The following is a 72089-nucleotide window of genomic DNA, read 5'->3' on the forward strand; positions in this document are numbered from 1 at the left end:
CCTCCTTTGTTCGCAGGCTTGGACTGGCCCACCGGAACACCGGGAAAAATCCCTTTTGGCGCCAGCCTTGGGGGGCCTTGGCCCCTCTACCACTGCAAATTAGGCAACCCACAACCAGACACTCCAGTGCCCTAGCCCACTCCCAGTGGCAATACTTATTTCCCCTTACATGTCCTCCGGGTCTGCTGCCATTTTGCCAATGTGCAATGAGATTGGCGTCCTTCCTGTTGGACACAGAGGTGCTGGAGCGTAAGGGAGGGAGGGAGTGGCTGCCTGCCTTCCTTCCTTCTAGTACTACCTTCTACATTATTGCTTGTTACAGGCAGGGCCTTCTGACCTGAAGTCTGCTGGTGGATCTAGACCAGTCAGGAGGAGTGGACCTTCTTGCTGCTTCTTTAGTGAGCTAACCTCATTCAGTATTCCATAATGCCCATGGCCCACAGCCAGCTTCTTTACCAGGCATCTTCTTTAATTTAATTTTTAAGCCCCAAAAGTCTGTTTGTCCTTTTAATGTTCTTCTTTTAATCTTTATTTATTTTGATAATTGAAACTTAGCAGTAGCTGCAGCATTTCCCACCCTAGGCTTATACTCGAGTCAATAAGTTTTTCCAGTGTTCTTAGGTAAAATGAGGTACCTCGGCTTATATTCGGATCGGCTTATACTCAAGTAAATACGGTACATCTGTTTCATTATAAAACAGTTAGCATAAAGGAATTTGTTGCACAAACATTAAAGATGGTGTCAAATAGCATTGTATCTGTCATAGGACCTCACTGCCAGCACAGACATGTGACTTGAGCGAAAATATATAAACTTGCACTGAAATTATCTTCTCTTAGTCAGTAAATCAAAAAGCATATTTGGGGCAGATCCTGTGGAGTAATACATATCCAAACAAGCCAGGGTTCCAAGGAAGAAGTGCACTGGAATGTGGACATGTGAGTAAATGATGATCAGAAGATGGAAAGGTAGGTTCCCAATTAGAGTCATAAAATAAGGGAATCACCAGGAGCAGACGATGCTGGAGACTTGAATGATCAAGAACGTGTGATTTTTTTTCCGAGATTGATTATTCAACAAAACTGAGACAATTACGAATCCGAAAATACGCCAGCTTAAACTTGTCGAGATCATGCAGAAGTCAATGGCAAATGTTCCTTTTATAATTGGAAGATCTTTGCTTCGTGGTTTTCAAGGTGTTCTGACGATGGTTTTTGGGAGACAAGTTGAAAAAGTTTTGGTTATTGTGTTAAAAAATGTTGTGTTTCTTGTGACTTTTTCCCATTCGTGATTTTTCAGTTCAGTTCAGTTCTTTTAATAAATGAAAAAATTGTGTTTTAGTAATTCCCCTCATAGACTACAGTTTGGTTTTCCGACTCTGTTAAAACGAGCAACTACATATTGATACATTAAAAACTAGCCCTTTAGAAGAGACATTGTGCTCAGTAGATATTATAAAAAGAACTGGAGTAGGTGTTGGGTCAGTGGACTGGAGAACAGCAGAGCTCATTCCTGAAATAAATTCAGCCCTCCCCCATATCTACACTTCAGTGTCCCACCTAAATTGAGTCACCATTGAATGATGGTGCTACTAATTATCACTGAACTATGGAATATAGTGCAAGGGAGGCTTTTTGGCTGTGTGAGCTATTGACTTAAGGTCCCCATACACGGGCCAATTGCAGCTGCCGGTATTAGTCCCTTGGACCGATTCGGCAGCTTATCAGCCCATGCATGGGCAGAAATGATGGCTATACCTGACTGATATCTGGCCTGAAATTGGCCAGATATCGATCAGCAGGTTAAATGATTCAGTCAAATCGAGGACCTCATCGGCTCGTTGATGCGGTCCCCGAACTGACTGCCCCATTGCCGCCATTATAATCCGATTGTTTGGACCCAGGGCCAAAAGATCTAATTAGCCTACATGTTCCCCGATATCGCCCACCCATAGCTGGGGGATATCAGGTGAAGATCAGCTAGCTTGGCGACCTTGCCAAGTGAGCAAGTCTTCACGTGTATGGGCACCTTTAGGAGCATGTTTACTAAGACTGGAGATAAATATCACCGGTGATGTTGCCTGTTGCAACCAATCAGATCTTTGCTCTTGATTTCTAACTTGTATGTGACGGGCAACATCACCAGTGATATTTATCTCCAGTCTTAGCAAACACGCCCCTAAAGGTGCCCATACACGTGAAAATTTGGTTGCTTTACTTAATATAACCGAAGTAAACTCTCCTTCATGTCAGATCCAAAAGTACAAAGAACATAAACAACCAATAGGAATATGACATTTGCTTAGAATTCTACTTTTGGGTAGAGCCCTTTTTTTGCACTCTGGTACATGTATTAAACTGTTTCCATATATCTCTTATTTCTTTCCATTCAAAAAGTGTTTATCAACAAGAAGAAGAATAAATCCTGGGGCCTAAATACTTGTCTGCTCCAATACTTATTAGTACACCAAAATATTTAGCATTGTGGGAAAAGGTATTAAACTATAAAAAAAAAAATGAGAGAAAGCAGAGAAAGAGAGGAAACTGATTAAAATGGTTGTTTCTAAATATGACAGAAATACATAAATGAGTATATCCTTGCGCAAAACACATACATACAAATTATTAGAACTTTTTTTTAAAAGTTGAGCAGATCATTCTTTCACCAGATACATATATACTCTACAACCCCGTCCAGTATTTTAAAACCGACCCATATTCGTGTTTGTTTTGGTTGCCCTGCTGCCGACTGTTGAAGAAAATGAGACTTACTTATACGCAAAGGTGTTTATTTAGGACAGGCAGGGCGACTTACGGAAAACAAGTTCTTAAATAAGCCATCTAACTGATCTCTAGTGGTTAATTATAAGCCAATGTACATTGACTCTAGCCTCTAAAGATCTAGGAATTCCATTGACAATTGAAAGTAGAATTTTGTTAGAATAAATAGAACAAATTCATATTTTTTTATGTTCAAGGCACTCTATTGTTTATTAAATAAAGACCAATGCATAAGGGTATGTATAGGCTACTACCACACATTGTGTTTTTTCCAGCAGCATATCCCAACTTTGATAAAACATTGACGAGTAGTGATGTGCAGGCTGGGTGAAACCCTGTGGTTTACCAGTAGGTTGGGCGGGTTCAAAGGGGGGGGTTGGGCTGAGATCTTCTTCCTGCCTCTCTGCTGGCGACCTTGCACTGCCCAAAAGTGATGTGCGGGTTGACTATTTGTCCCCTAAAGGTCCCCATACACGGGTCGATAGTAGTCGCTGATATGGGTCCCTTGGACCGATTCGGCAACAAATCAGCCCGTGTATGGGCACTCCCGACGGGCCTGCCTGACCAATATCTGGCCTGAAATCAGGCAGATCTCGATCAGGCAGGTTAGAAAATCTAGTTGGATTGGGGACCGCATCGGCTCGTTGATGCGGTCCCGGGACCGACTTTGCCTATGCCCATCATTATAATTCCATCGTTTGGCCCCAGGGGCCAAACGATCGAGTTACCCTGGATTCTCCCAATATCAGCCACCCATAGGTGGGGGATATCAGGAGAAGATCCACTCGCTTAGCGACATCGCCAAGCGAGCGGATCTGCCAGTGTATGGGGACCTTAACCTGCACCTTCTCCACCCACACCCGACCGGCCTGCAGCTTTGTGTTGATTTGTAGACCCGAACACGCCCCGTCCCACCTATGACATCACTGAGGGGGCATGGCAGGCATGTGCCTATAAATAGACGCTGCCAGACCCAGAAGTGGGGCTCAGTTAGGCCGCCTGTGACCGGCTTTTGATGTTGCATTGCCAGCCCGAACCCGTGGGTCCCGTTGGTTGCAGGCCAGCCCGCACATACCTACTGCCCAACTTATGTGTCTGGAAGCCTCTATTTGTAGACATGCACCTGCCCCACCCTGCCCCCTTCGTGATGAGGTGGGCGGGAACAGGTCTTGAAATAGGGTGTGAGTAGGAAAAATGTTGACCCACACATCACTATTGGCAAGAGATTAACCAAAAGGGCTTTTGAGTGGAGTGAAGAAAAGCATTTCTAGTTCTAGTGTGGAAACTATAACACGGTGGTAGACAGGGAAGTCAAGCTTAAAACAAAAATAAAAACCTCAGGAACAAATTGTAATGAAAAAGGGCAATCAAACGGTGACGAAGTTAAGTTTTTTTGACGAAAGGAATTATCATAAGGATACAACCATTGCATTTTTCTCTCAAAAGCAACAATGCAGTGACCCTCAACTTTATAGGGGAAAACATTTTCAAAATAATCTGGGTTCATCCATATAATATCAGTGCCTAAAAGCATGGATTAACATTATATGAAAAAATCTCCATTTAGTAACAACCAAAGGACATTTCACTACTATTGGGGCCTGTGATTTTTTTGCCTCCATGATATCCTTAAACGTTTATGCCAACACTAAAGCATCAATAGGTTTCCTGTGTATTGTTCTTTATTAGCATGTATTTCACAGCCATTAGAGTCATATTAAATACCATAACCTGGAAAATCCTGATCTTCATTTTCCTACACACATCAGTACATATAGGGGCACATTTACTAAGCGATTTTCAGATAAATTCGGGATTTTTTTTCTTACTTTACAAGTGGGTTTTCACAAAAACTCGATTTTTTCATTATTATTCCCAGAAAAATTCGAGTTTTTCGAAAATAACTCCCCGAATTCGTGATTTATTAATGTTTAGCTAATTTTTTTTTGGAAAATAAAAATTCGACAGGTTTGATGTCAAGTACCATTGTGTCCAATGGAGGCTTAGAATAGTCAGTGACAGCCTGTCCTTCAAGGACAAGTTAATCCCCTCATTGTTTTCAGTTTCGCACAGTTTCAACTGGAACTTAAACACATTATTGTTTTCCAAGAATTAGCGCCAATGCTCCTAAAATGGCTGCTGGAGCACTTCCTGTTTGGAAATGAATTCATGGAAATGAATGTCCGTTTAAACTCGAATTTTTCTCGAGCTTTGAAATTTTTATACGACATTTTTGTGACATTTTAGAACATCAGAACTTATGTTGTATCATGGTTACTCCAAATTTTTACCATATGGTGTTTTAAGCCCCCAACAAATCGGATTTTAGTAAATGTGATATTTTTCATCCTCATTCTATAGAGTGCCAATCGTAATTTTTGTAACAACTGTATGCTGCTATTAACTAAGCCAGGAAGGCAAAAGTTGTCTTCAACTTCTATATCTCTACCAGTTCCATTAAATTGTCACAACCTTTGTTTTCTTCATAGTTAACTGTAGTCTTTTCACTTTTCTTCTAAGAAGCTTCAGGTCTTTTATGTCTTTTATGTATTGGTGTCTTAAATACTGAAGCTTAATGATTCTTCTGCTAGGCCTCCATTCTCAAAAATGGCCTCTAATCGTTCTTCACTCATAATATACAGGTAGAACTGCTCATTATAAAGTATCGAATAGCCTCTTCCAACATTTTAGACTTAATAACAATAGGCCCAATTTTGCAGAATGGCACACTACCAAAAATGTGCGATTTATCTGAAGCAGAATATTTACATACAATGATCAATTTGACTTAGTGTGAATAGTATAATGCTTTCCAACATTATATGATCTCCAATATATTATTTATATGCTATATATGACCCTTTGATAAGCTATAGAGCTGATATTGGTAGCTGTTACCAAAACCATGTTTCAGCTTGAATACAACTCCATTTCTTAAGACTTCCCTAGGCCGTCCATGATATCAATGTAGACTGATTCCAACAGGTAAATGATAAGTTCAATTCTTGGTCTTTGGAAGATTGTGCTATTAGGACTCATTCTTCTTCATCATATACCGTTACCAGAGTTGTGTTGTTTAATCAACATTACATTTTGCTAATATTGTATATGTAAATTCATGTGATTAAATTCAGTGGGGTTGCCTAACTCATTGGCACCTATAAATTCACTAATGATTCCTTGTTCTTTAAGGGTAACCATAGAGTAAACTTTCATATACAGTATTCACCAGTAGTGATGGGCGAAATGTTTCAGCAGGCATGGATTTGCGGTTAATTTCCACGTTTTGCCATTGGTGGATTTTTTTGCGAAACGGATGCAAAAATTTGCTGCGGAACGACAAAAAGAATAGCCGGGCAACAAAAGAATAGCTGGGCGAGAAAACAATAGCCGTGCGACAAAACAATAGCCGCGGGTGACAAAAGAATAGCCGGGCGACAAAAGAATAGCCGTGTGACAAAACAATAGCCGCGGGCAACAAAAGAATAACCGGGCGACAAAAGAATAGCCGGGCGACAAAAGAATAGTTGCGGGCGACAAAAGAATAGCCGCGCGACAAAAGAATAGCCACGGGCGACAAAAGAATAGCCGGGCGACAAAAGAATAGCCGGGCGACAAAAGAATAGCCGCGCGACAAAAGAATAGCCGGGCGACAAAAGAATAGCCGGGCGACAAAAGAATAGTTGCGGGCGGCAAAAGAATAGTCGGGCGACAAAAGAATAGCCGGGCGACAAAAGAATAGCCGGGCGACAAAAGAATAGCCGGGCGACAAAAGAATAGCCGCGAGACAAAAGAATAGCTGGGCAACAAAAGAATAGCCGGGCGACAAAAGAATAGCCGGGCGACAAAAGAATAGTCGCGGGCGACAATTTTTTTTGACGTGCAACATTTTCACCGTTTCGCGAATTTTTCTCTCATCACTATTCACCAGTAGATCCTTTCAATAGAGACAAGGGCATCCACTAAGATTTAAGAAATGGAATGGGTAAAACACCTTTTTACAGTGAGAGCTGTGAAGTTGTACCATTTACTCTGTTTATACATATCCTGGTAATCTTGATCAGCTAGATTGTTTTTTTCATGGGTTTGTTTAGCCCAACATGGTTTATCTATTCAACTGTGCTTTACTAGAGAAGTATGGAGGGTGCCATTCTTGTTGAATTTAGTTTGTTTTGGAGTAAGTAACTAGTAATCCCCTTATCTGGGAAAATTCACAAATCATTTGGGATGTAGCTCTTTTTTACAGCTTTGCTGTTCTCTGAGGATCTTCTGGGCTCACCAGATGCTTCCTAACCTATTACTTTTAAGCCCAATCTGAGCTTTCTGCACTTCAACCTCCATATTTTCCACCTATAATAATAATAATAATCAGTCTTCAGCCTTACTCAATTATATTACCAATTGGGGTGTTAATACAAACGAGAAAAGAAAAGACCAATTTTCTAAGTAGAATGTATTACCCAAACCATAATCTAAAAATCAATATTTATTATGAATGAATCAACCAACCAGAAAAAAATTGTTAAAATACCCTAACCCAGTGGATCCCCAACCAGTGGCTCGGGGACAACATGTTGCTGCCCAACCCCTTGGATGTTGCTCTCAGTGCCCCCAAACCAGGGAGTTATTGAATTCCTGACTTGGGGGCAAGTTTTGGTTGAATAAAAACAAGATTTCCTACCAAATAAAGCCCCTGTAAGCTGATAGGGTGCATAGAGGCCCCTAATAGCCAATCACAGCCCTTATTTGGCTCCTCCATGAACTTTTATGGCGCTTGTGTTGCTCCCCAAGTCTTTTTACATTTGACTGTGGCTCACGAGTAAGAAAGGTTGGGGATCTCTGGCCTAATCTATAAAAACAAAGCAATCTCTAAACCCTAAATCAGTTGGTACAAAGATAATTCAATGACAATAAACCTCTTCAAATTCAGTCACAGCTGTTCAATAAAAGACCAACATTTTTCTGGTGTCTATTGTATTATACCATGGACTTAGAGCAGTGTTTTTCAACCTTTTTTGGGCAAAGGCACACTTGTTTCATGAAAAAAATCACGAGGCACACCACCATTAGAAAATGTTAAAAAATTTAACTCTGTGCTCAGCAGCAGTGCCCCCCTAGTACACTGGTGCCCAGCAGCAGTGCCCCCCTAGTACATTGGTGCCAAGAGCAGTGCCCCCCTAGTACATTGGTGCCAAGAGCAGTGCCCCCCTAGTACATTGGTGGCAAGAGCAGTGCCCCCCTAGTACATTGGTGCCAAGAGCAGTGCCCCCTAGTACATTGGTGCCCAGCAGCAGTGCCCCCCTAGTACATTGGTGCCAAGAGCAGTGCCCCCTAGTACATTGGTGCCAAGAGCAGTGCCCCCCTAGTACATTGGTGCCCAGCAGCAGTGCCCCCCTAGTACATTGGTGCCCAGCAGCAGTGCCCCCCTAGTACATTGGTGCCAAGAGCAGTGCCCCCTAGTACATTGGTGCCAAGAGCAGTGCCCCCCTAGTACATTGGTGCCCAGCAGCAGTGCCCCCCTAGTACATTGGTGCCAAGAGCAGTGCCCCCCTAGTACATTGGTGCCAAGAGCAGTGCCCCCTAGTACATTGGTGCCAAGAGCAGTGCCCCCTAGTACATTGGTGCCCAGCAGCAGTGCCCCCCTAGTACATTGGTGCCAAGAGCAGTGCCCCCCTAGTACACTGGTGCCCAGCAGCAGTGCCCCCTAGTACATTGGTGCCAAGAGCAGTGCCCCCCTAGTACATTGGTGCCCAGCAGCAGTGCCCCCCTAGTACATTGGTGCCAAGAGCAGTGCCCCCCTAGTACATTGGTGCACAGCAGCAGTGCCCCCCTAGTACATTGGTGCCAAGAGCAGTGCCCCCCTAGTACATTGGTGCCCAGCAGCAGTGCCCCCCTAGTACATTGGTGCCCAGCAGCAGTGCCCCCCTAGTACATTGGTGCCAAGAGCAGTGCCCCCCTAGTACATTGGTGCCCAGCAGCAGTGCCCCCCTAGTACATTGGTGCCAAGAGCAGTGCCCCCCTAGTACATTGGTGCCCAGCAGCAGTGCCCCCCTAGTACATTGGTGCCAAGAGCAGTGCCCCCCTAGTACATTGGTGGCCAGCAGCAGTGCCCCCCTAGTACATTGGTGCCCAGCAGCAGTGCCCCCCTAGTACATTGGTGCCCAGCAGCAGTGCCCCCAGTACATTGGTGCCAAGAGCAGTGCCCCCCTAGTACATTGGTGCCCAGCAGCAGTGCCCCCATAAGTCAGTGTGCCCCGTGGCCCCCCCTAATACATTGGTGCCCAGCAGCATTTTACTCTTCGGCGGCTTCAGCAGCATCTTCCCCTCACGCGCGCCGCCTCTGCACTTCCCCTCTGCACGCCTACACGCGACCGCACACAGGCCCTTTTATAACGTTGCGCCCCGTGCGTACTGACGTCCCCCGTACACACGGGGCGCAACCAATGACAGGGCCCGGATTTTTTTTTGAAAGTAAAAATTGCGGCCCTGCCTACGGCACACCAGGCAACAGTGGTTGAAAAACGCTGACTTAGAGACTACTTAGAGAATTAGCCTATTTTTTTCTCTTTTGTATTAAAATTGTGTTTCTTAAGTTGCTTATAGGCTTTTGGAGTTATAGAGGAGTATTCTCTTTGTGTCTATTGTTTAGACATTCAAGCTTTCTGTAGCTAAAATAAGACATGTCTTGGCATTTGAGACCCGAATAGTATGCGATTCCTTCTTCATATATTAGCAGAGAAGGAAAATGTCACGTTTTACCACATCGGAAGCACTTTAGTGAAAGTTATGGCACAGAAAATGTTTTGAAAAATGGTCTCCTGTGGTGACAGAGAATTCACCATTGATGCGGCCCATTATAGGTATCTTAATCCCAACTAAAAGGCAAGAAATGTTTTTTTTGTGATCATTTGCGACACAGTTATAGCCCTATTTTCTTTATTGTGCTTTGGCTATTGTCATATATTCATCTAGTCCATGCAAAGATTTACATTCTCTGCAATGTTTTTCTTAAGGATCTTTTAAGTTCCTGGTTCCTCAGACTGTAGATCAGAGGGTTTAAAAAGGGGGTCAGTACTGCATAAAATACAGAAACCACTTTGTCCTCTGTGTGTTGGCTTGCATTTGGGCGAAAATAGTTGAATAAACTTGTGCTGTAAAATAGAAAGACCACAGTTAGGTGAGAGAAACAGGTGGAGAAAGCTTTGGATCTCATCTGCTTTGATGGCATTTTCAGAACAGTCTTGATTATAGTGATATAGGGATAAAAGGTGACCCCTATTATGATACCACCAAACAATATTCCAGAGAGAAATATTATCAATACATTGATGAATGTGTCACTACAGGAGACCTGAAGCAACTGGGGCAGGTCACAAAAGAAACTCTGCAAAGCGTTTGAGCTGCAAAATGTCAGTTTAGCTAAAAGAAGAGTGTGCACCAAGGCATGTATTGCACCAAAAACCAACATGATGGATACAAACTGAACACAAACATTCCAGCTCATTATCTGCATGTAGTGAAGAGGGCGGCAGATAGCAATGTATCTGTCATAGGACATCACTGCCAGCACAGACATCTCTGATACAGCAAAGAAGAGGAAAAAGTAGAACTGAGTTATACACATTTGCACAGATATGATCCTTATACCTATGAGTAAATCAAAGAGCATTCTTGGGGCAGTGGTTGAGGAGTAACTCATATCCAGACATGCCAGGGTTCCAAGGAAGAAGTACATGGGGGTGTGAAGATGGGAATCAGTGAAGATCAGGAGAAGGATGAGAAGGTTCACAGCTAAAGTCAAAAGGTAGATCAGAAGAAACAGCACAAACAGAGGAAGCTGAAGACTTGGAAGATCAGACAGACCAGTGAGAACCAACATATACACTATGGTTTGGTTTTCCATCTCACTTGGTATTTCCTATAAACAGTCACATAACAATAACACATTAAAAACAAAAAAAGTATCGTATTTGGTAACAATGACAAGTTGAGCAAGCCCAGACCTACACATAGGGGCCCATTCATGAAAGCACGAAAAGATAGTCACGATACCGAAGCTTGATTGAATAACGACATAGTCATAGTGGTTGTGAAAAGTACGACTTTTTTGTGGAATAACGAACCTTGAAAAAGTCATACTATTTTATAGTATTTTTATATCGTGGTCAGTACGAAAAGTTCTATAACTTAGAAAAAATAAATTTTTTCTGAAAAAAAAAATCGTACTTTCATGAATGGGCCCCATAGAGGTAGATGTATCAGAGGTTGAATTGTTTTCACGTTAAAATGTGGTGTTATTGCTGCAGTAGAGTCTTTTTTACATTTATGGAACAATTAAAAAATTTTAGTAGTCTGGCTCATTTATAATGGCTCTTACCCACCAGTTTTATTGTCTTCCACCTTTGACCAGGAGAAAACCATAATATACAAGTTGGCTTCAGAATGTAATACATGTAAGACATTGGAGAAAGGGTTCAAGATAATGGAAAATTTGTGCATTCATTTTTTTTTTACATCTCTTTACTGAGGAGAAATTGGTAGAATAGAATAATAGATAATGGAAATTGAATTTTGTTCTACTGGTGATGAGAATTCAAAGAAAGGGACAAGTGGGTGAGCTTTAGCCTATAGGATAACCCCATGTAAATGGGACAAAGCCCATGTAAATGGACTTTTCTAGGAGCCTTAAGGAATTTCTTCCCAGAATCCTGTTATGACATTTGCATACATATGAGGCGGTCTCCTCAATCCCTTTAGCTTGTTCGTGTATCCCCACTCCTGGCTCTCCCTAAGCTGATCAGAGAACCCTGCACTACACTGATGAGCCCCAAAAAGGGCGAAACCCATCTGTGGTTGGGAATCTGATCAGCTATTATCCCGGCTTCTACTTTAAACCCAGTGGGTGAGCTTTAGCCTATAGGGTAAACCCATGTAAATGGACTTTTCTAGGAGCCTTAAAGAAAAGGACAACAAACCATATAACCAAAGCTTTATTTCTTAAAAGAATATCCTGTTTCCCTACACAACCACTACTCACATTTGTAGGTATAACAACAATACATACTCTCAATACCAAATTGTACAAATTACATACTAGGAAAACGTGTATAAAAAGATCAAAAGATAATTCATCACAAAATGTATATTGCACAGCCCTGTTGAGCTGCAAAGGCTTGGAGAAGTTTGGTGAGAACTGTTTCATCACGTTGAGATCCTAGGATAGGAACCATATTTATATTTATTTTTGATGTGTGAAGACTTACCGTTACACAAAGCAATGCCTTGTGACGTGCTCTACATGGAAGCCCAAGCAACAACAGTTTAAGAACAGAAGTTCCTACATAAACCATTCCAAATGATCTCTAGTGATTAATTACCAATAACTCTAGACTCCAGAGATCTAGGAAAGCCAACGTCAATTGGTTAGGTGTTCATTAATTTCCTACTGGTTGGCAAATTTGATTAACTCTTTATTTTGACTACAGATAAAAAGACAGCAATATGGACAGATATTAATATTTCAATACAAATATAAATTCCATTGATTTGTGATTAAATGCTTTATTGGATAAACAGTATAATGGCACTTTCCATAGTCAAGAAGTTGATTGTAATGAAGAGTAGAGATGTAGCGAACCTCACAAAAAAAGTTTGCGAACTTCCGCCAAAAAGTGCGAACTTTTGCGAACTTTGCGAACCCCATAGACTTCAATGGGAAGGCGAACTTTAAAACCTAGAAAAGTCATTTCTGGCCAGAAAACTGATTTTAAAGTTGTTTAAAGGGTGCCACGACCTGGACAGTGACATGCCGGAGGGGGATCAAGGGCAAACATTTCTCTGAAAAATACGTTGTTGACACAGCGTTGCGTTTTGTGCTGTAAAGGGCAGAAATCACACTACATTTCTAAACTTGTGTAATAAACTGCTTTAAAACGTCCGGCGCCTACATGCCAATCAAGTCGTGTAAAGGTTACGCCCGGTTCCCACACTAAGACAAAACGCAGCAGTAGTGGATACGGAATATATTATTGCTGGTGGAAAAACATTGCTCAGGTGATTTTATTGCAATGCAATGTCACTACTATGTGTAACATGTTTGGTGCACTACTATGTGTAACGTGTTTGGTGCACTACTATGAATAACAGCAAACAGCACTGGACACGTTAAAGAACAGTAACTTTAAACAAAAAAAAAAAAAATTAATAATAAAAAAAAAAAGTGATCTCTGGTTGGTGCTGGGGGTGAACTACTAGGAGCAGCACACCAGTCCCCAACACAGCTAGACTAATAGCACTGGGCTCTAAAAATAACAGTAGCAAAGTAAAAAAACACAAATAAAAAAAATGATGTGAATGTGTGGTTGGTGCTTAGTGCACTACTATGAGCAGCACACCTCCAACACACACAGATGGAGCTGCAGTACACAATGAAAAGAAGACTAGAGTAACAGTAATCAGAAAATAATAGCAGTCCTTACAAGGACTATTGGGTTACAGCAGATGAGATCAGCAGGACAGCTGTCCCCAGCAGCTACATACAGAGCAGTAGAAAGTAGATCACTAGTCAGCAAAGCTACCTAAACTGTCCCTCAAATCCCTGCACAGCTCTCTCCCTATGCTAACTCATCAAGCACACACAGGCAGAATGTAAAATGGCTGCTGGGCTTCAGTTTATATATGGAAGGGAGTGGTCCGGGGGTGGTCCAGGAGGGAGAGCTGCCTGATTGGCTGCCATGTATCTGCTGGCTCTGGGATGAGAGGTCAAAATTTGGCTCCAGCTAAGGCGAACCCAAAATTGCGAACTTCGCTAAAAGTTCGCGAACTTGCGAACACCCGATTTTCGTGCGAATTAGTTCTCCGGCGAACAGTTCGCTACATCATTAATGAAGAGCAAATTTTTTGCACCACGCATGGATTCGCAGCAAATTTCCGCATTTTGCCATTGGCAAATTGTTTCACAAAACTTCCGTGAAAATGTACTGCAAAAAATTCGCCATGCGTCAAAAAAGTCACGATCACGTCAAATTGGGCACGGTCACATTATAATTGGGTATGGTCGCGTTAAAAAGGGCGCATCCCTTGATGCAGAGTTTTTCCCAGAATTCTGGTGTCATTGCTGTCATAAAGGGGAATACTCATTACACAACTGAGCTGTGCCTACCGCGATTGTGTCTGATTCACCAAATTGAACACAACTGTGCACAGATTGGACGCAATTGCATGGCTATTATTTCCCTTAAGTTAGATGTAGATCTTATGGATTTTGTTCTTGATATAATGGTAGAACAAGCCACTCAGGTCAATGTTAATATACCGCAACACTTTTTTGTTGTTATTAAGGATGGTGGGGGGTTAGAAATTTACAAGTACGTTTATTGCCAGCAAGCTGGTAATCTAGGCCAGGGTGATTTGATGGTGATTTTCCTGCTAGACCAGTGAGATACCAGCTGAGTGCCAACTAAGGTTGCCACCTGTCCAGTTTTAACCCAGACAGCTTGGTCTTCGGAAGGGCTGTCCAGGTCAAAAGGTCAAAGAATAACGGACAGGACTCAGTAACATTGACGCAGCGATCGGCCAATCAGCAATCGCTGATTCATAACCCTACCCCATGACATCACAGCCCCACCTCTTCTCCGCCCCTTGACATCACGGCCCACCTCTCCCATCATCACCTCCACCCCCTGCCTGGCGAAGAGGCGAAGGTGGCAAACCTAAAGCCAACCATAGGATAAGATGGGGCTCCTACTGGTTTGTTTCTTCCTGAATACAAAGCTTAATAAGATTGGGTAAGAACATAATTTATTAAAAAAGAAACAGAATGCCATTGTTTTAGCCAATGGGATTTGTGAGAAAGATCTTCACAACAGGTGGATTGTGCATAATACAAGGGATAACTGCTTTCAGATAATTTATATTAAACATGTAAACTTCTAAAATATTCTCTATTCTAACACAGTTTTATAATATTCTATGTTTTGCTCAAAATTGCAAATGTCAGAATCTTTTAAGGGACTAACAGATGGGGTAAAATCATATGTTTTGTCTGCTGTGTATTTTACTCATCCTATCATACCAGCAAATCTCCTCCAATGGTAAAATAGTTATCTCTGGCAATCTATTGGTACCTGTGCCGTTGCCTGGCATTGAATCATTTCAATAGAATATGCCAATGCCGAAATGCGGAATTTTGCAGTGAATCCGTGCCTGATGAAAAATGTTGCTCATTGCTACCGGTGAGTAGATAGATACACATCAATGCAATGCCTTTTTATACCCTTTCATAATTCAACATTAGAATAAGTTTGTGAATTATCAAAACTGTTCATGGCATTGTAAAGATTTTGGTTTGATTCCAAGATGCTGCTAGTCTATTCATTCTTTGTGGCCCTTGCATTCTGTTCTTCCCTCTAAGATTTAAAATTCAAGGCAAAGATTTGGGCTTATATGTTTAAGGAGAAGAGAAGGCATTTTTCTATTTTACTGCTAATTAGTGATGAGCGGAACAATTTGCCAGTGGCGAAATGCGGAAATTCGCTGCAAATCCATGACTGGCGAAAAAAATTTGCTCATCACTACTGCTAATAGATTAGTCAAATTAGTGCCACTTAGAATTATATATTTATTCTGCAGAAAGCTTTACCATACCTGAGTAAACAGCCCTAGAAGCTCCCTTCATTTGTTTAAGATAGCAGCTGCCATTTTAGCTCGGCCTCCTAGATTCCTGCTGCAGCTCTAGCCATTGGTAGCTCAGATCACACATTTCTGAGGGAGGGAGGAGTGAGTTCTTATGCATTCTTATTGGAGGAAGCAGGAGACGGGGGTTGGAGAGGGAGAGAGGAGAAAGCTGCACAGACTTCGTGCCCCAAACCTGAAGGAGCCCTAAAGGAGAGGAAGTCTGACACAGAAGAACATGTTCACTAGTGATGGGCGAAATGTTTCGGCAGGCATGGATTCGCGGCGAATTTCCGCATTTTGCCATTGGCGGATTGTTTTGCGAAACAGATGAAAAAATTTGCCACGGAAAAATTTGCAGCACGTCCAAAAATTGTTGCCCGCGTCAAAATAATAGTTGCGGGCGACTAAATAATAAATGCGGGCAACTAAATAATAGCCGTGCGACAAAATATTAGTCGCGGGCGACAAAATAATAGCCGCGGGCAAAGAAATAATAGCCTCACAACAAAATAATAGCCGCGAGCGACAAAATAATATCCGCACGATGAAAGAATAGCCGCAGGTGACAAAAGAATAGCTGCACAACGAAAGAATAGCCACGCACGACAATTTTTTTTTGACACGCAACACTTTCGCCGTTTTGCGAATTTTCTGCCGTTTCTCTAATCTTTTGAAAGATTCGCAAATTTTTCGGCGAAGTGAAATGGGACAGATTCGCTCATCACTAATGTTCACAAAAAAGAAGAAAAGAAATCCTGTGTTTCTTTTGATAAAGGACTCTGTGAGTGCTTATGACTGTGTTTAAAGCTTACTTAGTTTTTACCCAACGATCGCTCTTTGGTGGGAGTTGCATCAAAAAAGTTGCCTGCATCCAAAAAGTTGTGTAGTAGGTGCATTTCACAAATTTTCTTGCCATTTCGCAAATTTGTCAGCAGTTTCCTAAATTTTTCGTCGAAGCGAAAAGAAGAAGATTCACTTATCACTATTTTCTAGTAAACTCAAATGTCTAGCGCATGGCTTGACAAAATTGTATCTTTTATGTAGGCTAACTGTTATGCATTCAGAAGGTCCAATGTATGTGTTTTAAATGAGTAAGGTGGAAACAATACTATGTGAAAATGTGTGCAGCTCTGAATTATACATTAATATTACAACTAGCGATGGGTGAAATAATTTGCCAGGCATGAATTTGCGGCGAATTTCCGCATTTCACCATTGGCAGATTTTTTCATGGATCACGTCAAAATAAATGTCACGAGCGTAAAAAAAATTATGTACGAAAAAGTTGACGTCTGCGTCTAAAAAAAAGTTTTGCTCTCGTAAAAAAAAATGAAACGCGCAATAATTTTTTTTCTGACGTACAACATTTTTGGTGTTTTGCTAATTTTTTGCCATTTCGGAAATCTTTTGAAAAAATTGCAAATTTTTCAGCTTGTCGCTAATTACAATTAACCCCGCCAAACACATACCTCTCTCATCTTCTCAAAGATTGAAGATTTACATGTAACGCCCTTCTTATGGAAGACTTTAGTTCCTGGTTCCTCAGACTGTAGATCAGAGGGTTTAAAAAGGGGGTGAATATTGCATAAAATACAGAAGCCACTTTGTCCTCTGTGTAATGTTCATTTGCATTTGGTCGCAAGTAATTAAAGAAAAGAGTACTGTAAAATATAAAGACCACAGTTAGATGGGAGGAGCAGGTGGAGAAAGCTTTGGATCTCATGTTGTTTGATGGGATTTTCAGTACAGTAGTGATTATAGGGATGTATGGGTAAAAGGTGGCCCCTAAAAGGCCTATTCCAAGCAACATCCCAAGTAGAATTATTAGCAATACATTGATGAATGTGTCACTACAGGAGAGTTGCAGAAACTGGGGCAGGTCACAAAAGAAACTTTGCAAAACATCAGACCTGCAAAAGGTCAGTTTAGTCAAACAAAGAGTGTGAAGCAAGGAATACAATACTTAAAACAAACAAGATTAATACAAACTGAACACAAACTTTCCAGCTCATTATCTGCATGTAGTGAAGAGGGCGGCAGATGGCAATGTATCTGTCATAGGACATCACTGCCAGCAGAGACAGTTCTGATACAACACAAAAGAGAAAGAAGAAGATCTGAGTTAAACAACCTCGGACAGAAATTATCCTTCTATCTGTGAGTAAATCAAAGAGCATTCTTGGGGCAGTGACTGAGGAGTAACTCATATCCAGACATGCCAGGGTTCCAAGGAAGAAGTACATGGGGGTGTGAAGATGGGAATCAGTGAAGATCAGGAGAAGGATGAGAAGGTTCCCAGTCAGAGTCATAAGGTAGATCAGGAGAAACACAAGAAAAAGAAGAAGCTTGAGATGTTGAAGATCAGACAGACCGCTGAGAACCAACACATACACTATTGTTTGGTTTTCCATCTCACATTGATACTACCTATAAAAATAAAATAATCATATACTAATGGTAATATAGTAAAAAACAAACACAGACCTGCCGACAATAGTGATATCTGAATTCGACTTTTTACTGCAACTGGAGTTTATTTTGGAAACAAAAAAAAAAAATTGAGTTTAAATGGATATTTGTTTCCATGAATCCTCTTTATTTTTCCCAAACATAGTCCCTCCATAGGACTCAATGGTTCTCTTGTTTGTTTTGATTGCACTGCCATAGAGTGTTGAAGAAAATCAGACTTACCTTTATACAGAGAGGTGTATTTGTGCCATGGTTAACTTGAAAGCATGGACAACCTTTAGAAAAGTTCTTATATAGAACATCTGAATGATCCCTAGTGGTCAATTACAATCTTTAAATACATTGACTCTAGCCTCTAAAGATCTAGGAAATTCATTGTCAGTGGAACATTTCTAGATAATATTTTCAATCATTTAGAACAAAAAATTGACGGGCGCTTTCATATTTGTATTAAAGAGGACTCATGGAAACGAACGTCCATTTAAACAATACTTTTAGCTTGAGTTTTAACAATACTTTCAGCTCAAAATTCAGGAAATGTTCGTACCAACGATTCAAGCAAACCTCGAGTTTACCCCCGTGTTCTAGTAAATGTGCCCCTAAAATATAGAGACCTGAAGAAGTGATGAGTGAATCTGTCTCATTTTGCTTCACCATAAAATTTGCAAAACGGCAAAAAATTCTCAAATTTTTTGTCACCCGTGTCTTTTTTTGTCACCTGCATTTTTTTTGGTCGCCCGCATCTTTTTTTTTGTCCCCCGTATTTTTTTACATGACCACGCCCTTTTTTTACAATTTTGACACGCCACAAAAAAATTTTTATGCACGCCAAATTTTTCCACGCCTAATTTTCATGGAAGTTTCGCAAAACAATTTACCAATGGTGAAATGCGGAAATTCGCTACAAATCAATGCCTGGCGAAAAAATTCGCTCATCACTAATTGGAAGTAAAGAAAGATCCCCTGTCCAGAAAACTCCAGATCATATATTTATATATATATATATATATGCTAATAACCAGAATCAGGACAGAAAGCAGCTAGCAAAATGTCAATCCCTTTATTTGGTAAATATCAGTCAATATATTTGGAAATGTAACTCTTTTTCAAGTTTTTCTATTGGTTATTGGAGGATCTTCTCTGGTCACCACATGCTACGTTACCTATTTCATGGAGTTTTTTTTTTTTTTTTTTTTAAATCATGAGATACAGTTTATTTATAAAACTGCTTCTGATGGACCTTAGTTTTTAGAGTTATATTGGAGTTTTCTCTTTGATCCCTATTGTAGTTTATTGTTTAAAAACTTTGGTTATTGGAGAATCTTCTCTGGTCACCACGTGCTACATTATCTACTAACTTCATGGAGTTTTTTAAATCATGACATAAAGTTTATTTCTAAAGCTGCTTCTGATGGACCTTAGTTTTTAGAGTTATATTGGAGTTTTCTCTTTGATACCTATTGTAGTTTATTTTTTAAAAACTTTGGTTATTGGAGGACCTTCTCTGGTCACCACGTGCTACTCTATCTGCTAACTTCATGGAGTTTTTTAAATCATGAGATACAGTTTATTTCTAAAGCTGCTTCTGATGGACCTTAGCTTTTAGAGTTATATTGGAGTTTTCTCTTTGATACCTATTGTAGTTTAGTGTTTAAAAACTTTGGTTATTGGAGGATCTTCTCTGGTCACCACATGCTACTTTATCTGCTAACTTCATGGAGTTTTTTAAATCATGAGATAAAGTTTATTTCTAAAGCTGCTTCTGATGGACCTTAGTTTTTAGAGTTATAATGGAGTTTTCTCTTTGATACCTATTGTAGTTTATTGTTTAAAAACTTTGGTTATTGGAGGATCTTCTCTGGTCACCACATGCTACTTTATCTGCTAACTTCATGGAGTTTTATTAATCATGAGATACAGTATATTTCTAAAGCTGCTTCTGATGGACCTTAGTTTTTAGACTTATATTGGAGTTTCCTCTTTGATACCTATTGTAGTTTATTGTTTAAAAACTTTGGTTATTGGAGGATCTTCTCTGGTCACCACGTGCTTCTTTATCTGCTAATTTCATGGAGTTTTTTTAAAATCATGAGATACAGTATCTTTCTAAAGCTGCTTCTGATGGACCTTAGTTTTTAGACTTATATTGGAGTTTCCTCTTTGATACCTATTGTAGTTTATTGTTTAAAAACTTTGGTTATTGGAGGATCTTCTCTGGTCACCACGTGCTTCTTTATCTGCTAGTTTCATGGAGTTTTTTTTGAATCATGAGATACAGTATATTTCTAAAGCTGCTTCTCATGGACCTTAGTTTTTAGAGTTATATTGGAGTTTCTCTTTGATACCTATTGTAGTTTATTGTTTGAAAACTTTGGTTATTGGAGGATCTTCTCTGGTCACCATGTGCTTCTTTATCTGCTAGTTTCATGGAGTTTTTTTTAAATCATGAGATACAGTATCTTTCTAAAGCTGCTTCTGATGGACCTTAGCTTTTAGAGTTATATTGGAGTTTCTCTTTGATACCTATTGTAGTTTATTGTTAAAAACTTTGGTTATTGGAGGATCTTCTCTGGTCACCACGTACTACTTTACCTGCTAACTTCATGGAGATTTTGAAATCATGAGATACAGTATATCTCTAAAGCTGCTTCTGATGGACCTTAGCTTTTAGAGTTATATTGGAGTTTTCTCTTTGATACCTATTGTAGTTTATTGTTTAAAAACTCAAGAGAGCATTCGCTATATCTGAAATTTTTTCCAACTGGATGTAAACCTTCTTAGCAACGGTGATCGGGATAACATAAACATTTGCTTCATTTTCTGGAAGATAAGGAAAACATTACTTTAGTGAAAGATATGAACCCCCTGCAGAAGTTTGTAAAAATCTGTCTTGTGGATGTTTATTTGACAGAGGATTTGAGGGGATGCTAGCATTTCTCAGAATTTTAAATATGAATACTGAGTGAATATACACATAACAACGAATGATAATAGATCTTCTTTTTTGTATCTTATATTTTATTTTCCATTTATACAGATAGTACAATGCAATAGGAAAGCCTATATTGGATATCAGTCATCTGGTGGAAAAAATAAAGAATTGCTTCCAGTGATAAATCATGTGCGTTATGTCTTCTTTATCTATCAAAGTCTTACCGTTCCTACATGGAAAGGAGAGTGATCAGAAAAGTCAAATCATAGAAGGGAATAGTAGTATAGAATGATAATAAATCTTAATCTTAACTAAGGTTCAAAAAAATCATGCTCTTTTGTTCTGTGCTATTTTGCAAAGGATATAACCCAATTGTTCTTTGGCAATTTTTGTATATTCATCCAGTTTATCCAGTCTTTTACTTTCTCTTTAAAATTTTTCTGAGGGATATTTTAAGTTCCTGGTTCCTCAGACTGTAGATCAGAGGATTCAAAAAGGGCGTAAATATAGCATAAAATACAGAAGCCACTTTGCCCTCTGCGTGTTGATCACCATTTGTGTTTGAGCGCAAGTAGTTAAAAAAGCATGTACTGTAAAATATAAAGACCACAGTTAGGTGAGAGAAACAGGTGGAGAAAGCTTTGGATCTCATCTGCATGGTTGGTATTTTCAGAACAGTCCTGATTATAGTGATATAGGGATAAAAAGTGACTCCTAACATGACACCACCGAACAGTGTTCCAAAAATAAAAATGAGAAGTGCATTGATGAATGTGTCGCTACAGGAGGCCTCAAGCAACTGGGGCAGGTCACAAAAGAAACTTTTCAAAGCAACAGGCCTGCAAAATGTCAGTTTTGTTAAAAAAACAATGTGCAGCAAGGAATTTACCGCACCATAAACCAACACACCTGATACAATCTGAACACAAACTCTCCAGCTCATTATCTGCATGTAGTGAAGAGGGCGGCAGATAGCAATGTATCTGTCACAGGACATCACTGCCAGCACAATCACCTCTGATACAGAAAAGAAGAGGAAAAAGTAGAATTGAGTTATACAAGCTGGTACAGAAATGATTTTTCTTTCTCTGAGTAAATCAAAGAGCATTCTTGGGGAAGTGACTGAGGAGAGACTCAAATCCAGACATGCCAGGGTTCCAAGGAAGAAGTACATGGGGGTGTGAAGATGGGAATCAGTGAAGATCAGGAAGAGGATGAGAAGGTTCCCAGTTATAGTTGAAAGGTAGATCAGGAAGAATGCCAGGAACAGAGGAAGACTTGGAAGATCAGACAGTCCAGTGAGAACCAACACATACTCTGTTGTTTGGTTTTTCATCTTATTTTTGGAATGAAAAAGTCTATTAATTTCAATGCAATTTCTCAAATTTTTGTGGATGCATTTTTGCATGATGGCGCCACAAATTGTCACTAACTTGGGAGATGTACCTGGTAGTCAATAGTGGTAAACTGCTATAATGGTAGAAGGGCAGCTTGTTGGCTCTGTGAGCTATTGCCTTGGCTGGGAAATATATCTTTCTTTTTTCTGAGTTTAAAAAAAAATGTAGGAGAATTCAACTCTTCTACAGGTCAGATCCACAAGTACAAAAACATTTAAACTTGGGTAATACAATCTACCTGAGGAACCCCAATTTCTCCCCAGGTATGGATCCCCCTTTGTACAATAGATGGACTGGACTGAATTTACATACCATGAGAGATATGCTAGAACCTCAGAATAATACAGTGCTCCCATTCCAGACCTTAAAGGACAAAGCCCCACGACTGAACCTTAAGCAATTTGAATATTTCCAATTGCGACACTTCCTATTACCGTACGCAACCTCTGCAAGGGCTAACCATCCAACTGCATTTGAAACTATAGCAAGAAGGGGTCTTCCACAAAAAGGTCTGATTTCTGCACTTTACAATATCCTCACAACCCCACTTGAAGGCCCTCAAGTTCGGCATAAATATATGAACAAATGGGACTCGATACTTGCTCAGCCACTATCTGAAATGGACCGGACAAACATTTGGGCAAGAAAAATGTCAGCATGTGTCAGACAAAAAGAGCACATCTATAAAATCTTGATGTTCTGGTATCATGCCCCCAAAAAATTACATAAACTCTTTCCAGACCACCCTCCAACTTGCTGGAGAAGCTGTAGACTACATGGCTCCTTACAACACATCCTTTGGGACTGCCCCAAAATTCAACCCATTTGGAAAGAAATAGCAAACCTACTGAGCCAACTGTTCTCCCGTGAGATTCCTCTGGACCCCTCTACAATGCTACTGGGGAAACCATTTCCGAAAATGTGCAACAGCGGCCAAGGCGCTAATTAACCAGATACTCACTGCTACCCAACTGGCCATTGCAGCCAAATGGAAAGCATCCGCTGCACCTACTGTGACTGAGATAATCAACCGGGTGAACTCCAATAGGAAATGTGAATACGGAACACCTAACTGAACAAGTTCAATGAACCCATTGTGATTGGATGTCTACTACCATCAAAAGTTTAAATACCGGGGAATTCCCTACCAGTCATTTGAACTGAAGAAGCAAAACTCAGAAAAGTCCAGTTGTTTTAGACTTAATTCTACTAGATACTGTATGTCATGACCTGGATGAATGAGAATCTTCATAGACATACGGAATTGCTACTCTCCATAACAATATTCCCCAATACCTCAAAATCTGGGACATTTGGGAACTACATGGCTTGGTCACCTAACTCAATCAAGCTCCACAGGGGACACCCACCCGCCTATTCTCACTCTAGTTGCAGACCTGCCACCTTTATTGGCCTCCCACACCTAACAACTCAACAGCTTACCCTGTTTTTTTATGATCATGCCTCCACTATTTAACTAAACTTATGGTTATGGTTTCTTCCTTTTCTTTTTCACTGACATTATATCAATGTTGTTTATTTTTCTATAGAAAAAGCAGACACAATGATTAAGACCTATCATTGGCAATATGGCTTTATTGCTTCATTGAAAATCGATAATTAACACATGCTTCCATATTATACAGTACTGTATTTCTCCTTTATTCTCTGTACGATTGAAAAATAAAAATATAAGTTACAAAAAACCCAAAAACATTTAAACAGCCAACAGGAATTATTTTTTGCAATAATAAACATACAACCATGATATTTAATGTATATTTGTAATTTGTTAGAATTACATTTTTAGATGGAGGACCACTTGGTGTATCAATGTTTTTCCATACTTTCCTTATTTTGTAATGAGAAGAAGACCATTGAATCCTGTGACCTAAATCCTTGTTAGTCTACTCCAAGTCTTATCAATCTAACGATTTTAGCCCCATGCAACCAAAAATATCATGTACGGAGCAATATCAACACTGCTGGTTAAAAAATCATACCTTTATTCAGTCATCTTAAAAGCATATTGTGCTCACATAGACCAACCATACGCTTGACGCGTTTCGTGGTGTCTCACCACTTTTTCAAAAGCAGCTTTTGAAAAAGTGGTGAGACACCACGAAACGCGTCAAGCGTATGGTTGGTCTATGTGAGCACAATATGCTTTTAAGATGACTGAATAAAGGTATGATTTTTTAACCAGCAGTGTTGATATTGCTCCGTACATGATATTTTTGGTTGCAGAGTGAATTGCCGTCTGGGTCTCGGCTGTACGTTTGAGCACGCACTGCTAGCTCGGTAAGTGCTCCCGTGAGTTTCTATAAAATATGTGATTTTAGCCCCATGAAAAGACATACGGAATTTGAAGCATAATGTAAATAGAATGTAAATACAAGTTCTTGTGGCACAATGCACATTTATAGAAAACTTCTCTACACAAAACCAGTGAATCTTGAGAGAAAATTGCATCAACATTTTTAGATGGAGGACCACTCATAGTGGTCATAGTGACCACTCACATATAGCTTGGATTTATCAACGTTTTTCCATACTTTCCTTATTTTGTAATGAGAAGAAGACCATTGAATCCTGTGACCTAAATCCTTGTTAGTCTACTCTATCTAAAGATTTTAGCCCCATGAAAAGACGGAATTTGTAGCATTATGTAAATAGAATGTAAGTACAAGTTCTTGTGTCTCAATGCACATTTATAGAAAACTTCTCTACACAAAACAAGTGAATCTTAAGAGAAAATTGCATCAACCTTTGGCAAATCTGCCCCATGTTTTATAGGTATGTATAGGGAGGAATTATTGAGAATTTCATTTAAAAAAGAGTTTTCTTACAGTATGTAAAAATCCCATGTTTACGGAAAAAGAAGAGTAAATTGTGCAAAATAATAACCGAGAGAACTTTTCTAAAAAACATCTTTTTCATTTTATTTTAATCAAATGCTGTACAACCCTTTCCAGCTAGGGCAGTATTTAAACTTGATAACATTATAAAAAAAAAACAGTTTGTTTTGGTTGCTCTGCCACTGAATCCGACTTACCTCTATACAGAGAGGGGTATTTGTGATGTGGTTTACATGAGAGCAAGGGCACCCATCAGAAAAGAAGTTCTTATATAGAACATCTGAATGATCCCTAGTGGTTAATTACACTCTTTAAATACATTGACTCTAGCCTCTAAAGATCTAGGCAACTCATTGTCAATGGAACATTTCTAGATAATATTCTCAATAATTTAGAACAAAAAATAGAATCGATACATATAAATTTTGTATGTTGACTGGCACTTTCATATTTGTATTGCCTTAAATATCGGTCGGTGTATAAGGGCACCTATATACTGAGGCTACTGGAAGGTCGTGTATAAGGGCACCTATATACTGAGGCTACTGGAAGGTCGTGTATAAGGGCACCTATATACTGAGGCTACTGGAAGGTCGTGTATAAGGGCACCTATATACTGAGGCTACTGGAAGGTCGTGTATAAGGGCACCTATATACTGAGGCTACTGGAAGGTCGTGTATAAGGGCACCTATATACTGAGGCTACTGGAAGGTCGTGTATAAGGGCACCTATATACTGAGGCTACTGGAAGGTCGTGTATAAGGGCACCTATATACTGAGGCTACTGGAAGGTCGTGTATAAGGGCACCTATATACTGAGGCTACTGGAAGGTCGTGTATAAGGGCACCTATATACTGAGGCTACTGGAAGGTCGTGTATAAGGGCACCTATATACTGAGGCTACTGGAAGGTCGTGTATAAGGGCACCTATATACTGAGGCTACTGGAAGGTCGTGTATAAGGGCACCTATATACTGAGGCTACTGGAAGGTCGTGTATAAGGGCACCTATATACTGAGGCTACTGGAAGGTCGGTGTATAGGGGCACCTATATACTGAGGCTATTGGAACACATTGGGCCTGATTCACTAAAGGGCGATAAAAATTATCGCATGCTTTTTCGCGTTAAAAAACGCAAAATAATTTGCGCGCGATTCACCATAGTATTATCGCGTGCGAAAAATCGCCATTTTCGCATGCGGTATTTCTCGCACTAGTTTTACCGTTTTGCGTTAATTTCCGCGCTGAAAAGAATACGATCGCATGATTCACTATAACTTTTGCGCGCTAAATATCGCATTCGGCTATACGAAAATTAACACCTACTACAGGCAGGCGAAAAATTATAGAAAAGTACAGTAAATGATTTTTTGCAATAAAATATGGACTTACAGTGTTATTTATTCAAGTCTGTGTTTCCCCTAGAGTGACGCAGCCGCCAGTTTGCAGCGAAATGGTCATTTTTAATACAGTAATTTTCTGCAAGCGTGTATGGCTAACATGGCGTGCGTTCATTTGCGCGACTATTTATATTTGGCTACAAGTGATGAAATGTTTCGCCAGGCATGGATTCGCAGCGAAGTTTTGGACGTGTGTTGAATTTTTTCGCGGCGGATTTTTTCATGCGTTTCGCAAAACAATCCGCCAATGGCAAAACGCATGAAAAAATTTGCCACGCAAAAATTCACCGCACATGCAAAAATTGATACAAGTGTCAAAAAATAATAGTCACAGCAACAATTTTTTTGCCCGCACAACATTTTTGTCGTTTTGTGGATCTTTCGAAAGATTTGCTAATTTTTCACTAAGGAAACCAGAACACATTTGCTCATCACAAGTGGCTACTATTTATAAGCATCTACTGTTTATATGATACCATTTATATGCTACTATTTATATGCTACTATTTATATGCTACCATTTATATGCTACCATTTATATGCTACCATTTATATGCTACTATTTATATGCTACTAATTATATGCTACCATTTATATGCTACTATTTATATGCTACTATTTATATGCTACCATTTATATGTGGCTAATATTTATATACATCATTTATATGCGGCAACAATTATCATACACTATTTCTATGCTACCATTCATATGCGGCGACTATTCGCGTAATTTAGCGCATGTACCGGCAAATACCGCATTGAAATAGTCTTTTCGCGAGTTAAATAACGCATGCAATATCGCGCGTAAAAAAGCGCAAGTATGCTTATAGTGAATCGTGCGAAAAATCGCAAAAATTAAGACGCGGTAAAAATTTTATGAAAAAATCCTAATAAAAAATGTGACAGAATAAAACTATAATAAAAGGGACTACCTAGAAGTTAGTCATTTTTTTTTAGTTCACCATTATATTTATACACCACATACAAACACATTCTGAATATATTCCTGCTATATCTTTTGAAGGCACATTGGGGCTCATTTATCGACACTGGGCAAATTTGCCCTTGGACAGTAACCCATAGCAACCTATCAGAGGTTGGCTTTTCTAAGCCAGCTGCAGGTATAACAATGAATGCAGCAATTTGATTGGTTGCCATTGGTTACTGTCCAAGGGCAAATTTGCCAAGTGTTGATAATCTTTAATCATTTTTTACTTCTGCAGGTATACTATCAATTTTTGGTGGTGTCTCCTTCTGTGGCACAAGTTAGATGCTGTTTCATTTTAACAATATATTATATATGAGTAGTTCACACATGTATAGTTAATAGGCATGTAAGGAGATTGGCTGTCAAGCAGAAGCTTGGGTGCAGCTTTTATATTCCCTCTCTCTCTCTCTTTCTCTCTCTCTTTCTCTCTCTCTCTCTCTCTCTCTATATATATATATATATATTCATATATACAAATACAGGAATTGTTTGTGGTTTAGATTGTAAGCTCTACGGGGCAGGGACCTCCTTCCTACTGTGTCTCATACCACATGGCACTTATTCCCTGTGCATTTATATTTATTGTATTTATATTTATTTGTCCTCCCTGTGTGTAATTGTGTATTCTGTAAGATTGTACAGCGCTGCGTACCCTTGTGGCGCTTTATAAATAAAGTTATACATACATACAATGGTATCCAGAAAGCCCTCTCCAAGAAGGCCATTTCATGCAGACTCTTTTTTAATTAAATTATTAGATATAATTTTTAAAAATGATTTCCTTTTTCTCTGTAATAATAAAACTGTGCTTTGAACTTGACTATGATATAATTAATCCTTACTGGATGCAAGACTAGGCTAATGGGTGTATTTAAAATTTAAATAATATTTTAGCAGGCTTGAGGGCACATTTACTAAGCAATTTTGAGAAAAAGTCAATTTCTCTTTACTTCTAGATATTTTTGAGATTTACGAATGGATTTTTGCCAGTACTTGTGTTTTATTAACTTTTAGCTACTGTATATACTCGAGTATAAGCCTAGTTTTTCAGCACCTAAAATGTGCTGAAAAAGGTCACCCTCGGCTTATACTCGAGTCGGGTGCCATGGGTCCCTCCAGACTAGCACCCTCTGTCCTTTGTGTGCAAATTAGGCCACCTGCAACCAGACCCTCCAGTGCCCTGGCCCACGCAATACTTATTCCCCCTTATGTGTCCTCCGGGACTGGGTCTGCTACCAGTTTGCCAATGCGCAATGAGCATGGGGTAGTACTCATATTGTTTTTGTTGACCCTCTTCTCCACTTACAGAGCTAGTTTATGGTTTTTCTTTTAAATAAATATTTAAAAACAAATACCCCACTGATGCCTCAATTTATGTAATTTACTGTTTTTTTTGTGATTATTGAAACTTAGCAGTAGCTGCTGCATTTCCCACCCTAGGCTTATACTTGAGTTAATACGTTTTTCCAGTTTTCTTAGGTAAAATTAGGTACCTCGGCTTGTATTCGGATCGGCCTATACTCGAGTATATATGGTAACTTTTTTAGGTTTGATCTGTCGAGTACCATTGAGTCCTATGGAGGCTTAGAATAGTAGAAGAATAGAATAGTAAATGACAGCCTGTCCTTCAAGGAGAAGTTAATCCCCTCATTGTTTCTTTTTCATACTTTTCAAGGGGAAGTTAACCCCCTCACTGTTTTCTATTTCACCCAGTTTCAACTGCTCCTAAAATGGCCGCTGGAGTAATTCCTGTTTGGGAAAAATAAAGAGGACTCATTGAAATGAACGTCTGTTTAAACAATAATTTTAGCTTGAGTTTTAACAATACTCTCAGATCAAAATTCGTAAAATGTTCGTACCAACGATTCAAGCATTATCGTGTTAGCTAAATCTAAATAGATCACAAATTTTAGGGGAAAATTCCCAGTAAAATCTAATTTTTCGTGAAACAGTATCAGAAAAATCGGTTGTGCTATCCAAAAATAGAGTCTATAGTAAAGTTAACTTGGAGTGCGTATTCCTAAAAGCCGTGGCTTCCGGCTATTGATATACCGTATATACTCGAGTATAAGCCGATCCGAATATAAGCCGAGGTACCTAATTTTACCTAAGAAAACTGGAAAAACTTATTGACTCGAGTATAAGCCTAGGGTGGGAAATGCAGCAAAAAATGACATTAATTGAGGCATCAGTGGGGTATATGATTTTAAATATTTATTAGCTCTGTAAGTGGAAAAGAGGGTCAACAAAAACACTATGAGTACTACCCCACGCTCATTGCACATTGGCAAACTGGCAGCAGACCCAGTCCGGGAGGGATGTAAGGAGGAATAAGTATTGCTAGTGGGAGCTTAGGCCAGGGCACTGGAGGGTCTGGTTGCGGGGGGCCTAATTTGCACACAAAGGAGAGAGGGTGCTAGTCTGGAGGGACCCATGGCACCCGACTCGAGTATAAGCCGAGGGTGCTGAAAAACTAGGCTTATACTAGAGTATATACAGTAAATCCTTCCTTTTTTGTAATTTGCACTTAATATGTCCATAGCCAGAAGCCACGGCTTTTAGGAATACGCACTCCAAGTTAACTTTACTATAGACTCTATTTTCGGATAGCACAACCAATTTTTTCTTTTTGGAGTTATATTGGAGTTTTCTCTTTGATACCTATTGTAGTTTATTGTTTAAAAACTTTGGTTATTGGAGGATCTTCTCTGGTCACCACATGCTACTTTATCTACTAACTTCATGGAGTTTTTTAAATCATGAGATACAGTATATTTCTAAAGCTGCTTCTGATGGACCTTAGTTTTTAGAGTTATATTGGAGTTTTCTCTTTGATCCCTATTGTAGTTTATTGTTAAAAACTCAAGAGAGCATTGACTTGATCTGAAAACTTTTGTAACTGGATGTAAACCTTCTTAGCAACGGGGATCAGAATAACATAAACATTTGCTTCATTTTCTGGCAGATAAGGAAAACATTACTTTAGTGAAAGATATGAACCCCCTACAGAACAAGTTTGTAAAAATCTGTCTTGTGGATGTTTATTTGACAGAGGATTTGAGTTGATTCTAGCATTTCTCAGAATTTTTAATATGAATACTGAGTGAATTTACACATAACAATGAATGATAATAAATCTTAATCCAAACTAGAGCTTAAAAAAATCTTGTGCTATTTTGCAAGGCATTCATAACCCAATTTTCTGTATTGTTCTCTGGCTATTGTTGTGTATTCATCCAGTCTTTTACTTTCTCTTTAAAATTTTTCTGAGGGATATTTTTAGTTCCTGGTTCCTCAGACTGTAGATCAGAGGATTCAAAAAGGGCGTAAATATAGCATAAAATACAGAAGCCATTCTGCCCTCTGTATTTTGAATGCCGCTTGTGCTTGAGCGCAAGTAGTTAAAAAAACATGTGCTGTATAATAAAAAGACGACAGTTAGGTGAGAGAAACAGGTGGAGAAAGCTTTGGATCTCATCTGCATGGTTGGTATTTTCAGAACAGTCCTGATTATAGTGATATAGGGATAAAAGGTGACTCCTAAAATGACACCGCCGAACAATGTTCCAAAAATAAAAACTAGAAATGCATTGATGAATGTGTCACTACAGGAGACCTGAAGCAACTGGGGCAGGTCACAAAAGAAACTTTGCAAAACATCAGGCCTGCAAAATGTCAGTTTTGTTAAAGGGAGAGTGTGCAGCAAGGAATCTAAGGCACCAAAAACCAACATGCTGGATACAAGCTGAACACAAAAGTTCCAGTTCATTATCTGCATGTAGTGAAGGGGGCGGCAGATAGCAATGTATCTGTCATAGGACATCACTGCCAGCACAGATGCCTCTGATACAGCAAAAAAGAGAAAAAAGTAGAACTGAGTTATACAAGCTGGTACAGAAATGTCCCTTCTACCTGTGAGTAAATCAAAGAGCATTCTTGGGGCAGTGACTGAGGAGCAACTCATATCCAGACATGCCAGGGTTCCAAGGAAGAAGTACATGGGGGTGTGAAGATGGGAATCAGTGAAGATCAGGAAAAGGATGAGAAGGTTCCCAGTTATAGTTAAAAGGTAGATAAGGAAGAATGCCAAGAACACAGGAAGACTTGGAAGATCAGACAGACCAGTGAGAACCAACAGATACTCTGTTGTTTGATTTTTCATCTTACTTGGGTAATACCTAAAAAACGAACATAAAATCAAATAATAATCCAATCACAATGATAAGACATTGAAACGAAAATGATGTTATGTGATAGCTAAGTTTAGGCATGAGTTAATTTTTTTTTGCCTGATACACATCAACATTTTGGCATAAAAAAAGCCATGATCTAAAATGCCCAATGACTCCAACACATTTGGCATGAAAAAGTCTATTGATTTCAATGCAATTTCTCTGATTTTTGTGAATGCATTTTTTCATGATGGCGCCACAAATTTCCACTAACTTGGGAAATGAGATGTATCTAGTAGTCAATAGTGGCAAACTGCTATAATGGTAGAAGGGCAGCTTGTTGGCTCTGTGAGCTATTGCTTTGGCTGGGAAATATAGCTTTCTTTTTTTCTGAGTTTTAAAAAAAATGTAGGAGAATTCAACTCTTCTACAGGCCGGATCCACAAATACAAAAACATTTAAACAGCCAACAGGAATTATTTTTTGAAATAATAAATATACAACCATGATATTTAATGTATATTGGTAATTTGTTACAATTATGTTTTTAGATGGAGGACCACTTGGTTTTATCAACGTTTTTCCATACTTTCCTTATTTTGTAATGAGAAGAAGATCATTGAATCCTGTGACCTAAATCCTTGTTAGTCTACTCCAAGGGGCACATTTACTATGGGTCGAATCCGAGTCCGAATGGAAAAAATTCAGATTGGAAACGAACGTTTTGCGACTTTTTCATATTTTTTGCGACTTTTTCGGCGCCTTTACGACTTTTCGGAAATTATCGCGACTTTTTCGTTACCAATACGATTTGCGCGAAAAAACGCGAGTTTTTCGTAGCCATTTCGAAAGTTGCGATTTTTTCGTAGCGTTAAAACTTGCGCGAAAAGTTGCGCTTTTTTCGTAGCGTTAAAACTTAAAAGGCGCGACGTTTTGCGCAAGTTTTAACACTACGAAAAAATCGCAACTTTTTGCGCAAGTTTTAACGCTACGAAAAAATCGCAACTTTCGGAATGGCTACGAAAAACTCGCGTTTTTCCGCAAAGATCGTATTGGTAACGAAAAAGTCGCGATAATTTTCCGAAAAAATCGCAAAATACCGATCATTACGAAAAAAACGCAATCGGACGCATTCGGCCCGTTCGTGAGTAAGTAAATGGGCCACCAAGTCTTATCAATCTAAAGATTTTAGCCCCATGAACAAACGCATTCATAATAGTGTGAAATTTGAACCATAATGTAAATAGAATGTAAATACAAGTTCTTGTGGCACAATGCACATTTATAGAAAACTTCTCTACACAAAACAAGTGAATCTTGAGAGAAAATTGCATCAACCGTTGACAAATCTGCCCCATGTTTTATAGGTGTGTATGGGGAGGAATTATTGAGATTATCATTTAAAAAAGAGTTTTCTTACGGTATGTAAAAATCCCATGTTAACTAAAAAAAAGAAAGAGTAAACAGTGCAAAATAAATACTGGGAGAACTTTTCTAAATGGTGAAAATCTTTTTCATTTTATTTTAATCAAATGCTGTACAACCCTTTCCAGCTTGCACAGTATTTAAACTTGATAACATTATAAAAAAAAAAACAGATCCAACATTAGTGTTTGTTGGTTGCGCTGCCACTGAATCTGACTTACCTCTACACAGAGAAGGGGTTTACATGAGAGCAAGGGCACCCTTCAAAAAAGAAGTTCTTAAATAATCCATCGTATTGATCTCTAGGGGTTAATTATAATCTTGAAATACATTGACGCTCCTCTAATGATCTAGAAAACCCATTGGCAATTGAAAATGTCTAGATGTAAAAAATAAATAAATAAGTAAATAATGTTCAGGGTATATTGAATGGTACACTGTCAATTGCATTGTCATTAAGGAGGAGGAAAGGTATAATCACTGGGGGGTGCCAAAATGTTAGCATAAATCTGCACCGGTCTGGGGTACCTGAGAGCGAGTGTACCTCTTCCTTCTTCGTGCCACTTGACATACGTAGTACAAAGAAAAGCTGAACTTGAACAAAAAGTGTCAGGTTGAGGCAAGGTCAACACACATGGGTCAGACCTGGGATCTCAAAGATACAATACAGGAGGAAGAGGATCACTCGTGTGCAGGTACCCCGAGCCAGTGCAGTTTTCTGCTGACAGGTAGTGGTGAACAAATCTGTCCCGTTTTACTTTGCCGAAAAATTAGCAAATTTTTAAAAAGATTCACAAAACAACAAAAACGTTGCACGCGTCCAATAATTGACATTTTCTCCATTTTGCGAATCTCTTAAAAGACTCGCAAATTTTTCGGCAAAGCAATACGGGACAGTCATTTTTTTTTACATGGATTATTTTGTTGACGCATGTGATTTGAATTTTTTCGAAGAGAATTTTGACACCTGTTTCAAGAGGAAATCCACCAATGATGAAACATGGAAATTCGGGCCATATCCATCCACTTATCTCTAGTGATGAGCAAATTTTTTCGCCAGGCATGGATTCGCAGTGAATTTCCGCATTTCGCCATTGGCAAATTGTTTCACGAAAATTTGCAGCGTAAAAATTTGCTGCACAGATTTTTTGCGCATCAAATTGGGCGTGGCCACATCAAATTGGGCGTGGCCACATAAAAAAAGGCATGGTCAAGTAAAAAAAAGGCACGGTTGCGTCAAAAGAATTGACGCGGACAACAAAAATAGACGAGGGCGACAATAAAAATTGCACAACAAATGCGTTTCGCAAATTTTTGGGGGTTATGGGAATTTTCTTGCCGTTTCACAAATTTAATGACGAAGCGAAATGGGACAGATTTGCTCATCACTACTTATCTCTACTGACAGGGGTACCAGCCGGGGTATCAGGTAAGTGGGGTGCCTAACATTTGGCAACCCCCAGTGATTTTACCGCCTCCTCCTTTAGATAATGGCCAGTGTGAGGCTACTGAAACACATTGTGTTTTCTCTAGCATTACACAATTTTAATGAAACATTATCAAGAGATAATTGAGTTCAAAGAAAATGGATTTATCTAGAAATTAAACCAAAACAAAGTTTTGAATTGGGTGAATATTTGCATTCCTACATAAAAATAAATACATACAATAAAAAGATGCTTCCATTTCAGTAATAGCTGAATATCTTTTGACCCATGAATGCCTCAGTAATTGTTTTGATTCAATAAACATTGTTTACTATTTTCTTAATTCAGTTTAAGTGTGCTGAACCTAAAGTTCTATCTCTGTACACTTCTGGTTGGCTCAGATTCCCTCCCTATATATTTCCTCTATGGTAGCCAATATTGTGTGTTGATGCCGTAATCTTTTCCATATTACAAATCTCATTTACCAGTTTAAACCATCTGGCTATAGTAAAAATGCCAATGTATTGGTATTAACATTTTTCTGGCCAATAATAATTGAAGAAATTTAGTAGGATCATAGTTAAGCTGGGTTGAAAAAAGACCAAAGTCCATCAAGTTCAAAATCGATAAGTTGATGAAAGAGTATTATTAACGGGGCATTTAAGTTTACCTGGCAGCTAGTGATCTCTGTGCAAATTTTAGATATTTGTTGCCAAAACTCATGAATGAATGTACCCAAGAGGCCTGTGTTAGAAGGAGGAGAACTTCTCAGGACTACATTGGGTGGGCCAAAGGCTACTACATATCCCAGGTCCAACATACCTGGTAGAAGTTCCCTGTTTTATCATTTGGGAGTAAGGAGAGAGGCATATGGGGCTAATTCCAATTATTTATTAATATGTGTGATTTTATGGCACAAGTTTATTTCTTTTTTTATTCCATATCAAAGCGCTCCAATCACATTCCACCCATGAGTCTTCTAGCAGTACCTTTTGTACCTAAATGGATATTCTGGTATATTCTATTATATTAGTGAGGATACTAACTTGGTAGTATGTCTCAAAGTCCGCCATGGTCAACCCTCCCCTTCCTTTTATTCTTTATAAGGTCTTTCTCCTGATTTTATTTTTTTTTTGTTCCAGATTTATGAACCTATTGTAGCATTTAGTTCTGAAAAGTTTGTTTTAATGAGGTTTGGGAAGAGTCGAAAATAAATAAATAAACTTTGGCAAAATACAAATTTTAAAATTTTTATAGTATTGATTTTCCCGGTCCATTTTATCTGTTTTAACGCCCTGAAGTTGAGGAGTTTCTTCGTTTCATCTAGAAGAGGGTGGTAATTTAACTTAATAATTTTTGGGGGTCTGCTAATATTTTTACCCCTAAGTAAGGAAGTATTCTCCCATTTCAATCTAAAGCTATTTTGCAAGGTCATTGATATTTCTTGTGGTAAATATAAGGGTAGGACTTCTGATTTCTCTAGATCTATTTTGTAATTTGAGCATATTGTATGTATGTATGTATGTATAACTTTTTTTATAAAGCGCCACAAGGGTACGCAGCGCTGTACAATCTTACAAAATACAAAATTACACACAGGGAGGAAGAGTGATATAATAAATAAATACAATAAATACATATATGTATATATATATATATAAGTGCCATGTGGTATGAGACACAGTAGGAAGGAGGTCCCTGCCCCGTAGAGCTTACAATCTAAGTGGTTGGGTAACATACAGGCACAAACTGGAAGGTAAGAGTGCACTAGGTATGGTCCCTGCCCCGTAGAGCTTACAATCTAAGTGGTTGGGTAACATACAGGCACAAACTGGAAGGTAAGAGTGCATCAGGTATGGGCATTTGCCCTTAAGCGCAGGACTGGGCAAAATAATGTCTTAGTGCTCCAGAAGGTAACAGCTGAGTTTTTTCTTAAAGAGAGTGGGTGAGTTTTCCCTACGGAGGGATTCAGGGATAGAGTTCCAGAGGTATGGGGCAGCGAGATAGAAAGGTTTAAGACGAGAGAGCGCAGTGGGTGTGGATGGTGTAAAGAGACGGAGGCTCTGAGAGGAGCGGAGGAGACGACCAGGAACATGTAGGGAGGCCAGTTAAGAAATGTAGTGAGGAGCAGAGGAGTGAAGGGCTTTGAATGTCAGCAGAAGGATTTTGTAAGCTCCTTTGCTTGACAGACAGCCATGCTAGTGAGCTTAATTGAGGCTGAGCAGGATCCCTCTTAGGAGAGAGCAGGAGGATCCTGGCAGCAGAGTTTAAAATTGATTGCAGGGGAGAGAGGTGGGAGTCTGGGAGGCCGGTTAGTAGGAGATTGCAGTAATCTAAGCGGGAAAGGATAAGGGCATAGATTAGTGTTTTAGCTGTTGCTTGTGAAAGAAAGGGGCGTATCTTGGCAATATTGTGGAGGAAAAAGCGTTGATGGTTAGAGAAGGAGAGGGACTGGTTTATTGATTTATTGATTGATTTAATTCCTTCATAAAATTTGGAAGCAATGTAATTGGGTTAGTGACTATTAGCAACAAGTTGTCTGAGAATGCATCAGCTTTATATTCTATATTACTTTCAGGTCTGAAAGATCTTGATTTTTATGCAAAGCTATTGGGAGAAGTTCCATGCACATTACATAGAGCAGGGGAGATAGGGGGCACCCCATTCAAGTTCCATTTCTGATATCCAGGTGATCAGATAATATGCCATTTACCCGTATTTGTGCTGAAAGGACAGTACAGGTATAGGACCCATTATCCAGAATGCTCGGGACCAAGGGTATTCCGGATAAGGGGTCTTTCCGTAATTTGGATCTCTATACCTTAAGTCTACTAAAAAATCAATAAAACATTAATTAAACCTAATAGGATTGTTTTGCATCCAATAAGGATTAATTATATCTTAGTTGGAATAAATTACAAGGTTCAGTTTTATTTCTACATAGAAAAAGGAAATCAGTTTTAAAATTCTGAATTATTTGATTAAAATGGAGTCTATGGGAGACGGGCATTCCGTAATTCGGAGCTTTCTGGATAACGGGTTTCCGGATAAGGGGTCCGATACCTGTATATCATTTTTGCTTCAAAAGTTAGCAGGGATTCCAATTGCTAGTAAAGATATACTTAAAAATTCCAAATTTATTTGGTCAAATGCCTTCTCTGCATCAATTAAAAGTAGCAGAAAAGGCACTTTGTATTTGTGGCTTCAGTGTCCAATTAATCACCTTACTGATTTTTTTTTAATCACCTTACTGACCTTACTGTTTTCTTTCACTTCCCTACCCAAATAGCTTGTAGGCAAATATAATTATTCATATTACTATCACTGAACAATAGAACAAAATACATTTGGAGATGTTGCTCTTTTTCAAGATTTGCTATTGGGTTTTTGGGGATCTTCTGGGCTCATCAGATTCTGTTTACCTGCTGCCTTCATGATGGAACCTTCTGAGCTTTTTAATCACTGGATATTTCTAAGGGCGAAGACACATGGAGCTACTAGTAGAAGTAGTAGATTTGCTATTGGGTTATTGAGGGATCTTATGGACTGATCAGATTCTGCTTATCTTGCTACTTTTATGATGGAACTTTCTGAGCTTTCTATTCACTAGGTATTTCTAAGGGTGAAGACACATGGAGCTACTAGTAGCACCTACATTTTCACGGCTACTAGATGCCAGAAAATACCCTGCCATTGACAATATTGCCTCTGCTAAAACACATGTAGTGACAATTACCAGTAAATGATAAGCATTGTTTATTTTAGTAGCCACAACAAGTATCTGCTACTAGTAGCTCCATGTGTCTTCACCCTAAAACTGCTTCGGATGGACCTGACTAGTGATAAGCAAATTTTTTCACTAGGCCTGGATTCTCGGTGACTTTCCACATTTCACCATAGGTGAATTGTTTCCCAAACTTCTGCAAAAATGTGCAGCGGAAAAATTCATCGAGCGTCAAATAAAGTCTCGGTTGTGTCAAATTGGATGTGGCAAAATGGGCACGGCTACGGGCAAAAATCGTGGGCAACTAAAAAGATGCGGGTGACAAAAAAGTTGCGAGACAAATGCGTTTTGCTGATTTTCGCTGTTCCGTGAATTTTATGGCGAAACGAAACAGGACAGATTTGCTCATCACTAGACCTGACCTAAGTTATAATAAAGTTTTCTCTTTGACGTCTACTGTCTTTCATTGTTTGAACCCAAGATTGCATTATATCTGAATTTTTTTGTAACTATGCAACAAAAAACGATGCAAAAAAACAACGTAAATAATATAGACATCCACATATTCTGGCAGATAAGGAGAATGTTACTTTAGAGAAAGGCAATGGGATTCCCTCGGCTGGAAAGTTTATAAAAATCTGTCCCTCAGAACCTCAAATATGAATCTTGGGTGGATATAGAGGTAGGAGTGAATGTTCATAAACCTTTATCCCTAACTAAAGCTAGAGATAAGTAAAAACAATTATGCCCTTTTTCTGCTCTTTTTCTTTTACAAGGTATTTATAAACCAGTTTTCTTTATTGTCTGTTGTTGTATATTCATATGCTTTATCTAGTAGTTTACTTTCTCTGTAAAGCTTTTCTTAGGGATATTTTTAGTTCCTGGTTCCTCAGACTGTAGATCAGAGGATTCAAAAAGGGGGTAAATATAGAATAAAATACAGAAGCCACTTTGTTCTCTGTGTGTTGATCACTTACATTTAAGCGCAAGTAGTTAAATAAACTTGTGCTGTAAAATATAAAGACCACAGTTAGATGAGAGAAACAGGTGGAGAAAGCTTTGGATCTTGTGTGTTTTGATTGGATTTTCAGAATAGTCCTGATTATAGTGATATAGGGATAAAAGGTGACTCCTAAAATGACACCGCCGAACAATATTGCAAAAATAAAAATAAGAACTACATTGACAAGCGTGTCACTACAGGAGACCCGAAGCAACTGGGGCAGGTCACAAAAGAAACTTTGCAAAGCATCAGGCCTGCAAAATGTCAGTTTGGTTAAAAGAAGAGTGTGCACCAAGGCATTTACTGCACCGAAAACCAACATGCTGGAGACAAGCTGAACACAAACTTTCCAGCTCATCATCTGCATGTAGTGAAGAGGGCGGCAGATAGCAACATATCTGTCACAGGACATCACTGCCAGCACAATAACCTCTGAAACAGCAAAAAAGAGGAAAAAGTAGAACTGAGTTATACAAGCTGGTACAGATATGATCCTTCTACCAGCGAGTAAATCAAAGAGCATTCTTGGGACAATGACTGAGGAGTAGCCCATATCCAGACATGCCAGGGTTCCAAGGAAGAAGTACATGGGGGTGTGAAGATGGGAATCAGTGGAGATCAGGAGAAGGATGAGAAGGTTCCCAGTCAGAGTCATAAGGTAGATCAGGAAGAATGCCAAGAACAGAGGAAGACTCGGAAGATCAGACAGTCCACTGAGAACCAACACATACTCTGTTGTTTGGTTTTTCATCTTACTTGGGTAATACCTAAAAAACGAACATCAAATCAAATAATGATCAAATCATAGTGATAAGATATTGAAACAAAAATTATGTTATGTGATAGCTAAGGTTAGGCATGAGTTAATTTTGGCATGAGAAAAGCCATGAACTAAAATGCCCGATGACTGATTTTTGTGAATGCATTTTTTCATGATGGTGCCACAAATTTCCACTAACTTGGGAAATGGGATGTACCTGGCAGTCAATAGTGGCAAACTGCTATAATGGTAGAAGGGCAGCTTGTTGGCTCTGTGAGCTATTGCCTTGGCTGAGAAATATATCTTTCTTTTTTCTGAGTTTTAAAAAAAAAAATTAGGAGAATTCAACTCTTCTACAGGTCAGATCCACAAGTACAAAAACAGTTAAACAGCCAAGAGGATTTTTTTTTTAAAATAATAACTATACAACAATGATATTAAATGTATATTGGTAATATACTTTTAGATGGAGGACCACTTTAATAGCTTGGTTTTATCAAAGTTTTTCCATACTTTCCATAAATTGTGCAAAATAAATACCGGGAGAACTTTTCATTTTATTTTAATCAAATGCTGTATAACCCTTTCAAGCTTGGACAGTATTTAAACTTGATAACATTATAAAAAAAAACAGATCCAACATTAGTGTTTGTTTTGGTTGCACTGCCACTGAATCAGACTTACCTCTATACAGAGAGGGGTATTTGTGAGGTGGTTTACATGAGAGCAATGGCACCCTTCAGAAAAGAAGTTCTTAAATAATCCATCTGACTGATCTCTAGTGGTTAATTATAATGTTGAAATACATTGATGTTCTCCTCTAATGATCTAGAAAATCCATTGTCAATTGAAAATCTTTAAATGTAAAAAATAAATAAATAAATGGTGTTTATTGTATGTTCAATGGCACACTGTTAATTGTATTGTCATAAAGCAGAAGGAAAGGTATAATCACCGGCGGGTGTGCCAAAATGTTAGGCACCCCCCCCCTGTGAAAGTCACTTACCTGATTGGTTGGTGCTCCTATTAACAGAAATCTTCACTGGCCGGGGGTACCTGAGAGCAATCCCCTTGCTTCTTCTGTCTTAGTACAGTGAAGTTGAATTTTAACAAAAAAGCCACCTTTCCCACTGTCCTGCTCATGCGCTAGACCCGCGATTGTGAAGAAAGAAGACAGGAGAAAGGGTAGGGTTTGTGCGCATTACACAATTTTAATAAAACATTGTCAAGAGATAATTGAGGAGAGGCAAGTTCAAAGAAAATGGATTCATCTAGAAATTAATCCAAAAGTAGTTTTGAGTGGAGTGAATTTTTGCATTCCTACATCGGGTGATAGGAGGAGATAGGGGTTATCATATGGATTCAACAGTTACACTTTGCTTTATTAAAATTAGTAATGCAGTGACCCTCAACTTTGTAGACAAATATATCGTTATTTAGCACTAAAAATTCAGCACAGATAATTGGGACCTTTGACTTGAAGGTCTAAGGTTTGATTTGGGCAAAGATCTATTTGTTTTCTTTTGCATCCACAATATACTTTAATCTAAACCAACGCATCAATAGACTTTCCTTTATAGCCATAAAGAGTCAAAGAAAATATTATAACTTCTCCAGTCCTTAGCTTTATTTCCATACAGACACATCAGTACATTTGAAGATTTTTTTCTTTAGTCTTTCATCCTCATTCTATGGATGGTCAGTCCTAATTTTTTAATTTCTGGATCCTTTGTAGTTAACTGATTAAATAAAGTTGTTTTTAACTTCTATGTCTTTCCCATCTCTACAAAGAACTATGAAGTAACTCAAAGTATAGGACAGCACTGGTCCTTCGTTTTTGGTAACATGAATAATTATTGAAACTATAGTGCAACATGAGTAGAAGGTTACCTCTATAAATAAAATAAACAATAAAAAGATGCTTCCATCTGAGTAGTAGCTTTTCCTTTGACCGATGAATGGGTGTCAGCAATTGTGGAGCACTGGTTTTTTAGGATGCTGAAGGTTGTGCACCAAAAGTTGAAAGGTTCTACAGTTGTACTGAATGGATACTAGACTGCAATCACCAACAAATAAATACAAAATAAATTCTGTATATTGAATTTTACTACTAATAGTTGTAAAAATTATTGCTGACTATCAGTTCTTTAGGTTTAATTATTGATTTTACAAATTGACATTCACTGCTTTGCTACAATGACTTTGTGTGGGAACCAAACCAGCAGTGGGTCTGACTCTCCATTATTATTATTAGTTATTGTTATTAAAGAATTAGAAACAGGTAAATATATTAAACTAACCAAAAGAAAGGTATTTTCTATTGCTAAATAGTTTAAGGGGCCAATTCATTAAAGTACGATTGAGTCGATTACAAAAAAATTGTATAACCATCGGGCTATAGTCAATATGCCAATGTATTGTTACTAACATTTTGCCGGCCAATAATAATTGAAGAAATTTAGTAGAGTCATAGTTAAGTTGGGTTGAAAAAAGATCAAAGTCCATCAAGTTCAAAATCGATAAGTTGATAAAAGAGTATTATTAATGGAGCAATTAAGTTTACCTGGCAGCTAGTGATCTCTGTGCAAATTGTAGATATTTTTTGCCAAAACTCATGAATGAATGTACCCAAGAGGCCTTGTATCTCCAATTGTCTTGTCTTTATTCTTCATTACAGTTTATTCCCTCTTTTTCAGAGGGAAGAACATTTCTCAGGACTAGATTGGGTAGACCAAAGGCTACTACAAATCTCAGGTCCAACATACCTGGTAGGAATTCCCGGTTTTATTGTATGGGAATAAGCAGAGAGGGATATGGGGCTTATTCCAATTATTTATTAATATGTGTGATTTTATGGCATAGAGTTATTTCTTTTTTGATTCCATATCAGAGCGCTCAAATGACCTTCCACCCATGAGTCTTCTAACTGTACCTTTTGTACCTAAGTGGATATCCTGGTGTATTCTATTAGTAGAGATACGTACCTAGCAGCATGTCTCAAAGTCCACCATGGTCAACCCTCCCCTTCATTTCATTCTTTATAAGGTCTTTCGCCTGATTCAACTTTTTTTCCTGTTCCAGATTTATGAACCTATTGTTGCATTTAGTTCTGAAAAGTATGTTTTTATGAGGTTTGGGAAGAGTCAAAAATAAATTAATAAACTTTGGCAAAATACAAATTTTTATAGTATTATATTATACATTCTCCCATTTAAATCTAAAGCTATTTTGCAAGGTCACTGATATTTCTTGTGGTAAATATAAGGGTAGGACTTTTGATTTCTCTAGATTTATTTTGTAATTTGAGCATATTCTATATTGATTTAATCCCTTCATAATATTTGGAAGCAATATCATTGGCTTAGTGATTATTAGTAACAAAATGTCTGAGAATGCATAAACTTTAGATTCTATATTACTTTCAGGTCTAAAACATCTTGATTTTTATGCAAAGCTATTGGGAGAAAAGAGTAGGGGAGATAGGGGGCACCCCTTTCAAGTTCCATTTCTGATATCCAGGAAATCAAATAATATGCCACTTACCCATATTTGTGCTGAAAGGTCAGTTTATCATTTTTGCTTGAAAGTTAGCAGGGATTCCAATTGCTAGTAAAGATTTACTTGAAAATTCCAAATTTATTCGGTTAAATGCTTTCTCTGCATCAATTAAAAGTAGCAGAAAAGGCACTTTGTACTTGTGGCTTCAGTGTCCAATTAATCCCCCTTACTAATGTTTTCTTTCGCTTCCCTACCCATATAGCTTAAGGTTTAAATTTAGAAGGGAAATCGGTCTGTAGTTATTACAGGGTGAATGATCTTTCCAAGATTTAGGGGTATTTGAGATATGTTATTAGTGGTGAGCGAATTTTTTAGCCGGGCATGGATCTGCAGCAAAACTGTGCATTTTGCCATTGATGAATTTTTCGCAAAACTGCCACAAAAATTTGCTGCGACAAAAAAAATCGGCGTTTCACACATTTTTCAGCAGTTTCACAAATTTTTCTGTGAAGCTGAAATGGCTGAATTTGCTCATCGCTATTTCTTATCTCACTAAAGCAGAAATCATTTATCTTTATTTATTTTTATTATTATTTATTGATTTGTGTTTAGAATGAATTGATTTGATCTTCTAGTAAATCTGATCTCATTGAAGCCTATTAAATCATTATGGATTCCTCAGTCTTCATTTTTAATTCATCTGATATTTGTAGGCAAATATAATTATTCGTATTACTATTACTAAACAATGGAACAAAATACATTTGGAGATGTAGCTCTTTTTCATGATTTGCTATTGGGTTTTTCCGGGATCTTCTGGGCTCATTTGATTCTGTTTCACCTGCTGTCTTCGTGATGGAACTTTCTGAGTTTTTTAATTACAGTTATCGGACCCATTATCCAGAATGCTCGGGACCAAGGGTATTCCGGATAAGGGGTCTTTCTGTAATTTAGATCTGCATACCTTGAGTCTACTAAAGAATCAATAAAACATGAATTAAACCACATGGGATTGTTTTGCATCCAATAAGGGGTAATTATATCTTAGTTGGGATCAAGTACAGGTACTGTTTTATTATTACAGAGAAAAGGGAATCATTTAACCATTAAATAAACCCAATAGGGCTGTTCTGCCCCAATAAGGGGTAATTATATCTTAGTTGGGATCAAGTACAGGTACTGTTTTATTATTACAGAGAAAAGGGAATCATTTAACCATTAAATAAACCCAATAGGGCTGTTCTGCCCCCAATAAGGGGTAATTATATCTTAGTTGGGATCAAGTACAGGTACTGTTTTATTATTACAGAGAAAAGGGAATCATTTAACCATTAAATAAACCCAATAGGGCTGTTCTGCCCCCAATAAGGGGTAATTATATCTTAGTTGGGATCAAGTACAGGTACTGTTTTATTATTACAGAGAAAAGGGAATCATTTAACCATTAAATAAACCCAATAGGGCTGTTCTGCCCCAATAAGGGGTAATTATATCTTAGTTGGGATCAAGTACAGGTACTGTTTTATTATTACAGAGAAAAGGGAATAATTTAACCATGAAATAAACCCAATAGGGCTGTTCTGCCCCAATAAGGGGTAATTATATCTTAGTTGGGATCAAGTACAGGTACTGTTTTATTATTACAGAGAAAAGGGAATCATTTAACCATTAAATAAACCCAATAGGGCTGTTCTGCCCCAATAAGGGGTAATTATATCTTAGTTGGGATCAAGTACAGGTACTGTTTTATTATTACAGAGAAAAGGGAATCATTTAACCATGAAATAAACCCAATAGGGCTGTTCTGCCCCCAATAAGGGGTAATTATATCTAAGTTGGGATCCATTTTAAAATTATGAATTATTTGATTAAAATGGAGTCTATAGGAGACAGGCATTCCGTAATTCGGAGCTTTCTGGATAACGGGTTTCCGGATAAGGGATCCCATACCTGTACTAAATATTTCAATATGATTAAGTGCGCCTGTGCACGAAACTACTTAGGCTTTGTTCTTTTAAATGAGCGAATAAAATTGGATTTTAATTGAATCCTGGATAGTCCTGGTGTATGAGCACAACTATTTCTTTATGTATGGTTGCTTACCCTTTCAAGCTACGGGTTCGGGGCTTTTTCACCTGGACCACTCGTTGACAGCGGTGAGTTCCTTGCCTGGAAAGTTTTTGTTTTGACTTCATATTAACCTATGTTTGAAGCTTGCGACTGACCTGGGGTTATATATACACCTGGGTCACAGGTACATTTGCTCTAAGTTAATGTATTGACTTTGGGTCACTAGTGATTAACAGTTATAATTTAAAGTTGGGGTGTTCTTTTTTTTCTTTTTTGCTATCTGATTTCAATGAAGCCTATGAAATCATTATGGGATTTCTCGGTTTTCGTTTTTAATTCATCTGGTATTTGTAGGCGAATATAATTATTCATATTACTTTTACTTAACAATAGAACAAAATACATGTGTAGCTCTTTTTCATGATTTGCTATTGGGTTTTTTGGGGATCTTTTGAGCTCACCAGATTCTGTTTCACCTCCTGCCTTCACGATGGAAATTTCTGAGCATTTTGATCACTAGATATTTCTAAGGTTGAAGACAAACGGAGCTACTAGTAGCAGTAGTAGAATTGCTTTGGCTAAAACACATGTAGAGAAAATTATGAGTAAATGATCAGTATTGTTTATTTTAGTAGCCACGTCAAGTATCTGCTACTAGTAGCTCCGTGTGTCTTCACCCTAAAGCTGCTTCGGACGGACCTGACTAGCGATGAGCGAATGTTTTGCATGGATTCTCAGTAAATTTCCACATTTTGCCATTGGTGAATTGTTTCACAAAACTTGTAAAAATTTGCCGAGCGTCAAATAAAGTCACGGTTGCGCCAACTGGAGGTGGCAAAATGGACTCAGCCACAGTGTCCCTCAGAACCTCAAATATGAATATTGGGTGGATATAGAGGTAGGAGTGAATGCTCATAAATCTTTATACCTAACTAAAGCTAGAGATAAGTAAAAGCAATCGTGCTCTTTTTCTTTTGCAAGGTATTTATAACCCAGTTTTCTTTTTTGCAAATTCATATGCTTTATCTAGTAGTTTACTTTCTCTGTAAAGCTTTTCTTAGGGATGTTTTAAGTTCCTGGTTCCTCAGACTGTAGATCAGAGGATTCAAAAAGGGGATAAATATAGAATAAAATACCGAAGCCACTTTGTCCTCTGTGTGTTGATCGCTTACTTTTGACCGCAAGTAGTTAAAAAAACTTGTGCTGTAAAATATAAAGACCACAGTTAGGTGAGAGAAACAGGTGGAGAAAGCTTTGGATCTCATCTGCTTTGATGGGATTTTTAGTACAGTCCTGATTATAGTGATATAGGGATAAAAGGTGACCCCTAAAATGACACCGCCGAACAGTATTGCAAAAATAAAAATAAGAACTACATTGACAAGTGTGTCACTACAGGAGACCTGGAGCAACTGGGGCAGGTCACAAAAGAAACTTTGCAAAGTATTTGACTTGCAAAAAGTCAGTTTGGTTAAAAGAAGAGTGTGCACCAAGGCATGTACTGCACAAAAACCCAACATGCTGGATACAAGCTGAACACAAACTTTCCATCTCATCATTTGTATGTTGTGAAGAGGGCGGCAGATAGCAATGTATCTGTCATAGGACATCACTGCCAGCACAGATGCCTCTGATACAGCAAAAAAGAGGAAAAAGTAGAACTGAGTTATACAAGCTGGTACAGAAATGATCCTTAAACCTGTAAGTAAATCAAAGAGCATTCTTGGGACAGTGACTGAGGAGTAACTCATATCCAGACACGCCAGGGTTCCAAGGAAGAAGTACATGGGGGTGTGAAGATGGGAATCAGTGAAGATCAGGAGAAGGATGAGAAGGTTCCCAGTTACAGTCATTAGGTAGATCAGGAGAAACACCAGGAACAGAGGAAGACTTGGACGATCAGACAGTCCGTTGAGAACCAACATATACACTATTGTTTGGTTTTCCATCTCACTTTCATGATACTGATTTATTGTGAAATTCAAAACCTGAAAGGAAAACATTTTTGTGCACTGTAATTTTGGTGTTTGTTCTCTTTCAATGGAAAACAAATACGCAAGGTTATACACTAAATAATAATAAACGTTCTGTAGCAAATAATGAAAACAAGGGCCAGCAAGCTTTTGAGGTCCAAGCGGGATAGTCTTCTCCTTTACAAACCACTGGTAAAGCTCCATCTACAATATGCAGTGTTTGCAGTATACTGTATATATATATATATATATATATATATATATATATATATATAAAACTTTTTTGTGTAATCATTCCATTCATTTTACCAGTTTGTTGCTTATCTCTCCAGCTCATTGAATACTCAAGGTGAGTTCTTACAAGGGATCTATAAAGAATTTATGAAATGTCCTTCCCAGTTAATATGTTGCAGAGACGCCCTTATACTGTCCGAGCTTGCACGTCTATATGTATAGATTACCATCGTTTCTAAGAGGTTCCTGAAGTAAAATAAAACATTTTAATTTGGCTAATCTACAAACCTGTTATGGCACTCTGCAGCTCCAACCCGGCCCAAGGAAAGTCTCCCATAGGGCTCAATGGCACTCTGCAGCTCCAACCCGGCCCAAGGAAAGTCTCCCATAGGGCTCAATGGCACTCTGCAGCTCCAACCCGGCCCAAGGAAAGTCTCCCATAGGGCTCAATGGCACCCTGCAGCTCCAACCCGGCCCAAGGAAAGTCTCCCATAGGGCTCAATGGCACGCTGCAGCTCCAACCCGGCCCAAGGAAAGTCTCCCATAGGGCTCAATGGCACTCTGCAGCTCCAACCCGGCCCAAGGAAAGTCTCCCATAGGGCTCAATGGCACTCTGCAGCTCCAACCCGGCCCAAGGAAAGTCTCCCATAGGGCTCAATGGCACTCTGCAGCTCCAACCCGGCCCAAGGAAAGTCTCCCATAGGGCTCAATGGCACCCTGCAGCTCCAACCCGGCCCAAGGAAAGTCTCCCATAGGGCTCAATGGCACGCTGCAGCTCCAACCCGGCCCAAGGAAAGTCTCCCATAGGGCTCAATGGCACTCTGCAGCTCCAACCCGGCCCAAGGAAAGTCTCCCATAGGGCTCAATGGCACTCTGCAGCTCCAACCCGGCCCAAGGAAAGTCTCCCATAGGGCTCAATGGCACTCTGCAGCTCCAACCCGGCCCAAGGAAAGTCTCCCATAGGGCTCAATGGCACGCTGCAGCTCCAACCCGGCCCAAGGAAAGCCTCCCATAGGGCTCAATGGCACTCTGCAGCTCCAACCTGGCCCAAGGAAAGTCTCCCATAGGACTCAATGGCACTCTGCAGCTCCAACCCGGCCCAAGGAAAGTCTCCCATAGGGCTCAATGGCACTCTGCAGCTCCAACCTGGCCCAAGGAAAGTCTCCCATAGGGCTCAATGGCACTCTGCAGCTCCAACCCGGCCCAAGGAAAGTCTCCCATAGGGCTCAATGGCACTCTGCAGCTCCAACCTGGTCCAAGGAAAGCCTCCCATAGGACTCAATGGCACCCTGCAGCTCCAACCTGGCCCAAGAAAAGTCACCATACTGAAGCTTGAATGAATCCGAATCTTTCGTACTCGGCGCGAAAGCTGCGTAAAAGTGGTAACGGTTACGAAAAAGTCGTGCCAATTTCCGAAAAATTCGTAAAGACGCCGAAAAAAAATCGCAAAATACCGACCATTACGAAAAAAACGCAATCGGACGCATTCGGCCCGTTCGTGAGTAAGTAAATGGGCCCCTTAGACTTGAAGAAAATAAAACTTACCATAGCACCAAGTGGTGCATTGTGCTCTACTTAAGAGCAAGGGCAACGTTTAGAATGGAAGCTTCTTAAATAAACCATCCAGTTGATCTCTAGTGGTTAATTATAATTTTGAAAGACATTCCCTTTAGCCACTAGAGATATAGGCAATCCAATGTTAATGGGCAATATATAGATATAATGTTATAATAATGTATATAATACATGTATTTTTGTTTTTTGGGTGACCAGCTTCCATTTACTTTGCCCTAGGTAAAAGCCACTAAATAATGGGGACAGATGCAGTTAGGCTAATGGCACATTGTGCTTTCTCCACTGTTTCCCCCTCTACTCTGTATGTGTGAACACTCACAGGACTGTACTCTGCCTCTTATTGTGATTATGGTGAGGAATTCAACAAGAAAATGCTCCTGGTAAGGGGGTTGGTACTTTTCAGCACTTAAAGGGATTCTGTCATAATTTTTATGGATTATTTTTTTATTTCTAAATGGCACTGTTTACATAGCAAATCATTCTCTCTGCCATTTAACCTTTTTACTGCCAGCCATTTTGGTCAAAGCGGAACTTGTATTGCCAGACAGTTTTTGAACATTTTGCACTGTTTCACTTTAGGGGCCTTTCCTCAGGGGGGCTTTTATTTTACCCAGGAACACAATATATTGTTTTTTTTTTCACAACAACCTTCAGCTTTCAAAATATGGTAGAATTTTTGTGTAATTCCAATTCTGTAAAAAGATATAGGGTTCTAAATGGTGCCAATACCAAAAATATATCGTTTTATGGAGATTTCTCACTTGTATAGGGCACAAACTCCCAGCAGTACCCTACCAAATTCCCAAAGCACTGCTCCAGAAAGCTGCATACTTTAGATTTCAAGGCCAAAAATTCAACTAACAGAAGGTTTATCCAAGAAAATTGTACATTTTTGGAAAGAACAGATTCATTCTGGGGAATCCAGAATAGGTACAACTGTCTGTCTACTCCAAACTATCAAGTGGAAATGAAAAGTTATTGATTTTTATCAAAATTTATGAAATTTTTAAAAAAATTGCTTCAAAGCTTCCAGTCTATAGTATCTTATCTCCTACAGGTCATAAAGTAACCAAAAAGACCCTAAATATGAATGCCAGGGGTCCACTGAACACTTTGATGCCCAGTATGTATAGGTTTACCCAAGTATGTGGCATGTAGGGGCCCCAATGTGAACATACCCCCATATAATCTATCATTTTGGAAAGTACACATTCCCCCAAATCTAAAATGGGTACCCATGTCTTTCTACTCCAAAGTACCAAGCCGCAAAGCATTTCTAAAGTTGACAATTTTGATGATATTTCCAAAAATCCCCTCAAAGCTTCCACTTTGCAGTATCTTATCTCCCACATAGCATAAGGTACCATCATAAAACACCCTAAATATGAACGCCAGGGTCCACTGAACAGTTTGATGCCCAATATGTATAGATTTACCTAAGTATGTGGCATGTAGGGGCCCCAATGTGAACACGCCCCCATATGAGCTATTATTTCTGTTATTTTAGCTTCTTCAAAATCAACACATTTACATCATTATATGTGGGATAATGCTAGTAAAAAGTACGCTCATCCCAGAAAGCCATATATTTTTGGAAAGTACACATTCCCCCGAATCTAAAATGGCTACCTGAGTCTTTCTACTCCCGTGTCTTTCTACCACCATATGATCTATCATTTCTGTCATTTCAGCTCCAACAAAATCAACACATTTACATCATTATATGTGGAATAAAGCTAGTAAAAAGTATGCTCACCCCAGAAAATCTTATATTTTTGGAAAGTACACATTCCCCCAAATGTAAAATGGGTACCCATGTCTTTCTACTCCAAAGTACCAAGCCGCAAAGCATTTCTAAAGTTGACAATTTTTATGATATTTCCAAAAATCCCCTCAAAGCTTCCACTTTGCAGTATCTTATCTCCCACATAGCATTAGGTACCATCATAAAACACCCTAAATATGAACGCCAGGGGTCCACTGAACAGTTTGATGCCCAATATGTATAGATTTACCTAAGTATGTGGCATGTAGGGGCCCCAATGTGAACATACCCCCATATGATCTATTATTTCTGTTATTTTAGCTTCTTCAAAATCAACACATTTACATCATTATATGTGGGATAATGCTAGTAAAAAGTACGCTCACCCCAGAAAGCCATATATTTTTGGAAAGTACACATTCCCCGAATCTAAAATGGGTACTTGTGTCTTTCTACTCCCGTGTCTTTCTACCACCATATGATCTATCATTTCTGTCATTTCAGCTCCAGCAAAATCAACACATTTACATCATTACATGTGGAATAAAGCTAGTAAAAAGTATGCTCACCCCAGAAAATCTTATATTTTTGGAAAGTACACATTCCCCTGAAACTAAAATGGGTACCCGTGTCTTTCTACTCCAAAGTACCAAGCCGCAAAACTTTTCTAAATTTGGCAATTTTGATGGCATTTCCAAAAATCCCCTCAAAGCTTTGAGGGTAAATTTGAACACCAGGGGTCCACTGAACAGTTTGATACCAAATATGTATTCTCCCATTTGAGCATATGCGATAATGATTTAATTCCTTCTTAATATCGGAAAGCAATATAATTGGGTTAGTGATTATTAGTAACAAGTCGTCTGTGAATGCAACAGCTTTATATTCTATCATTTATTTCAGGCCTAAAACATCTTGAGTTTTATGCAAAGCTATTGAGAGAAATTCCATGCAAATTACATAGAGCAGTGGAGATAGGGGGCACCCCTGTCTGGTTCCATTTCTGAATTCAGGTGATCAGATAATGTGCCATCTACCCATATTTGTTCTGAAAGGACAGTATATAAGGGCATTATTTTTACTTGAAAGTTAGCAGGAAGTCCAATTGCTAGCAAAGATTTACTGAAAAATTCCAAATTTATTCACTCAAATGCCTTCTCTGTATCAAGTAAAAGGAGCAGAGAAGGTAGTTGGTCCTTGTGGCTTCAGAATGTCCAATTAATTACCTTACTGGTGTTTTCTCTTGCCTCCCTACCCATATAGCTTAAGGTCTAAATTTAGTAGGGAAATCGGTCTGTAGTTATGTCTAGCATATTGGCAACTGTTATTGTAGCAACTCCTTATCACAGCTGAAATTAATCTGGAATTATGGGAGAAATTGCATTTTTCACATTGCATTGTAGTCCTTTATTGCATTTGTAGTACCTTGTTATTAGTGATAAGCAAATTTTTTAGCTGCCCATGGATTTGCTTCAAAATTCCACTAGTGAATTTATTTGTGAAACTTCTGCAAAAATTTCGTCATTTTGCGCATTTTTCAGCGCATTTTCAAGTTGAAATGGAAGAATTCGCTCATCACTATTTGTTATCTCACTAAAGCTCAAATTATTTATCTTTAAGCAGTCTTCCAAATCATTGACTTGTGGTTAGAATGAATTGATTTGATCTTCTAGTAAATCTGATTTCATTGAAGCCTATTAAACCGTTATAGGATTCCTCAGTTTAAGTTTTTAATTGATCTGATATTTGTAGACAAATATAATTACTAATATTACTATTACTAAGAAAAATAGCACAAAATACATCTAAATTTACATACTTCCCAAGTGGCTTTTTTGAGGATTTTTTGCAGAATTAGGGCAGAAGCAGTGCCCTCATCCCTTTATTTGGTTAATATAAGATACTATATTTGGAGATGTAGCTCTTTTTCAAGACTTGCTATTGGGTTTTTGGGGATCTTCTGGGCTGATCAGATTCTTCTTAACTTACTTCCTTTATGATGGAACTTTTTGAGCTTTTTAATCACTAGGTATTTCTATGGGTGAAGACACATGGGGCTACTATCGGTAAAAGATTCAAGATTCAAATAACTTTATTAATCCCTGAGGGAAATTGCTTATGCTCGGTTACAGGTGCTCACAGTTATCTAAGAAAAGATAATAAATAAATAAAATTAAAAAAAAAACCTTCGTAAAACAATAAGTACCAACTTGTAGGAGACCACTTGTAGGTATTGCACAGGTAATAAATAAATAAAAAAAAAACTCCATAAAACAGTAAGTACCAACTTGTAGAAGACCACTTATAGGTATTGCACAGTAATCTAGTATATGTATGCAATCTAGACCTGTATTATTATATGTAATCTTGAATTTCATATTTTATTAAGAAGTACTATTACAGTTAACATATTATTTATATGGGTAAATATCAATGTCCTGTTGTGTAACAGTCCAGTGAAAAATCCACATACATGTGTGTATGAGTTACAGAGAAGAGTTGTAAATTTTTATGGCCGTTGGGAGAAAGGATCTCCTGTGGCGCTCTGTGGAACACTTGATAGTAATCATTCTCTGGCTGAAACTGCATCAGTATTGTCTATATTAGTAGCCAAGAAAATTAGCTGCTACTAGTAGCTCCATGAGTCTTCACCTTAAAGCTGCTTCTGATGGATCTAAGCTTTCATATACTGGCAGATAAGGAGAATGTTACATTAGTGAAAGGTAATGAGATTCCCCCTACAGGAAAAGTTTATAAAAATCCATCCTGTGGATGTTTATATGACAAAGGATTTGAGTGTGGATGCAAGTGTTCCTCAGAACCTCAAATATGAATATTGGGTGGATATAGAAGTAAGAGTGAATGCTAACTAACCTTTATCCTAACTAAAGCTAGAGATAAGTAAAAGCAATTGTGCTCTTTTTCTTTTGCAAGGTATTTATAACCCAGTTTTCTATATTGTCTGTTATCGTATATTCATATGCTTTATCTAGTAGTTTACTTTCTCTGTAAAGCTTTTCTTAGGGATATTTTTAGTTCCTGGTTCCTCAGACTGTAGATCAGAGGATTCAAAAAGGGGGTAAATATAGAATAAAATACAGAGGCCAATTTGTCCTCTGAGTGTTGATCACTTACATTCGACCGCAAGTAGTTAAATAAACTTGTGCTGTAAAATAAAAAGACCACAGTTAGGTGAGAGAAACAGGTGGAGAAAGCTTTGGATCTCATGTGCTTTGATGGGATTTTCAGAACAGTCCTGATTATAGTGATATAGGGATAAAAGGTGACCCCTAAAATGACATCGCCGAACAATATTACAAAAATAAAAATAATCAATACATTAATGAATGTGTCACTACAGGAGGCCTTAAGCAGTTGGGGCAGGTCACAAAAGAAACTTTGCAAGGCTTCTGACCTGCAAAAGGTCAGTTTAGTTAATAGAAGAGTGTGCACCAAGGCATGTACTGCACAAAAACCCAACATGCTGGATACAAGCTGGACACAAACATTCCAGTTCATTATCTGCATGTAGTGAAGAGGGCGGCAGATGGCAATGTATCTGTCATAGGACATCACTGCCAGCACAAAGAACTCTGATGTACCCAGAAACATAAAAAAGAAGACTTGCGTTAAACAGTTTTTCATTGAAATTACCCTTTTTTGGGTGAGTAAATCAAAGAGCATTTTTGGGACAGTGACTGAGGAGTAACCAATATCCAGACATGCCAGGGTTCCAAGGAAGAAGTACATGGGGGTGTGAAGATGGGAATCAGTGAAGATCAGGAGACAAATGAGAAGGTTCCCAATCAAAGTCATAAAGTAGATCAGGAGAAACACCAGGAACAGAGGGAGTTGAAGACTCGGAAGATCAGACAGTCCAGTGAGAACCAACATATGCACTATTGTTTGGTTTTCCATCTCCAACACATTACAACACAAACGATGGTATGGGGTGGTTATAGCTAGGGATGATTATTTTTGCCTGATACTGATTTATTGGCAAATTCAAAACATAAATGGCAAAAATTTTGGAGAATCTGCACTAGAATTTTGCCGTTTGTTTTGTTTCACTGGAAAACAAATGTGTTTTTCTGTGCTGGAAAAAACCATGAGAAAAAAGGTGAGAATAAACACTCCAAAGTATGTGGTGCAAGAAAAAATGTCCGCTGACTTCCATGTGTTTGGTAAACATGAAAACATGAGCAAAAATGGCCAATGACTCTACAATGAGTATTTGGGGAGCCCCAAGCTTGGCTGTAGCCAGGCTCTTTATTCAGACCCATCTTTTCATCTTGTATGGTACCTTTGGATTGGGGTAAAGCGGATTTTATTACCTACATAGTTCTGCAAGTTTATTTTTTTCCAAATAAGTTTTCTCCCTGTTTTTGTGGATTCACCTTCGATGTGAGTGAGGGGACTGCAGTTCCCAGAAAGCTTCAATTGCACAGGAATTAGGAGAAAGGAAATCATCCAAATAGGGGTGGTGAGAGAAAGGTGCTGAAAGGAAGTCCATTTTAGGAGTGAGACTGACTGATCCTGAAGACCAAAGATGTGGATTCTGTGATGGGGAAGGCAGAGGTCCTCCTCTGTTGTTTGAGAAGGGGACTGAACTCCAGCCAGGGTGGAGTCACCAGTTGCAAGTAAACTGTAATACACTGTAAGATATGCTCGTTTGGCGAGGTTGCCAAGCAGTAGATCTCCTCCGATATGCCTTCCTGATATGCCCACCTAGGGCCAAAGAATTGAATCAAAACAGAGACTATAGGCACAGTCAGATCGGGGACTGCATCAACAAACCAATATGGTCCCCGATCTGACGAAAAAATTAAACCTGCCTGATCAAGATCTGGACAATTTCAGGCAGGGAGGCCTGTTGGTGCCTAACTACCAAAATGGTCTAAAGGACAGGATATTGACAACTGAAACTGTCCCTTGTCTGGCTACCTTAAGACCTTCAAATTTAAGTGTCAGATTCTCCTCATATATCAGTAGCAAGCATACAGCCATACTTGGACACAGGTAATCAATATTATTGGTTTAACAGCAATCATATTGGTATGGAATGTACAATTTAACTTATGAAGGCAGACTTTGCCCAAGAAATATTATAGGTGCCCTAGTGAAAACATTGTGCCAACTACTGTAGGATCATTATTGTTGATCATCACAAACCAGGGTACTGTGAAAGTTTTACCTGCAGTTTAAGGGGTGGTTCATCTTTAAGTTAACTTTTAGTATGTTATAGAACTGCCAGTTCTAAACAATTTTTCAATTGGTCTTCATTATTTATTTTATTATATAGGTTTTTACTTATTTTCCTTCTTCTTCTGACTCTTTCCAGCTTTTTAATGGGGTCACTGACCCCAACAGCCTAAAAACCTTTGCTCTGTGACCTACAAAAAGTGAAAATAATTAAAAAACCCCACAATTAATAAAAAATGAAGACCAATTGCAAATTGTCTTGGAATATTACTTTCTACATCATTCTAAAAGTTAACGCAAAGCAGACGTTTACATTCAGTGAGCAAAAATCCTGTCATAAATAAATAAGTCTGATATTCTTTTCCTCCATACAAATACAGAAGAATCCACATATGTCTAACTGAAACATTAAAGTTTATCTTGTCTCCCATAGACACATAAAAACATTACCCTTCACAACTTATGGCAATGGTCCTAAATCTATGGGATTGACTGACTTTTAAGGGGAAGTCTGTTTAGTGAAAAGGTACTGTAGGCTTAGTGGAAGATGACATATTCTCATAAATAGACCTATAATTATAGTATACTATCACAACCATGTTTCTCTACTGTAGCTCATTTTATAAACAAATGATTACTTTGTATAAATATACAAGGGGACCAAGCAATAAACTCTCTGATGCGGTGGGTCCTTCCAGCAGAAATAAGGGAAACCATTTCAGTTAGAAGAAAGGAGGTTCCATCTTAAGATGTGTAGATGTTTTTCCTTATTTAATTTGTAGCCAAAAGATGTTCACCAGAAGATGACCATTGAATCCTGTGGCCAAAATACCTGTCTGCTCCAACCTTTATCAGGACACCAAGGTGTTTAGCACTGGGAAAATCTTTTCAAAATGCTTTATTTCATAAATTTTACCAACGTTTTGGCTCCTGCTTGGGGCTTTTGTTTTTCAAGGTTGGAAACATACCTCTGCAATGGTGCATGGTGACGGGCTCTATGAAAGCCAGGGCAACCTTCAGAAAAGAAGTTCTTAAATAAACCATCCAATTGATCTCTAGTGGGTAATTATGATGTTGAAATACATTTACTTTAGCCTCTATAGATCTAAGAAATTCAATGCCAATGGGAAATATATATTTTTGATAATTTAGCATAAAAAATAAAATAAATATATATTTATTTTATGTTGGGGGTGTTACAAAGACCAATTAAAAGGAACTTAAGCTTAAAGTGTACCTATCACCCCCGTATTACTTCCCCCACCAGGCAAGTGATGAGCAAATTTTTTTCCCAGGCATGGATTCTCAGCGAATTTCCGCATTTCGCCATTGGGGAATTGTTTTGTCAAACTTTGCGGAAAAATTTGTTGCGTATCAAAAGAAGCCGCGGTCATGTCAAAATAGGCGTGTCCGTTTCAAATTGGGTGTGGTCGCAGCAAAACAGACACAAAAAAAACACACGGGTGACAAAAAGTCTTGCGACAAACACCTTTCGAGAATTTTTCGCTGTTTTGCAAATGTTATGGTTGTTTTGTTAACTTTTTGTCGAAGCAAAACGGGACAGATTCACTCATCACTAGTGCAGGCTAATAGAGCCTGCACTCCGTTTGGGGTAAACAATAGCTTTTCTTGAAAAAAATAGCCACTGCATGAGGAGGGAGCTCCCTATTTGGGCAGCCATGTTGTTTGGTGCATCTCCTACTTGCTCCTTATGGGTATGCTGAGATAGAAGCAGTGGAAGCTTCCTCCCGGTGCAGGTAGCCTAGCACTGTTTTTGGCACTGTTTCCCCCAACTGGAGCGTGGGCTCTATCAGCCTGCACCTCCAGTGGGGGGAAACAATATGGGGGTGATAGTTACACACACTGTAAGTGAAGACTCCTTAAGTGGAAAGCACAAAAAAAAGTGCGCAAACTGCTGTGTTTTTGGCTAATTTTTATTCTGCTGGCACTGTATCAATTATCTAATTATAAACTGTTCATTTTTAATAAGTATTTGGGGAATGTACCTACTTATATTATTAGAAGTGTTGTTGGGGGAAATACAGTTGACTTTCAATTGACTTTCTGCCTTGAGTATTTTACTTAACTTCTTTATACTATATAAAGCCAACATTTATATTTAGCAATGACTACCGTATATACTCGAGTATAAGCCGATCCGAATATAAGCCGAGGTACCTAATTTTACCTAAGAAAACTGGAAAAACGTATTGACTCGAGTATAAGCCTAGGGTGGGAAATGCAGCAGCTACTGCTAAGTTTTAATAATCGAAATAAATACCAATAAAATTACATTAATTGAGGCATCAGTGGGGTATATGTTTTTCAATATTTATTTCAAAGAAAAACAGTAAACTAGCTCTGTAAGCGGAGAAGAGGTTCAACAAAAACAATATGAGTACTACCCCACGCTCATTGCGCATTGGCAAACTGGCAGCAGACCCAGTCCCGGAGGGATGTAAGGGGAAATAAGTATTGCTAGTGGGAGCCTAGGCCAGGGCACTGGAGGGTCTGGTTGCAGTTGGCCTAATTTGCACACAAAGGAGAGAGGGTGCTAGTCTAGAGGGGCCCATGGCTCCCGACTCGAGTATAAGCCAAGGGTGACTTTTTTCAGCACATTTTTGGGTGCTGAAAAACTAGGCTTATACTCGAGTATATACAGTACTTTCTATACCTTGAGCCAGATTAAGACAGACTAGAAGCGCAAGGCCATATTGCAGTCCCAGGAATCTCCTAACCTTCTTCCCTGGAAGTCACTTAAGCTACAGGGCTGCTACTGTCCACCCAATCTGAATTCAGTCCTGTAGAACAAATGTAGTACTGTATTTAGAGTAAGGTATTCTAGGAGAGAGTTGTGCTTTGGGGTGCACCGGGGAATGGGGGGCAACATGCAAAGTTCAGGAAAACAGGAACTCTGTAAAAGTCATTAGGACTTTGTAAGTCATGGTTTATATACAATTACATTGTAGGTTAGAAAGATCATGAGGTTTGCGAATGCAAGTGTGTATTGACACAGGGGAACCCTAAAGATGCCACCACCCTTGGTGGTGACAGAAGCTCCAAGGTTCCCACTAAGGGCAATGTTAATAGACACCGCAGACTTGCACCTAAATAATCATACGGAATTTTGATGTTGTTTAATGTCATTTATTCTTCCAGTCTATCCAAAGATTTTTCATTTTCTGTAAAGTTTTTTTTAAGGATATTTTGAGCTCCTGGTTCCTCAGACTGTAGATCAGAGGATTTAAAAAGGGGGTTAATATTGCATAAAATACAGATGCTATTTTGTCCTCCATATGTTGATCATTTGCATTTGTGCGAAAGTAGTTGAAGAAAGTAGTAGTGTAAAATATAAAGACCACAGTTAGATGGGAGGAGCAGGTGGAGAAAGCTTTGGATCTCATCTGCTTTGATGGAATTTTCAGTACAGTTCTGATTATAGTTATATAGGGATAAAGGGTGACCCCTAAAATTACACCACCGAACAGTATTCCACAGAGAAATATTAGCAATAGATTGATGAATGTGTCACTACAGGAGGCCTGAAGCAACTGAGGAAGATCACAAAAGAAACTTTGCAAAACATTTGAGTGGCAATAGGTCAGTTTAGTTAAAGAAAGAGTGTGCACCAAGGAGTCTACTGCACTAAAAAGCAACACACCTGATACAAACTGAACACAAACTTTCCAGTTCATTATCTGCATGTAGTGAAGAGGGCGGCAGATGGCAATGTATCTGTCATAGGACATCACTGCCAGTACAGACATTTCTGATATATCAAAAAAGAGGAAAAAGTAGAACTGAGTTATACAAGCTGGTACAGAAATGATTCTTCTTTCTCTGAGTAAATCAAAGAGCATTCTTGGGGCAGTGACTGAGGAGTAACTCATATCCAGACATGCCAGGGTTCCAAGGAAGAAGTACATGGGGGTGTGAAGATGGGAATCAGTAAAGATCAGGAGAAGGATGAGAAGGTTCCCAGTCAGAGTCATAAGGTAGATGAGGAGAAACACCAGGAACAGAGGAAGCTGAAGACTCGGAAGATCAGACAGACCAGCGAGAACCAACACATACACTGTTGTCTGGTTTTCCATCTCACTTTGGTAATGCATATACGGATGAACAGTCACATAACAATGATAATACATTAAAAGCAAAAACAATTGTATTTAGCAGTTATGGTATATGGTATTTAATTTTCTCTCAGTCAAGGCCAATTAATTCCGTCCAGGATGTGCCATCTATATACATACTTTAAAAAATGGTAAACTACTTATACCCTTATTGGGACTAAGGCAGATTCTAGGGGTACATCTGAATAAGAAACTTGCTGTAGCAAACAGTTCCAGTCAGTAGCAGCAATGGGCAGCAAGGTTTTTGAGCTGTATTAAAGGGGGTATAGATTCAAGAGAAGAGAGGGCAAGTCTTTCCCTTTACAAAGAACTGGTAAAGGAAAAATGCAATGCAGTTTTGGTCTTCACTCCTCAATCAAGGGTTAGGATAGAGTCCAAACAAGAGTGACTTAGCTGGTTAAGGTGTATGGAAGGGTATGGGGGAGTATGTCCCAAACTGGAATGTTTAAACATGAGAATAAATGTATAAATATGTAAGGGGGCCACACAATAAACTCTCTGATACCTTAAGTATGGGTAGATCTTTCCAACAGATCAAGAGAATCCAATGAGATGACAAGAAAAAAGGTTCAGTCTTGATATGTAAAAATATGTTTTACAGTGAGACCTGTGAAGTTATGAGAAGATCTCCCTGAATTATTTGTCTCTTAGTTGGGATCTTAGTTGAGAAAAAGGAAATACTTTTTTCAAATTTGAATTATTATATTAAAATGGGGATATAAGTCTATATGAGCCTTCCCATAATTCAGAGCTTTCCGGAGTACTGTGGTGCTCTGCTCAGGGCACTATAATGTATATATGTAAAGCAACTGGGTAAGAAGGAAAATGTTTTGCACAGTGTGAATGAATAACATAAAAAGAATATCCAATTTTATTACAAACATTTGGAAACAGATTGAGAAAGGTATCTGCTTAAAATAACCATGATTGTGTCATAAAATAAAGGCACTGCAGCTTACAAACACATTGCCCACCGGTAAATAGAACAATACCTTTCCTAATTTACCTTTAAAACCAAATACCTTTAGAACCAAAGTTCATTCTTCCAAAAAGTCACCAAACATATATTGCACAACCCTGTTCAGTTGCATCGGGGTAAAGAGTTTTTGTTGATAACTGTTTCTCCAGTTCACGATGCTCAGGTTGGAAGGTATTTAAAAATCTAGAACATCGGATGGGGAAAGCCCATATTTTTGGTTGGTTTGTTGGTGAAACTGAGACTTACCGCTATACAAAGCAATGCATTGTGACATGTTCTACATGGAAGGCCGAGCAACCTCAGTTTCAGAAAAGTTGTTCCTAAATAAACCATCCGATTGCTCTCTAGTGATTAATTATAATCCTGAAATGCATTCACTGTAGTCTATAGAGATCTAGCAAATCCAATGTCCCTTGGTTCCTTCATTGACTACTGCTTGGCCAATTCGGGTAAACTTTTTACTAAAGATAAAAACTAATCAGCATTGACAGATATACATTTCAATAAGCATGTGAAATCCAAAGACTTCTGATAAATGATAAATTGAATATATTATTGCACTGAACATAGTCATGAGATCATAATACTAACGGTTATGGTTTTTAATTTTTTACAATAAGTTGTTTTTTAGAGCTACAAAGAAAAATAGTGATTTATTAAATAAAAAATCCATGAAAAGAAAAAACTTGTCCATTTTAAAGCTGTTGAGGTCATGTAGTGTCACGGTCGGCACCCAATACCAGAGCAAGTGCCAAGCACCCTGGTCTCAGCTCGTGCTTCACCAGTAGCGTGACCGCCTTTGGCTTCGGGAGGAGCCCTCCGCTACTCGGATGCCACCTGGACTTATACGAGAGGTGCAAAGCAGGAGTTCTGGCTAGCAATGGGGCACGACTGTAGAAAGTCAGTTAGGCCGAAGATCACGGTACAAATAGGGTTAAACAAGGTCGTCGTCAGGCAGGCTAGGTCGGGGCGGGCAGCAATCTAGGATAGTCAGACAGGCAAGGGTCAAACCGGGTAATCAATACAGCAGGATGAGACGAAATCGTAGTCAAGGTACAAGCCGAGGTCAGATATGGAATAATCAGAATAGTCAGGAGCAGGCCGGGTCAAAAACAGAAAAACACAGCTGGAACAGGCTCAGGAAGGCACCAGAATCAAACTCTATCACAGGCAATGAGTAACAAAGAAAAGCCCTTTAAATAATTCAAATTTGGCGCCATTGCGCGCTGACGTCATGCACCATGCGTCATGACGTCATCCGTCAGCGCGCCTGCGCCTTTAACTATGCGGAAGTGCGCGCGCTCGCACACTATGAAGGAGCCGGCTTAGAGAGAGACCGGCGCGGCGGGCGTCCCCGCCGCGCTGGTAAGTTCTTTTTTATTACATTACCCCCCTCTCTAGGGGGGGCCACTGGACCCCCAGGCTTTTCAGGAAACCTTGAATGGAATTGCTTCCTGAGGCGATCAGCCTTGATGTCATCCACTGAAACCCAGGAGTTCTCCTCAGGACCGAAGCCTTTCCACCTGGTGAGATATTGTAACTTACCTCTCACCAGGCGGGAATCGAGGAACTCCTGGATCTCGTACTCAGGCTGACCTTCAACCAACACTGGGGGAGGAACAGACAGACCACGAGTATTAGAAGCAGGTTTTAGAAGAGAAACATGAAAGGTATTAGCAATCTTGAAATTAGGAGGTAACTGAAGACGGACAGAAGAAGGGTTAACTATAGCAATGATGGGATATGGACCGATGAACCTGGGACCCAGTTTGGGAGAGGGAACCTTCAATTTAATATTTTTGGTAGATAACCACACCAAATCCCCTACCTTGTACTGGGGAGCCTCCCTACGGGATTTGTCAGCAGCTCTTTTCTGGGTTAGAGAAGCTGCAGACAGAGAATCATGAACTGATGACCATATTTCAGAAAATTTTAAGACAGAGGAATTGGCAGAGGGTACCGGGGAATTAGAGCCAGAAAAAGAAAATGCTTTGGGGTGCAAACCATAAACGACAAAAAACGGAGACCTCCCTGAGGAGGAATGGGTAGCATTATTGTACGCAAATTCTGCCCACGGAAGCAGTTCGGACCATGTGGACTGATTATCGGATACATAGCACCTGAGATACTGCTCGAGGGACTGGTTTACCCTTTCGGTTTGACCATTAGTTTGGGGGTGATAGGCAGAGGAAAAAGACAATTCTGTACCAACCAAAGAACAGAGAGCACGCCAAAACTTAGAAACAAACTGAACCCCCCTGTCAGAAACAATATTTTCTGGAAACCCATAAATTTTAAAAATATGTGTAATGAATAAGTCAGCCAAAACCTTAGCAGAAGGGAGATGTGGAAGTGGCATAAAATGAGCCATCTTACTGAACCTATCGACCACCACTCAAATCACAGTCTTACCCTGGGAAGGAGGTAACTCCACAATAAAATCCATAGAAATGTGAGACCATGGTTTTACTGGGATGGGTAAGGGATTTAACAGACCCTGGGACAGATGATGAGATGACTTAGAGCGTTGGCAGACTGCACAGGAGTTGACAAAAGTCTTAGCGTCCAATTTAAAGTTAGGCCACCAAACATGACGGGACAATAAAGAAATGGTCTTAGCGATACCTGGATGACCTGCTACTTTGGAATCATGAACCTCTCTCAAAACTTGTTCCCTAAGTTCTTCAGGAACAAACTATTTACCTGATGGGGTTTCAACAGGGGCAGAGGATTGTAAAGGGGACAATAGGGAAGAGAGATCGGACTCTAAGGTTGCAACAACAATCTCCCTGGGAATGATGGGAGTACATTCACTAGGGTCGGAGGAAACCGAATTGAAACTCCTAGAGAGTGCATCAGCCTTGACATTTTTTGAACCAGGCCTAAAAGTAATGACAAAATTGAACTTTGAAAAGAATAAAGCCCATCTGGCTTGTCTTGGGTTCAAGCGTTTAGCGGACTCAATATAAAGCAAATTCTTATGGTCAGTATAGACCATCACCGGATGCTTGGCCCCCTCTAGAAGATGACGCCATTCCTCAAAGGCTAATTTGACCGCCAACAACTCCCTGTTCCCTATATCATAATTTACCTCTGCGGGTAGAAACTTGGTCATCGGGTGTCTCTGAGAAAAGACCGCCCCAGCTCCCACCTCAGAGGCATCTACCTCTACAATGAACGGGAGTGCAGAATCGGGGTATTTAAGGAAAGAGGCAGAACTGAACTCTTTCTTGAGAGTTTCAAAAGCTTGTACGGCCTCAGGAGACCACAAGCTGGGATCAGCGCCCTTCTTAGTTAAATTCGTGATAGGGGCTACAATAAGAGAAAATTTTTTAATAAATTGACGATAATAATTAGCGAAACCAAGAAACCTTTGCACTGCACGTAAAGAAAGAGGTTGTGCCCAATCCAGGACAGCTTTCACCTTACCTGGATCCATTTCTAGACCCTTGCTGGTAATAATGAACCCCAAAAACTGGATAGAAGAGACTTCAAAGGTACATTTCTCTAGTTTCGCATACAAATTATTCTCTCTTAGTCTCTTTAGGACCTCACAAACATGATTACGATGTTCAACTATATTAGAAGAGAAAATTAGAATATCGTCTAGGTAGACCACTACGGATACCCCCAACAAGTCACGAAAGATATCATTGACAAATTCTTGAAAATCTGCAGGGGCGTTACAGAGCCCAAAGGGCATTACTAAATACTCGTAGTGGCCGTCCCTGGTGTTAAAAGCAGTCTTCCACTCATCTCCCTCTCTAATACGAATGAGGTTGTATGCACCCCTGAGATCAAGTTTGGTAAAAACTTTGGCGCCTTTGACCTGGTCAAATAATTCGGAAATGAGAGGAAGGGGGTAGCGGTTTTTCACAGTGACCTTATTTAGACCTCTGTAGTCAATACAGGGACGAAGACCACCATCCTTCTTACCCACAAAGAAAAACCCCGCACCTGCAGAAGAGCTAGAGGGCCGGATAAAACCCCTTTCGAGATTTTCTTGGATATACTCCCTCATAGACTGGGATTCAGGTAGGGAAAGAGGATAAGTACGACCACAAGGAGGGGAAGCACCTGGAACCAGATCAATGGGACAGTCATACCGTCTGTGTGGAGGTAGGGTCTCGGCAGCTTTTTTAGAAAAAACATCTCTTCAACATAGAAATTGTTCACACATAAGGATAAAGATACAGTTTTCTTATTTACTACACCAGACCCTAAAGGTCTTTTGTCCACCGTTAATAACCTCATGGGAACACTTAGAGGGACCACAGGAATGCCATGTTTAGCAGCCAACGTGGCCTCAATAAAGTTACCCTCTGCCCCAGAGTCCACGAAAGCGGACAAGTTAATGGAGCCCGTAGGCCAAGACAGTTTGACCGGTAGCTGAACCTTGGAGGCAAATTGGGGAGAGGAAACGCCTGCACCCAAATGAAGCTCCCCTTCTTCATTTAGGCTTGGGCGTTTCCCGGCCTCTTGGTGCATTGTTTGAGAAAATGACCCTTGTCCCCACAATATATACATAACCCAAAGGTCCGCCTGCGTGTCTTTTCCTCAGGAGAGAGATGGCATAGGCCTAGTTGCATAGGCTCCTCCTGAGGTGGAGACACAGGGGAAGCCGAAGACTTAACATTGGTCACTAAGTCAGGTCTTACATAAGTAGCCCCAGAGTAATTAGTATGACCCCTTTCACTCCTTCTTTCCCTTTGTCTCCTATCAATCTGGATGGCTAGGGACATGAGATCATCCAGACTGGACGACAAGGGGTAATTCACCAAGCTATCTTTAATAGAGTCGGATAGCCCGATACGGAACTGACTGCGCAGGGCCGCATCGTTCCACTCGGTTTCTCCTGCCCACCGGCGGAACTCTGTGCAGTATATCTCTGTATCCCGTCTCCCTTGGCGCAGATTACGAATCGCCGAATCGGCTGATGATGCACGATCCGGGTCATCTTAAAGAACTGCCATAGTATCAAAGAATACATCGAGGGAAAAACGGGCAGGATCAGAGGGAGGCAGTCTAAGGGCCCAAACTTGGGGATCCCCTACTAGAAGGGTCATAACAAATTTTACTTTTTCCACACCAGAAGGGAAAGAATGAGGGAAAAGCTAAGATATAGTTTACACGCCTCTTTTAAGACAAAAAACTTTGACCTGTCCCCAGAGAATTTCTCGGGGAATGCAATCTTAGGCTCCTGGGGCCTATAGGTGTTACTTCCCATAGCAGATGCCCCCACAGAAGGGGAAAAACTAGGGACAGGTTGCTGCTGCGGAGATTGCGTAGTCTCCAGCTGGCGGGTTAGATTGTGGAAACCCTGCAGGAGATAATTCTGCTTTTGCTCCTGATCCTCCAAGCGCTGTAGCAGGGCAGTAAGAAGTGCTTCAGTAGTAGCAGAAGGAGTGGGAGGAGCAGCAGCGGACTCAACGTGATCTTGGTCCTCCATGGCCCGTGATAATGTCACGGTCGGCACCCAATACCAGAACTAGTGCCAAGCACCCTGGTCTCAGCTCGTGCTTCACCAGTAGCGTGACCGCCTTTGGCTTCGGGAGGAGCCCTCCGCTACTTGGATGCCACCTGGACTTATACGAGAGGTGCAAAGCAGGAGTTCTGGCTAGCAATGGGGCACGACTGTAGAAAGTCAGTTAGGCCGAAGATCACGGTACAAATAGGGTTAAACAAGGTCGTCGTCAGGCAGGCTAGGTCGGGGAAAAGCCCTTTAAATAATTCAAATTTGGCGCCATTGCGCGCTGACGTCATACGCCATGCGTCATGACGTCATCCGTCAGCGCGCCTGCGCCTTTAACTATGCGGAAGTGCGCGCGCTCGCACACTATGAAGGAGCCGGCTTAGAGAGAGACCGGTGCGGCGGGCGTCCCCGCCGCGCTGGTAAGTTCTTTTTTATTACATGTAGAAGTCAATAGGAGCTGACCTTTTTCCAACTGGAAGTTCTTTCTTGGTTTCTTTTTTTGGATTTCAGACACTTTCATTAAAAAAAACAACAATTTTTTGTAGATTTCGAATTTTTCATGGATTACTTTTGTCACTTTTTTCATTCATGCTTTTCCTAAATGGCAGTTTTAATAAATTATGGGGCATTTGTGTCTTTAAAACCACAAAAATCACTGTAACTGGGATCTTTGAGCCAATGTCTGCTCAGGAGGTTGGGGGAAAAAAGCCTGGACTATATATATATTTTATATACTCACCATGAACTTCCCATTTTACTCTTTTGTAAAACGCGGGTAGTGACTTTTTTGGTACACACAACTTTTTTTAATGCGACAGCGCCCAATTTGAGGCAAACGCGGCTTTTTTTTTACATGCAGCAATTTTTTTTGTGGCAAATTTTCACTACCACTGAAAGTCAAAAGGTGGAATGTGATTGGCTGTTGGTGTCTCTGCCCAGTTTTTCTAAGTTTGAACTGCAAATACCCAGTGACTAACTTTTAACAACCTTGGAATTAATACTTAAATAATAGCATCAGTTTAAATAAAAGCCAATGAAATTTAATGGCTGTTGGTGGCTCAACTCACTTTTTCTAACCTTTAACCTTAGTCCCCAGTGAACAAGTGTAACACATTTGGTGACTCTTGCATTAAATTTGTGAGAATGGCAAGTGTTTCCCCACAAAAGAAATGTGATTGGCTGTTGGTGTCTCTCTTTTTCCAACCCTGAATATGTAGTCACTCAGTGACAGATTGGGAAAAGTTTGGGTATCCTGGCATAAATAGTGTGAGAAAGGCAGCATTTTGAATATAAACCAGTGAAATTCAATTAGTGAAATCTGATTGGCTGTTGGTGGCTCTGCCCACTTTTTCTAACCTTTAACCTTAGTCCCCCAGTTTTGACACACTGGTATAAGAATGGCAGCACTTTAAATTTCCCCATTTTATGAAATAAATCTGATTGGTTGCCTGTGGCTCCACCCACTTTTTTTTGAAAATTTTGAATTATTGTCACTCCAAAGTTTGGGGACCCTGGTGTAAATAGTATAAGAATGGCAGCAAAAAACTTCAATAGGTAAATTCTGATTGGCTGTTGGTGTCTCCACCGACTTTTTCAAACCTTAAAAAAACCTTAATGTTAATATTTAAAGAAAGTAATTAATATATAATTCTAACTAGCTTAATATTTCAATAAATTAAGGCTTTTTTTAGACCACACCCACAGCTGTGATTGAGCAAGAATGGACATTGTTGTTGAAATCATCCATTAAAGAGACTAAGATACTTACGTCTAAAGCCGCTCCTTGCAATTCCACATTTGTTTTAGAATTCTTTTTATTGAAGGAATCTGTATTACAGGTGCATCATATTGCACTTATGTGTGTATATTAAAAAAAAACAAAACATCAAAAACAGAGAACAAATAAACTTAATATCGAGTAGATCCAACCTGAGTCATTTTATCATTAGCAGTATAAACATTAAAGTACATAGGTATCATCAAAATAGGGTTGGCGGGGCAAGATTCATGCTTTTGGGTATACGGGGGAAAAAGTGAGGAGGAACGGCCTAAGCTGGGCTGGATTAAGGTATGTCTTCAACTTCTATTCATGGACCCCAAACCTTTTCAAATTCATGTGGGCAGCCTCTCCTCATATATATCAATTGGTATAGTGGGATGCCTTTTTTGATTCAGGTTGTGTGTTATCTACTTGGGCATCCAAGTTAATGGTCCACCACCCAAGCCAGGGAGGCCCCACATTGTCTTCAATCCCCTAAACAAACCCCCATCCCGAACATGTACGTCCGCACAGCATCCTTCCAAATTTCAAACTTCTACCCATGCCATGGTGCTGCCCGCTCCAGTATCCCCTGGCAGGACTAGACTAATAGGGCCCAGAAGGGCCAAGGACCACCGGGTTTTCTCCTGGTGCCCCACGAGTCCAGTCTGACACTGCTCAGCATGTGGAATTGTGGCAAGTGTGTATTGACACAGGAGAACCCTAAAGATACCACCACCGGTGGTGGTGGCAGAAGCTCCAAGGTTCCCACTAAGGGCAGTGTTAATAGACACCGCAGACTTGCACCTAAATAATCAGATGGAATTTTGATGTTGTTTAATGTCATTTATTCTTCCAGTCTATCCAAGCAATTTCATTTTCTGTAAAGCTTTTTTTACGGATATTTTGAGCTCCTGGTTCCTCAGACTGTAGATCAGAGGATTTAAAAAGGGGGTTAATATTGCATAAAATACAGATGCTATTTTGCCATCCATATGTTGATCATTTGCATTTGTGCGAAAGTAGTTGAATAAGGTAGTACTGTAAAATAAAAAGGCCACATTTAGATGAGCAAAGCAGGTGGAGAAAGCTTTGGATCTCATCTGAGTTGATGGAATTCTCAGTACAGTTCTGATTATAGTAAAATAAGGATAAAAAGTGACCCCAAAAATGATACCACCGAACAGTATTCCACAAAGAAATATAAGCAATACATTAATGAATGTGTCACTACAGGAGGCTTCGAGCAACTGGGGCAGGTCACAAAAGAAACTTTGCAAAACAACAGAACTGCAAAATGTCAATTTAGTTAAAAAAAGTGTGTGCATCAAGGAATATACTGCACAAAAAATCAACAGGCCTAATACACACTGAAAGCAAACTTTCCAGGTCATTATCTGCATATAGTGAAGAGGGCGGCAGATAGCAATGTATCTGTCATAGGACATAACCGACAGCACAAACATCTCTGATACATCAAAAAAGAGGAAAAAGTAGAACTGAGTTATACAAGCTGGTACAGAAATGACCCTTATATCACTGAGTAAATCAAAGAGCATTCTTGGGACAGTGGTTGAGGAGTAGCCCATATCCAGACATGCCAGGGTTGCAAGGAAGAAGTACATGGGGGTGTGAAGATGGGAATCAGTGAAGATCAGGAGAAGGATGAGAAGGTTCCCAGTCAGAGTTATAAGATAGATGAGGAGAAACACCAGGAACAGAGGAAGCTGAAGACTCGGAAGATCAGACAGACCAGCGAGAACCAACACATACACTATTGTCTGGTTTTCCATCTCACTTTGGTAATGCATATAAGGATGAACAATCACATAATAATGATAATACATTAAAAGCAAAACCATTGATTGAGTGGTTATGGTATATGATATTTAATTTTCTCTCAGTCAAGGCCAATTAATTCCATCCATAATGGGCCATCTTTATACAGTACATAATTTAAAAATGGTAAACTACTTATACGCTTGGGACTAAGGCAGATTCTAGGGGTACATCTGAATAAGAAACTTGCTGTAGCAAACAGTTCCAGTCAGTAGCAGCAATGGGCAGCAAGGTTTTTGAGCTGTATTAAAGGGGGTATAGATTCAAGAGAAGAGAGGGCAAGTCTTTCCCTTTACAAAGAACTGGTAAAGGAAAAATGCAATGCAGTTTTGGTCTTCACTCCTCAATCAAGGGTTAGGATAGAGTCCAAACAAGAGTGACTTAGCTGGTTAAGGTGTATGGAAGGGTATGGGGAAGTAAGTCCCAAACTGGGAATCTTTAAACATGAGAATAAATGTATAAATATGTAAGGGGGCCACACAATAAACTCTCTGATACCTTAAGTATAGGTAGATCTTTCCAACAGATCAAGAGAATCCAATGAGATGACAAGAAAAAAGGTTCAGTCTTGATGATGTAAAAATATTTCTTACGCTGAGACCGGTGATGTTGTAAAAAGATCTCCCTGAATTACTTGTATCTTAGTTGGGATCTTAGTTGAGAAAAAGGAAATACATTTTTTTTCTAAATTTGAATTATTATATTAAAATGGGGATATAAGTCTATATGGGCCTTCCCATAATTCAGAGCTTTCTGGAGTACTGTGGTGCTCTGCTCAGGGCACTATAATGTATGTATGTATAGCAACTGGGTAAGAAGGAAAATGTTTTGCACAGTGTGAATGAATAACATAAAAAGAATATCCAATTTTATTACAAACATTTGGAAACAGATTGAGAAAGGTATCTCCTTAAAATAACCATGATTGTGTCATAAAATAAAGTTACTGCAGCTTACAAACACATTGGCCACCGGTAAATAGAACAATACCTTTCCTAATTTACCTTTAAAACCAAATACCTTTAGAACCAAAGTTCATTCTTCCAAAAAGTCCCCAAACATATATTGCACAACCCTGTTCAGTTGCATCGGGGTAAAGAGATTTTGTTGATAACCGTTTCTCCACTTCACGACGCTCAGGTTGGAAGGTATTTAAAAATCTAGAACATTGGATGGGGAAAGCCCATATTTTTGGTTGGTTTGTTGGTAAAACTGAGACTTACCGCTATACAAAGCAATGCATTGTGACATGTTCTACATGGAAGGCCGGGCAACCTCAGTTTCAGAAAAGATGTTCCTAAATAAACCATCCGATTGCTCTCTAGTGATTAATTATAATTCTGAAATGCATTCACTGCAGTCTATAGAGATCTAGCAAATCCAATGTCCCTTGGTTCCTTCATTGACTACTGCTTGGCCAATTCGGGTAAACTTTTTACTAAAGATAAAAACTAATCAACATTGACAGATATACATTTCAATAAGCATGTGAACTCCAAAGACTTCTGATAAATTGAATATATTATTGCACTGAACATAGTCATGAGATTAAGGGCCCTATTTACTAACGGTTA

General features: G+C 39.3%; 4 protein-coding genes across 4 annotated transcripts; all 4 read right to left on the reverse strand.

Annotated features, from left to right (window-relative positions):
* Positions 1 to 9766: 9766 nt before the first annotated feature.
* LOC101731224 (olfactory receptor 1G1) lies at positions 9767 to 35601 on the reverse strand. The gene is made up of 3 exons (XM_031893794.1): positions 35575 to 35601; positions 16926 to 17003; positions 9767 to 10699 (listed from the first exon to the last, which is right to left on the reverse strand). The coding sequence occupies exons 1-3, from the start codon at positions 35599 to 35601 to the stop codon at positions 9767 to 9769; spliced, it is 1038 nt and encodes a 345-aa protein (XP_031749654.1).
* Positions 35602 to 46617: 11016 nt separating this feature from the next.
* Positions 46618 to 47586, reverse strand: LOC116407777 (olfactory receptor 1019-like). Its single transcript, XM_031893795.1, has one exon. The coding sequence runs from the start codon at positions 47584 to 47586 to the stop codon at positions 46618 to 46620; it is 969 nt and encodes a 322-aa protein (XP_031749655.1).
* A 6541-nt stretch (positions 47587 to 54127) lies between these two features.
* LOC105948384 (olfactory receptor 5B12-like) lies at positions 54128 to 55048 on the reverse strand. Its single transcript, XM_031893796.1, has one exon. It carries the CDS (start codon positions 55046 to 55048, stop codon positions 54128 to 54130), a length of 921 nt encoding a protein of 306 aa, XP_031749656.1.
* A 596-nt stretch (positions 55049 to 55644) lies between these two features.
* LOC116407778 (olfactory receptor 1019-like) lies at positions 55645 to 70469 on the reverse strand. Its single transcript, XM_031893797.1, has 5 exons — positions 69854 to 70469; positions 64874 to 65020; positions 63273 to 63331; positions 57249 to 57346; positions 55645 to 55858 (listed from the first exon to the last, which is right to left on the reverse strand). The coding sequence occupies exons 1-5, from the start codon at positions 70467 to 70469 to the stop codon at positions 55645 to 55647; spliced, it is 1134 nt and encodes a 377-aa protein (XP_031749657.1).
* Positions 70470 to 72089: the final 1620 nt, after the last annotated feature.

Source organism: Xenopus tropicalis, chromosome 9 (genome assembly GCF_000004195.4).
Source record: "Xenopus tropicalis strain Nigerian chromosome 9, UCB_Xtro_10.0, whole genome shotgun sequence".
Classification (NCBI taxonomy): Eukaryota; Metazoa; Chordata; class Amphibia; order Anura; family Pipidae; genus Xenopus; species Xenopus tropicalis.

Coding starts and splice junctions, on each gene's coding strand:
- LOC101731224 (XM_031893794.1), bottom strand. CDS start 35,601: ATGGCGGACTTTGAGACATACTACCAA. Junction 17,004..35,574: donor ACTTTGAGACATACTACCAA/GTTAGTATCCTC, acceptor TCTGATCTACAG/TCTGAGGAACCAGGAACTAA. Junction 10,700..16,925: donor TCTTTGAGAAGATGAGAGAG/GTATGTGTTTGG, acceptor GACTGTTTATAG/GAAATACCAAGTGAGATGGA.
- LOC116407777 (XM_031893795.1), bottom strand. CDS start 47,586: ATGTTTTCCTTTCAGGTTTTGAATTTCACAATAAATCAGTATCATGAA.
- LOC105948384 (XM_031893796.1), bottom strand. CDS start 55,048: ATGGAAAACCAAACAATAGTGCATATGTTGGTTCTCACTGGACTGTCT.
- LOC116407778 (XM_031893797.1), bottom strand. CDS start 70,469: ATGGAAAACCAGACAATAGTGTATGTGTTGGTTCTCGCTGGTCTGTCT. Junction 63,332..64,873: donor GGGTCTAGAAATGGATCCAG/GTAAGGTGAAAG, acceptor CTCTGTCTGCAG/CTTCTCTAACCCAGAAAAGA. Junction 57,347..63,272: donor GGGAGGCTCCCCAGTACAAG/GTAGGGGATTTG, acceptor TCTTTTCTGAAG/GTTGCCCTGGCTTTCATAGA.